The sequence below is a fragment of the Malania oleifera genome, chromosome 11, assembly GCF_029873635.1.
Source record: "Malania oleifera isolate guangnan ecotype guangnan chromosome 11, ASM2987363v1, whole genome shotgun sequence".
Lineage (NCBI taxonomy): Eukaryota > Viridiplantae > Streptophyta > Magnoliopsida > Santalales > Ximeniaceae > Malania > Malania oleifera.
The window spans coordinates 14,666,507-14,738,595 of record NC_080427.1 but is presented as its reverse complement, the minus strand read 5'-3'; the positions used below and the strand labels follow the sequence as shown (position 1 = coordinate 14,738,595).

At 35.8% G+C, this 72,089-nt stretch overlaps 3 protein-coding genes across 8 annotated transcripts; 2 read left to right on the top strand and 1 right to left on the bottom strand.

Moving 5' to 3' along the window:
* Positions 1 to 21,371: 21,371 nt before the first annotated feature.
* LOC131168282 (probable pectate lyase 12) lies at positions 21,372 to 24,955 on the top strand. 2 transcript variants are annotated; one of them, XM_058127602.1, is made up of 4 exons: positions 21,372 to 21,944; positions 22,750 to 23,662; positions 24,155 to 24,357; positions 24,708 to 24,955. In XM_058127602.1, the coding sequence occupies exons 1-4, from the start codon at positions 21,808 to 21,810 to the stop codon at positions 24,904 to 24,906; spliced, it is 1,452 nt and encodes a 483-aa protein (XP_057983585.1). In that variant the 5' UTR covers positions 21,372 to 21,807; the 3' UTR covers positions 24,907 to 24,955. The 2 variants fall into 2 exon arrangements, with proteins under 2 accessions (XP_057983585.1, XP_057983586.1); XM_058127603.1 differs by lacking the exon at positions 21,372 to 21,944 and adding an exon at positions 22,225 to 22,352.
* Positions 24,956 to 45,499: 20,544 nt separating this feature from the next.
* LOC131167407 (alpha carbonic anhydrase 7-like) lies at positions 45,500 to 49,499 on the top strand. Its single transcript, XM_058126216.1, has 7 exons — positions 45,500 to 45,636; positions 47,424 to 47,655; positions 47,785 to 47,891; positions 48,065 to 48,176; positions 48,700 to 48,864; positions 48,967 to 49,020; positions 49,428 to 49,499. Exons 1-7 carry the CDS (start codon positions 45,500 to 45,502, stop codon positions 49,497 to 49,499), a joined length of 879 nt encoding a protein of 292 aa, XP_057982199.1.
* Positions 49,500 to 51,480: 1,981 nt separating this feature from the next.
* On the bottom strand, positions 51,481 to 57,903 carry LOC131167281 (E3 ubiquitin-protein ligase RZFP34-like). Of its 5 annotated transcripts, none has more exons than XM_058126022.1 (14): positions 57,772 to 57,810; positions 57,583 to 57,629; positions 57,291 to 57,417; positions 57,026 to 57,113; positions 56,850 to 56,909; positions 56,013 to 56,045; positions 55,851 to 55,928; positions 55,705 to 55,748; positions 55,550 to 55,590; positions 55,227 to 55,309; positions 55,055 to 55,146; positions 54,848 to 54,917; positions 54,680 to 54,721; positions 51,481 to 54,555 (listed from the first exon to the last, which is right to left on the bottom strand). In XM_058126022.1, the coding sequence occupies exons 3-14, from the start codon at positions 57,392 to 57,394 to the stop codon at positions 54,403 to 54,405; spliced, it is 888 nt and encodes a 295-aa protein (XP_057982005.1). In that variant the 5' UTR covers positions 57,395 to 57,417; positions 57,583 to 57,629; positions 57,772 to 57,810; the 3' UTR covers positions 51,481 to 54,402. The 5 variants fall into 5 exon arrangements, with proteins under 5 accessions (XP_057982005.1, XP_057982007.1, XP_057982006.1 ...); XM_058126024.1 differs by lacking the exon at positions 57,772 to 57,810 and having other exon boundaries at positions 51,481 to 52,020; positions 54,371 to 54,555; positions 57,583 to 57,720; XM_058126023.1 differs by lacking the exon at positions 57,772 to 57,810 and having other exon boundaries at positions 51,481 to 51,963; positions 54,371 to 54,555; positions 57,583 to 57,720.
* Positions 57,904 to 72,089: the final 14,186 nt, after the last annotated feature.

Genomic DNA, 72,089 nt, shown 5'->3' with positions numbered 1-72,089 from the left:
TTAAATCAAACCAATTAGAGGTTCTGATTAGTATCAAGTGGCTAAAATAATTGCTATAGGTTTCAACATACATGGAAAGGAAAATGACAAAGAAACCTATGCACGAACAATTAAAGTCAAACGCTATTTAAACTTGAGCCTCTTATGAATTGAGATTCATAAGAAAAGAGGTTGAAGTAGGCTTATTACACTTAAAAGAATATTCATCGTGACTTTTTGGTCTGATAAGCCTATGTATCCAAAGTCAAGCCTAAATCATTGAAAATCTTAGAAGACTTGGCTAAAGAACTTGAAAAATAAGGCATAATTTGGATAAGTACTTAACTAAAGGGGAGCATCTTTCTCTCATGGTTATATAAATTAAAATGCTCTCATAATTATACTATATGTTTATATGCCTTTATGAATTGCATTGCAAATTAATGTCCATGTTATACTAAATGATTAAATATAGTTAATGGATAATCTACATGTTATGAACTGTTATTTGAGCTACCTGATTGCATGCCTGTATTGAATGTCTCCTGCATTATGGATGTAGTGATGTGAATTGCATGTTACTAGTGCATATAGGTTGGTGCATGCTTTATATGAACTATTTATTGAAAACAACTAGGTTTCAGGTACAGGTTTTATGGGAAAATGTCCAATTTACAGACGACATGCTGCCAAATTTTCGTAAACTTTTCCCAAAATAAAGCCATGTACAAAGATGATAATGATGAAATAAAAGTTAAAATATTTGAAAGGATGAGTGAAAACTAAATGAATATTAAATTTCATCCTTACATAATCATCACATATTTAATGGAGCTAATTTCCATACCTAAGAAAAGAGCATAAAAGATTCATGTGCATCATGCCTTGCTTTTTAAATATTGAGGGTCTTCTGAAAACCTGAAACATTATATACAACTCTTAAAGCTCTACGAACAGATATGGACTGTTCTTAGGTTTATGAACTCTAAAGTATGCCTTAATATTTCTTTTTATGATGCATGGGCGAATTTTAGGGATAATTATGCTGGTTGCACTATTGAGTAAATGAATATTTTATCTAGTATACTTGATTTAAGAAAATTAAAATGATTGCCTATACCACTTAATAATCTTAATGAAAATAATCTCTGATTGGTATAAGAAGCTCTTTGCGTCTAAGCATGTATTCAATTTCATTTGGCCCCGCAGGGGGGGGGGGGCGCTCCTGTTTGTGCTCACCTATTCTTATTCTTAGATATCTATTGAATACAATGTGGCATGTACTTAAATGAAATGATATTATTGAAAATCTTAATTTGAAACATGATGTTTAGCCACACTCATCTGTTTTGCAATATGATCTCATGCCACACTCATCTGTTTTGCAATATGATCTTGCATTTAAAAATTTATGTCTTTAAGTTTCATATGGTTGTATTTTTCTGGTCATGAATTGTTTTGTGCTTAAATGTTCTCCAAAAAAATTCTGTTTGCCTGAGCTTTATATTGAAGTTTCTCTTTCAGCAAGCATTGTCCCCAGTATTTTGTTTGAAATTCTTAAAAGGGATATTTGTTTTATGGCAAGAAATACTTTCAAAGTTAAAATCCTTTATATTTTTCCTTATTAGTTATATATATATATATATATATATATATATATATATATATATATATATATATATTGATTGCAATAACTGGTTCGAAGATTTCACATAAAAATGCAAACAAACTAGTTAGACGGAAATCGTGCTCAAACCTAATATCTATTACATATGCCGCGTGCATTTAACTCAAATTTTTTCACGGGTCTTATAATATATTTGAACTGTAATGGTTTGTGAATATTTCTGGTCTGACTATGTTTATCATGTCATTTTTATATTTTATTGACCAGTTATACTGTTGTGTGTGCTTTTTTGCATTTTTTTTTTTTCAAATCAATTGTAAATGTTTTATGCCCAAATGCCTTAAATATTTTTATGCCCAAATGTTATATAAAAAATGGGGAGTGTTCTTAAAAGGGGGAGAATTTTTCTAAACAAAATGAAAATTATTTTTGAAAGGGGGTGTGCTATTTTAAGCTAAGACTTCTTTTAAAATAATCAAATAATTTTTCTTAACTTAACCTTTTTGCTGATGCCAAAAGGGAGAAAGGCAGAGCAAAATGATAAAATTCTGAGCTATATTGCATGCTATATGCATATGCCTTAATGCCTAAACTAAATGCATTCATTTGAAATGTCTTCTTTTGCAAATATGCCTGAGTTGTGTACTACTTATTTTTAAAGATTGCATATTGTTAGGGGGAGCCTTTTTAGACTTATCCCATTTTGCTTTTGGGTGTTTGTCATCATAAAAAAGGGGGAGATTGTTGACTTTTTGAGTTCGATTCTTGTTTTGATGCTGATAAAGCACTTGGAACTAATGTGTGTTCCTAGTACTTGAACATGTTATAATTCAGAACACACACATGGAAGAGGGTTATGGAAGCTAGAAGGAACACGAAGAACACATACATCTGGCGTATTCCATGAAGTGAAGAGAAAAAAACAAGAAGACATTTGAATTGATTGTAATTGCATTTTATTTTTTATATTTTGGTATGTAATAATGTATGACATGTATGGTATGAATGAAAGCTCAAACGACCATAGACAGACCCTTGGGACCAACACTTTTCATAGAAAAACCTTTTTATAGTAACTAGTTGGTTAGGGTAAAAAATTAGGGCTAAAATGAATTTGACAAAGACTTTAATCAACCGACATTACATTTTTAGGCTTAATTAAAAAACCTCGATCGACCAACCTTTTACATTTTAAAACACCTTACTCGCCCTGAGGGCAAAATTGTAATTTCGGTAAGCTCGGGCGATCGACCACTAAATGAACTGAATCCTCAATTAGTCGAACCTATAATTTTGGTTGTTTTAGTTAACCTCGGCCAACCAAATTGATTAGTTCAAATATGCCTCAGCCAACCAACCATGAAGAACCAGCAGACTGGCATTAGACTCGGCCGATCGAACCCACGAAGGTTCGGAATCGCCTTTGGCTCGGCCGATCGGTGTCTTCCACGGCCAATCGAACCCGATTTTGAAATCCAAAATAGTTGTGAGTGTTCAGCCAATAGGCGCTAGCACCGATCGATCAAACCTCTCAGGTTCTAGGAATTTTTTAGCACTAATCATGTTTAAAATTTAATTAAATAATTTTAAAAATTCCCATCGTATCCCTAACGGTCAAAATTCTCCTAGAGTATATATATACTCCCTCGTAACTCATTTTTAATAGTGAGATTAGAGATAAAATCCTCCCAAATAAATTTTTGTTCCTTATTCATTTTCTACTCTCTTTTCACCTTGATTTTGAAAAAGCTTTATTGAAAGAGAGCATTCATATTTATTTGGTCATTTATTATTCAAAGCATTCATTCTCTCTCTTTGGCTTCGATTTTGAAAAATATTTTTGAGAGTTGATTTTTAGTTTCTCCCCCATATTTGATTTGATAAATATCTCTGGGAGATCACTTTCTTTAGCTTGTGAATCTTTGCATCTTTGTTGCAAGATTCAAAGGCTTACTTTTGTGCTTATTGCAAAAATATTTTAGAGAAGCAAATATTCATTATCTCCTATACTTTTATTGCTGAAAAATTATTTTTGTGGAGATAATATATTTTGAGGTTTAGATCTTTGAAAATCTCTGATTAAATATCTTTCTTATCAAAGATCATATACATTGATTCGGGCATAAATTGATTTAAAAGCAAAACCCTTGGTTGTCCTACTTCTTATTAAAAATATCTTTGGAGAAATATTTTTTCTAGGATTTAATCTTTGAAGTTTTTTAATATATATACATCATCCTCAAAGATTGCATATTTAGTTTGAAAAATACATATATTCACACTGAGCTTTAACTCATATCATACGTGAGTGCAGTAGTGCTTATCGTTGTACACACCTACTTCTAGTTGAAGCATTTATCTGTATGCAAAATTTATTATCATTTTTTTATTCCCGACGTGTGGTCGAAAGAGGATTGCACTGGCCTGTAACGTGCACCAGATAGACTTAGACCTGGTTAAGAAAGCCCTGGATAGGCTTAGACCTGGTTAGGAAAGCTTGGATTTGCACCATCCCATAAAGTGTGCATCGAAGTGGTTTAGACCTGGTTAGGAAAACTAGAAGCACTGTCTTGTAAGGTATAATTAGGTTGGGGTCAGCCCTGTGAATGTGACCTAGGGTATTCCTCGCCCAGTAAGGAGAGGAGGTTGTAATCGGTGACGCTCCACCCATTAAGCGAGCACTTAGTGGAATCCTTGAGTTGCAGCTTAACACGGGGACATAAGCAAGTTTAGCCAAACCCCGATAACATATCTTGTGTCGTTCTCTCTTTCCCTGCACTATTTAATTTTTAGCACTTAAAGTCCTGCACTTGTATGCTTATATTTAAATTTATTATGAATGTGCATATGTGTTAGAATTGGTGTATTCCCAAAGGGGGGTGAATTGGGTATTTAAAAATTTTCTCCTAGGTAAATTCAAATTCCAAAAACAGTATTACGCAACCTAGGGTCTGTCTATGCAATCCCAATCACGCTGGTAAATAACTGAGTAAATATTTAAACAATTAAAGCAATCTCAATATTTCCCAAGCATTCACAAAAAATATAAACAAATAAATATGAAAAATTAAATAGTGCAGGGAAAGAGAATGACACAGGATATGTTATCGAGGTTCGGCCAACTGTGCCTACGTCTCTGCCTTGGCTCACAAGCCCGAGGATTACCACTAATGCTCACTTAATGGGTGGAGCAGCACTGTTTACAACACCAAATCAAATTACCAAGGCTGACCTCAACCATTACAACCTGATCCTTATGAGCTAGATTAACACCCCCTCAGGCCACACCTGAAATACAATCATATAATATAAAATTTGTGTACAATCAAGATGCTTCTTACACTAAGCAGATATGTACCACATTAAGCACAAAACCACCAATGCACTCAAATATGATAAGAGTTAATGCTTAAGTGAGTATATAAAAAATATCTCTCAAACAAATAAATTATATGATAATATGAGAGATGCTAATGTGAAGTTATATGACAACTCTCGAGAATGTGTGTGTGTGTATATTTATATATATGTATATATATATATATATATATATATATATATATATATATATATATATAAAAGTGAGACATTTGATTCAATATAGTATATTCAATAAATGAATAATCAAAAGTGGTTTATAAAATCCTAAGCAAATATCTCAAAATATTTTATCAAATATCTAGCACAATAGATATTAGGGTTTAAGCTTGCAAAAATATTTTTATCAAGAACACAAAGCAAGTTTTTTGAACCTTACAATAAGGATGCCAAGATTCACAAGTAAGGAGGAGTTCTTCCCAAATAATATTTATCAATAAAATATAATAGGAAAAACTTTAACTTACTCTCAAAAATCAAGATCAAACAATGCATGTGAGAGTAGTTAGCTTAATTAGAATGTATAACTGCCCACAAGATATGAGTGTTCACTCAATCCTCAAGTTGCAACAACTTTGCAAATGAAGATGAAGAACACAATGCACTCTTTCTAAAATATGTAATTAATGGAGTATGAGAAAGAGTTTTAACAATGAGCTTATGAAAATGTGGGAGTATGAAAGATTTTAGCATAATTAAATTTTCAGAGGATTTTTGGCTAATCACTTTTCTAATTATAACAAATGGAGGGGTTTATATAGAGTTGGGCAAAAATATAACCGTTTGGGACATCAAGAGTATTTTGAAAATTGTCTAATTGAGTTTAATGACAATTAATCATGATTTACTACGGTAAAAATAGGCCAACCGAAGAGTTTTGGTCGCTTAAACCATAAGGTCGGTCACCTGAACACTCACAAAAAGAAAAATGCATTTTAGGCATTTGGGTGCCCGGTGAAGAGTTCGGGTGGCTAAACTAAGGCGATTTTCAAAGTGTTCGAGGTTCGGTTGCCCGGTTCTAAGTTCAGTCTGCCAAACTTGCCATTTCAGTTGCCCAAGGTAAAAATGAACGTGAAGTTCAGGTGCTCGTAGAAGGTGAAAAAGTTGGCATTAAACGTTCGGTCAACCGAAAACGTTGAGTTCATTTTGGTTTGGTCGCCCGAGCCCGGTCAACAATTTTGACTTTTCATACATTCGGTCAACTGAGGCATTTTCAACACCCAAGTTAGATCGCCCGAAGTCCTTTCAATTTTAAAGCTTAAATCATATTTTTACCCCTGATTGCATCATTATGATTTGTAAGATTTAGGGGATTTATCAAAGTGGATGTGTAGGGACCTAGGGTCGATCTAAGGTCTAAGCTTTTAAATTTAGCCTAAAAAACCTGGCGTCGGTCAACTGAAGTCTTTTCTATGATTTTTTGATTTCCCTACGGTCCATCTACGACCATTACTGAACTTTCATTCACATCATGCATGCCATGCATTATTACAAACCAAAATATAAAACTAAATGCTATTACAACATAGAACAAATATCTTCTTCTTCTTCTTTTGCTCCTCTGATCGTGGAATACATAGACGGTATGATCTTTATGTTCCTCAGGCTTCCATCAATCCTCTCTCACGTGTGTGTTCTAAATTAATGACATGTTCAAGTACTAGGCACACACATTAGTTTCAAGTGTTTTGTCAGCATCAAAACAAGGATCAAACTCAAAAAGTCAACAGTATGTTTTAAATATTGTGAATGATAGGGAAATATTGAGCCTGCTATGTAACATCCTCAAAATTCTTACCATTTTATTTTTTATATATATATATATATATATATATATATATATATATATATATATATATACATACAAATATCCATACCTATGCAGCGGAAACACAAATCATACAACCATTTACATATATACTAAACAATACCAAAATCCAGTGTATATCACCCATAGCCATACAAAACAAATCTCTCCAGCATCATCTTCCCCAAAATACAAAAACTCTATCAAAACTCACCTTATAACAAGGGTAATCAAAATACTCTCTATCCGCGAGCCTGATCTACTCACCTAACTGGCTCACCTAAAAAATGTTAAAGTAATGGGGTAAGTCGACGCTTAGTAAGTGGAAATATGCTATTACTAGTGTGTGGCAACTAAGTTAAGAATACTTTTTAAATAGCAACTGAACTGTAATGCAATAAATAATCTATAAACCATAGCTTTCTTTTCATAATTTAAAATATAACTGTATCATCTGTATTTTCTACTTTTCATACTTCTAATATCATACTATACTCATCATATACTGTAAAACTATATACATATATAAAACTGTGTTTATCCCTAGGACTCTGTACGTCATGATTTGACCCCTCATGATAGGGTTGTGTGGCCCGTAGGCGGGACTTCATCTGGTCGGCCTTCCAAATAAGTCAATATACTCTACACTACCTCAGCCCTGCCAAACTGCATCCACTCCTAGGCTAGGGACTTGCTACTACCTCGTCAAACTGGCCCCCTCCACCCAGTGAACTGGGAAGCTATATACTCTCTGAGCACGGTTGACGGTACCCACACACTATCTGAGATATGGGGTTGCACTCTATCGGTATATAGCAACAGTACCGTGCTCTGTAATCTATATCTATACTGTATCTGTCTATAATCTTTCCACAGGGATTTGATACTATATATATATATATATACTCTTTTACTGTTTTCATCATGTTTCCAAAATTACCATAACGCTATCTTTCTGTACTGTAAATACTGTAATCTCTGTATACTGTATCTATAGCATCTTGATGCTACCTCTATATATCTATCTGTATACTCTGTCTATATACTCTGTCTATATACTCTGTCTGTTATGGTAATAGGAAACATGACATGTTATAACTCTGTATATACTGTTATGTATGAAGTTGTAATATATATATATATATATATATATATAGAGTGATCTAAGTAAAATTGTGTACATGTATATGTATATATATATATATATATATATATTTGTTTTATGAAACTATTCGTATAAAAGCTGTATATGTATGTATACTGTGAATATATATCTATGTCTGTATATTCTATATAATTCCATATACTGGGAAAAACTATATAAATTGTATATACTGTCTATACATGTGTATTCAGTATAGTATGATATATTATAAAAGCTATATAAGTTCTTCATCTCATGACAAATCTACTCAGGCCACACAAACATTTAAACTCATATTCTGTAAATACTGTATAATAAACTGGTATACATATATGTCTATGAAATCTCTGATAGCATTATGAAAACTCCTAACATAGCATATTTTCCTTACCTTAACTTTGAAAAGTCCCTATAAAATTTTGGCTCTATACCTGCAGGGTTCCCAGATCAATATCCTGAAAACAAAATCCCTCAGAACAAAATATCAGTATTTTCTTACCTACAACATTTCTTATAACTGAGGGAAAGACAAATACTGAATAAAATGCCTTAGCCTGAGATTGGGACGAAATCCAAACCAACTTTTCCAACGATCAGCTCCGGTAGACTTGCAAAGAACTTCGCCAGGAGGGTCGTGGTAGCCTCAAATCTTCGATTCGGTGAGAAACGGGTCCGGAAATGAAGAGAGAAGTGAGAGAGGGATGTAGAGAGAGAGAGAGAGAGAGAGAGAGAGGAGCACGGAAAATGGATAAAAATCCGAGTTTTTCACTATTTATAGGGTCAAATTCGTCGACGAGACACGTCACCTTGTCGACGAGTTCTTCAATAATTTCGTCGACGAACTTCCTCCCTCGTAGACGAATTTCAGGCTATTCCAAAACCTCTCTCGGTATTTTCTCGTCAATGAGACGTGGCTTCGTCCACGAAGCCCCTTATGCACTCGTCGACGAATCCCCTGTATTCGTCGATGAACCCTGTGCAAAAATTCCGAGTTGTTACATTCTCCCCTCCTTATAAAATTTCTTCCTCGAAATTTACTATCTGTATTTCCATCTATACATTCCATCATTCCGTAAAGGAAAAGGTCTACTTATTTTATTATCTACCCTCACTTGTGGCGGAGGAATATCATGGTTACATTTACGTCCTGGGAGATTACATATATAAAACTAAAAACTATCTACTAACTAAAATCAATACATGTACCTGCAAAAGAAACCTATTTAACTATTATACTTTACCTAAGTACCTCTATACCTCTTGGAACAACTGTGGGTATCTCTGTCTGATATGCTCATTGAGCTCCTAAGAAGCTTCCTCTATAGCATGATTCCTCCACAAACCTTTTACTAACTGTATTTCTTTAGTGCGTAAAATCTGAACCTTTCTATCCAAAATCTATACTGATACTTCTTCATATGTTAATGAATCCTTAAGCTTTATCTTTGCATAGCTAAGGATGTGGGATGGGTCTGGGACGTATTTCCTTAACATAGCAACATGAAATACGTCATGAATTCGAGCCAAAGCTGGCGGCAAAGCTAGCCTACAGGAAAATGACCCTATTCTCTTGAGTTTCTCAAAAGGGTCAATATACCTAAGGCTCAACTTGCCCTTCTTTCCAAACCTCATAACTCCTTTCATAGGAGCTATCTTCAAAAATACTCTATCTCCCACATCAAACTCTAACTTCTGACATCGAGTGTCTGCATAGCTTTTCTGCTGACTTTTTGCTGTACTGATTCTTTCTCTAATCCATCGAACTTTGTCAGATGTCTGCTGTATTATTTCGGGACCCAAAACTCGCCCTTCACCTACTTCATCCTAGAAAAGAGGAGAACGAAATCTCCTGCCATATAATGGCTCATATGGAGCCATGCCGATACTAGGTTGATAGCTATTATTGTAAGAAAACTCAACTAACGGCATAAACTGAATCCAAATGCCTCTAAAGTCAAGAACACAAGCACAAAGCATATCTTCTAATGTCCGAATCGTTCTCTCATTCTGACCATCTGTCTAGGGATGAAAAATAGTGCTAAAAGCTAACTGTGTACCTATAACCTCTTGAAAACTTTTCCAGAATCGTGAAGTAAATCGAGGATCTCGGTCCGAAACTATGGATACTGATACTCCTTGAACACAAACTATCTCCTGAATATATATCTCTGCCATTCCTTCCGTGGAATAACCGATTTTAATAGGAATAAAATGGGTAGTCTTCGTCAAACGATCAACAATTACCCAAATTGCATTCAATCCCTGTTGCACTGGTGGTAACCTCGTAACAAAATCCATCGAAACGTGGTCCCACTTCCACTCTAGAATAAACAATGGCCGCAACTGTCCTGCCAATCTCTGGTGCTCAGCTTTAACCTGCTAACACGCCAAACATTGCTGAACAAATTCAGCTATCTCTCTCTTCATTCCACTCCACCAAAAATACTCTCGCAAGTTCCTATACATTTTAGTGCTGCCGGGATGGACCGTGTATAGGGATCTATGAGCCTCCTCCAGTATAGTCCTCTTGATCTCAGTATCTGCAGGAACATATAGTCTAGTACTGAATCACAGAGCTCCATCATCTGATATGTTGAACTCCTCACCCTGACCATCACGTACTCTAGCCATCACCGCTGCCAACTCTGCATCATCGTCTTGAGCTGCTTTAATCCTCTTGTATAGTGTAGGCTAAACCACTAGACTGGCAATAACTTCCTGAGGACTCTTCTCCACCAATTCTATAATGAGCCTCTCCAAATCCACCAAAATCGAGTGTTGAATCTCCATAGCTGCCAGTACGGGTCCCCCGGATTTCCTGCTCAGAGCATCTGCCACTACATTTGCTTTTCCTGGGTGGTAACTAATCGTACAATCATAGTCTTTAATAAGCTCTAGCCACCTTCTTTGCCTCATATTCAACTCTTTCTGCGTAAATAAATATTTCAAACTCTTATGATCCGTGAAAATATCGCACTTTCCACCATATAAATAATGCCTCCAGATCTTGAGAGCATACACCACTGCAGCAAGCTCTAAATCATGGACAGGATAATTCTTCTCATATTTTTTAAGCTGTCTAAACTCATATGCAATGACCTTGTCGTGCTGTATCAACACGCATCCAAGACCCTTCAAAGAGGCATCACTGTATATTACAAAACTGTCCTCCCCTAATGGAATAGTCAGTACTGGAGCTGAAACTAACCGCTACTTTAACTCTTGAAAACTCTGCTCACAGTCATCGGTCCATTCAAATTTTACATTTTTCCTCATAAGTCGTGTTAATAGACCTGATAGCCTGGAGAAACCATCCATAAAACGCCGGTAATAACCTGCTAATCCCAGAAAACTCCTGACTTCCTGAACATTTCCCAGCCTTTCCCAACTCACCACTGCCTTTATTTTACTTGGATCAACCGATACACCTACTTTTGAGATCACATGTCCAAGAAAAGTAACCTGCCTTAACTAGAACTCACATTTCTTGAATTTTGCATATAATTTTCTTTCCCTTAATACCTGCAACAGTAGTTTCAAATGATGGTTGTGCTCCTCAAAACTTCTTGAATAGACCAGTATATCATCGATGAACACAACTTCAAACTGATCTAAGTATTGATGGAATAACCGATTCATCAAATCCATGAATACCGCTGGTACATTAGCTAACCCAAATGGCATCACTAAAAACTCGTAATGCCTATATCTTGTACAGAAAGCGATCTTCGAAATGTCCTCTGCTCTAACTTTCACCTGATGGTAACCCGACCGCAGGTCAATTTTAGAGTAAAGATGGGTCCCCTGGAGCTGATAAAATAAATCATCGATCCTAGGGAGTGGATATTTATTCTTGACTGTCAATTTATTTATCTCCCCATAATCGATTCACAACCTCATAGTTCCATCTTTCTTTTTCACGAACAGAACTGGTGCACCCCAAGGCGACACATTGGATCTGATGAAACCTTTATCCAGCAATTCCTGTAACTGTTATTTCAGTTCTTTTAACTCGACTAGAGCCATACTGTACGATGCTTTAGATACTAGTGCAGATCCCGGCAACAAGTCTATAGTGAACTCAATCTCATGATCAGGCGGTAAACTAGGTAATTCTTTTGGAAATATATCTGAAAACTCTCTCACTACTGGTATGTCAGCTTGTCTCAATACTTTTTTTGGAAATTCTTTTATGTATGCGACATACCCCTGGAAATCACCCTGTAGCATTCTCCTCACCTGAATAGCCGACACCAACTGTGGCGAGGCATGTACGCGTGAACCCGTAAATCTAAATTCTAGCTCACCCGGGGGTCTAAAAATTATTTCTTTCTGATGACAATCAATACTAGAGTGATAAATAACTAACCAATCCATACCCAGTATCACATCAAATCCCTACATATCCAGGACCACAAGATCGGCTAAAAGCACTCTCTCCTGAATACTTACTGGAAAATTCTGAAGTACCCTCCTACATCTAATCATAGATCCCATCGGCGTACCCATAGACAATTCTATATCTAATGGTTGTGTCTCTATTCCAGCTATTTTCACATATCCTGCCGATATAAAAGAGTGGGTGGCACCTGTATCAAACAAAACAATCATTCTATATGGTAAAACAGTAAGAGTACTTGTGAGCATGTCTCCAGCCGTCTCAGCGTCTCCTGGTGTCAACGCATAGACCCTCGTCAGTGCAATGTTCCTCTACTGACCACCACGGGGCGCTTGATATCCACCTTGAAACGGTTTGGGAGCCTGTGCATAATTCGACGGCATCTGACATGATCGAGCCATATGACTGGGCCTCCCGCATCATAACAAACATTTTCCCCCAGTCGGCACTCACCGAGATGTCTCTGTCGGCATCTAGGACAAATGGTAGGAAGTTGTCTGCCCTGAAATCCACTATGCTCAACGATCTATCTCTGGCCTCCGCCAAATCTACCTCCTTTCCATGGGCCTCGGTTGGGACCCGCCTGAAAACTCGATGGCGCAGCCCTCTTCTTCTGACTCTGCTTCTCCGTCTCTCTAGATAGACTTTCCTCCGCTATAGTGGCCCTGTCAACCAATTCTGTAAAATCCTGGATCCTCAGTATCGCCACCTGTCTATTAAAGTCTCGCCTCAGGTTCCTCTCAAACATTCTGGCCTTCTTCACTTCATTGGAGACAATATATGGGCAGAAACGCGAGAGCTCAATACATCTCGCTGCATATGGCTGGACAGTCAATGATCCCTGGGACAGGCTCAGAAACTCCTGTACTCGAGCCTCTATGGCTGAGGCAGGGTAATATCTATCGAAGAACACGTCCCTGAAACGAGCCTAGGTCATTGGCACTGATATAGCCCTCTGCTCCTCCAACAACCTGGTGGTTGCCCACCATCTCTTGACCTCCCCTACCAGCCTATATGTAGCGTACATAACTCTCTGCTCGTCGGTGCATTGAAGTACTATCAGAATCTTCCCTACCTCCTGCACCCAATTCTCAGCAATTGTAGGGTCAGTCACTCCAGAAAAAACTGACGAATTCATCTTCATAAATTTCTCTATGGTACATCCCTGAGCTGAGGATGGATTTCCCAGCTCTCTAGAACTCCGCGCTATCTCAACCATAACTTGCTGAGCCATACTACGAAGCACAGCATCTGAATCCCCTCCTGCTGTGCCAGAAGGTCCAGCTCCATCATTCCCACTGGCGTAAGCACTATTGCCTCCTGGGTCCATCCTGTTAGCACATAAAATACCGTTTCAAAATTCTATTTTCCTACAGACCTAACTTATTCAACTAAAACTCCAAATCCTCTATTAACTATCCCTCATGCTCCTAACCCCAAAATCCACTCCTGCAACCCAAACACATGACTCATCGACAGTTTACTATGGTTTTCCTGAAATCGTCACCCCAGGAAAAATACATAAACAATCACAAAATCCTGTATCCAGATCACTGAATAAAACCTCAAATCTTTTTCTTATATTCTGGTATTGTTTCCTGCTGCACTCTAGAGTCTACAGAACCTAGCAACCTAGGCTCTGATACCAAAATGTAACATCCTCAAAATTCTTACCATTTATATATATATATATATATATATATATATATATATATATATATATATATATATACATATACATATATACATACCTATGCAGCGGAAACACAAATCATACAACCATCTACATATATACTAAACAATACCAAAATCCAGTGTATATCACCCATAGCCATACAAAACAAATCTCTCCAGCATCATCTTCCCCAAAATACAAAAACTCTATCAAAACTCACCCTATAACTAGGGTAATCAAAATACTCTCTATCCGCGAGTCTGATCTGTTCGCCTAACTGGTTCACCTGAAAAATGTTAAAGTAATGGGGTGAATCGACGCTCAGTAAGTGGAAATATGCTATTACTAGTGTGTGGCAACTAAGTTAAGAATACTTTTTAAATAGCAAATGAACTGTAATGCAATAAATAATTTGTAAAGCATATCTTTCTTTTCATCTGGATTTTCTACTTTTCATACTTCTAATATCATACTATACTTATCATATACTGTAAAACTGTATACATATACATAACTGTGCTTATCTTTGGGACTCTATACGTCATGATTTGACCCCTCATGACAGGGTTGTGCGGCCCATAGGCGGGACTTCATCTAGTCGGCCCTCCAGATAAGTCAATATACTCTACACTACCTCAGCTCGGCCAAACTGCATCCACTCCTAGGCTAGGGACTGGCTACTACCTCGTCAAACTAGCCCCCTCCACCCAGTGAACTGGAGAGCTGCATACTCTCCGAGCACGGCTGACGGTACCCACACACTATTTGAGATATGTGGTTGCACTCTATCTGTATATAGCAACGGTACCATGCTCTGTAATATATATCTGTACTATATCTGTCTGTAATCTTTCCATATGGATCTGATACTATATATATACATATATATTCTTTTACTATTTTCATCATGTTTCCAAAATTACCATAACGCTATCTTTCTGTACTGTAAATACTGTAATCTCTGTATACTGTATCTATAGCATCTTGATGCTACCTCTGTATATCTGTCTATATACTCTGTCTATATGCTCTGTCTGTTATGGTAATAGGAAACATGCTATGCTATAACTCAGTATATACTGTTCTGTATGAAGCTGTAATATACATATGCTGATCTAAGTAAAAATGTATACATGTATATGTATATATATATATATATATATATATATATATATATCTGTTTTATGAAACTATTCGTATAAAAGTTGTATATGCATGTATATCTCTCTGTATAATCTTTGTAAATATATATATATCTATGTCTGTATATTCTATATAATTCCATATACTGGGAAAAACTATATAAACTGTATATACTGTCTATATCTGTGTATTCAGTATAGTATGATATATTATAAAAGCTATATAAGTTCTTCATCTCATGAGAAATCTACTCAGGCCATACAAACATTTAAACTCATATTCTGTAAATACTGTATAATAAACTGGTATACATATATTTCTATGAAATCTCTGATAATATTATGAAAACTCTTAGCATGACATATTTCCCTTACCTTAACTTTGGAAAGCCCCTATAAAATTTTGGCTTTATACCCGCAGGGTTCCTAGATCAATATCCTGAAAACAAAATCCCCCATAACAGAATATTAGTATTTTCTTACCTATAACATTTCTTGTAACTAAGGGAAAGACAAATACTGAATAAAATGTCTTACCCTGAGATTGGGATGAAATCCAAACCAACTTTTCCAACGATTAGCTCCTGAAAACTTGCAAAGAAATACGCCAGGAGCGTCGTGATAGCCTCAGATCTTCGATCCGACAAGAAACGGGCTCGGAAACGAAGAGAGAAGTGAGAGAGGGATGTAGAGAGAGAGAGGAGAGAGAGAGAAGCGCTGAAAATGGATAAAAATACGAGTTTTTCACTATTTATAGGGTCAGATTCATCGACAAGACACGTCACCTCGTTGACGAGTTCTTCAATAATTTCGTCGACGAACTTCCTCCCTCGTCGACGAATTTTAGGTTGCCGCAAAACCTCTCTCGGTATTTTCTCGTTGACAAGACGTGGCTTCGCCGACAAAGTCCCTTATGCACTCGTCAACGAATCCCCTGTATTCGTCGACAAACCCTATGCAAAAATTCTGGGTTGTTACATGCTGCATCTGTTTTATATATCTGCTCAGTTTTATATTATTGGCTAATTGGTATTTGCTTAGACATACCCTAGGTTGTGAATTACTGATTGTGAATTTGAACCTAACCTAGGTGAAAATTTTTAAATTTCCAATTCACCCCCCTCTCAGGAATACACCAATTACATCACTTCGGGAGGTTAAAAATATACCCTCTTCAAGAGGTCTATCTCTTTGGGAGATTAAATATATAAGCGAGAGATTTAAATATATAACCTCTTCAGGAGAACTATCTTACCATCATTTCTGGGAATGAGTACTCTTTAAACTTTAAAAGACATATTCTCTTTTGGAGAATATTATACTCTTGTGGAGTAAAACTTACAAAAATAAATTAAATAGGATTTAACGAAATATCTCAAATAATTAGAGTCTTATGCTGATAATGTGTTGTAAAAGATGTAGAAAAATCAATGGAGACAAGACAGAAATTTTACGTGGTTCGGCTATGCCTACTACATGGGAGAATGAGATTAAAAACTTCACTATCTTTGGAGGAATTACAAAATGATTTGAAACCAACTTTATACAAACTATCTCTCTTCTTTCTATCTCCCCTCTTCTCTCATCCTTTCTATTTGTATGCCTACTCCTAGTCTTATGTGTGTATGTCAAAGTAAGAGGGAGAGAGGGTCCTTTTTATAGGGCAATAAGGATAGTACATAATTTATTATGGTGGAAAACGAAGGGACATAATTTATGGAGGTGGAAAATGAAGGAGTGATAACTATTAATTTTTATGATTTTCATAACAATTAGTATAAAATAGTTTATCATCATCAAAACAAAGTGAATGAAACATTAATGCTAACAACATGTTCTTAAGGCAAAATGTAGAAAATAATGCATTTACGAGTGCATCTTGCACTCTCTTAGAACCCATCGATTTGAAGTTTGAAAGTTCTTGCAAAAAAATGTTTTCGAAGCCTCCTAACTTAAAAAAAAAAAAACAAAGAGTCATCCTAGCTTATAATCCAATCTGATTACTATGCAACTTGATTGCAAAGTTCAAGCAACAGAGTTAAGGCACTTGATAAAAGAAAATTTTGATACCAGCAAGAGATAGCCGCACGTTAGGGATAAAACTATGGACAACCCCAAAACTCATAAGGGAAATGGACATGCATACACTAATGAAATGGAGGAGCCATAACATTTATAATGGATATAATTATCCAAATCCACCCCATTATGACCTGCAATGCGTGTTGCCACCATAAACTCCCAAGCTCTAGCTTTATAAAGGGAAGGTCAACCCTTAAAGCATGATATCACTTATCTTACTCTCTATTTTCCTTCCCAACTCACTTCCCTTGCCTCATCCTAGTTCAAGTCAATTTAGCTTCAACATGGGAAGTGACCCATTTAAGAGAATCCCCTCTAGACCCTCTATTACTTGCTTCCATTTGTATTCTGATTCTTTTAAATAAGAAAAAAAAACCCTACCAGTTTAGCTAGATCTGTTATACTATAGTTTGCAATAATAATACAAATTGTGCTCTTGTGTATGTCATGTTTGCTTTTATAACATTATGCTTGCAAAACTATTGCTAGTTGTTCTTCTACTAAGATAGATTCTCTAGAATACTAATTAAACAAAGCTATGAAAGTAATTTATGTTAAAAGGTAGATATTGTTTATTCACCTTATTAGTACACTACCATATACAATTTATATAAAAATTGTGCTTTGTTTCTTGTAATTGTTTGTGAAAATATACATACAAAATTGGCTTTGGCTCGCTCACATCATTTTTCAACATGGTGTCTTAAGTAAAAGGTTCTAATTATAAAAGAAAGTGAGAGTTTATTATTTGTATGTTTTGTAATTTAAGTGATAAATTTTCTTATTCATTTTTAAAATTGAAGGGTTTATTTTGAATTGATTTTTCTAAAAATAAAGAGTTGCGAAATTATAACTTTTTTACTTGTTTAATGAAATTTATTTATTAAATATGACGCATTCATAAATGTGTACATAAATTATCTTAAAAGTACACACACACAAACACACACACACACACACACACACACACACACATATATATATATATATATATTAATTATGAGTTTTTTACCAAAATATTAAAAAGAAATTTAAAAATACAAATATGAAGAAAATTGGGAAAATTTACACAAATGTATTTAACCGACTTTTCAAAAGTCGGTTTGAACTTTAAAATAATAAAAGAAAACATCAGCCGTCAACTCTTATCAGCCAAAATAAAAAATAAATAAAAATTGAGACCCGACTTTTCAAAAGTCGGTTCTTGACTGCCCTCCCCCCTCCTCTCCCCGGTTCTGCTCCCTGCCTCACCCCCCTCCCCGATTCTGCTCCCTGCCTCACCCCCCTCCCCGATTCTCCCCCAAAATCAAATCCCACTTTAAAGTGGGAGTCATAAAATTTTTTTAATATAAATAATAATAAAATATATATTATTTTTCAAATTTTAATATTTAGATAAAAATTTATAAATAAAAAATATATTTTTAAGTGTCATTTGATACAAAAAATATTTTTTACTTTTTATTTATTTATCAAATGAATTAAAAGTAGTAAGTTATTTTTTTAATTTCAAAATATTATATAAAAATGAATACAATAACAAAAAATTTTGAAATAATTTACTTTTAGGAATATTAAGACAAAAAATGACATCTTACTTCCTAATTACATAAAAAAAATTATTTAACATATAATTAATGAAATAATATTGAATTAGTCTATGTAATTTTATATATATATTTGTTATAATTTTTTTTATTCCATTACATTTTTCTTCAATTTCATTATTTCATTATATTCCAATTCTTTTTTATTTTAATATACCAACCATCAGTAAATTTATATAGAAAAATTTTAAAATTTAATATTTCTTGCCTACATTTGAGAGTATAAAATATGGATTTTAAATTTATTTTTTTGCAGGTTTGTACAAATATATTATATTTTTATAAAATACAAAAAAAAAGTAATATTTTTATAATTATTCAATAAACAAAAGTGAAGTAGAAATTGTTGGAACCTGCAGAGTATTGTGGGGGATCATGGGGGGTGAAGGACGTACTACAAAATTCATGAAGGTGCTGAGAGAGGTCTCATACAACCTTGATAGTTTGAGTGGAAGTTGAATTCCATGGTAGGAAATTGCTCATGGAGAGGAGGAAAAATCAAGAGGGTTAGGGTTTTAGGAAGTAGAGAGACTAGCAAAGAGGGAGACAATGGAGATAGAGAGAGAAGAAAGACAGAGTGCGTCAATTTTATGAATGAAACGTGTAAAAGTAAAGGGCTGGCGGGTTGATGAGCCTTGACCTAATATATTTCTTAAAAGAAATATATATTTTAAGAAGACAGTTTTGTGTGATGTGTGCAGGTCAAAAACTGACTTTTCAAAAGTCGATTTTTGACATTTTCAATTTTTTTTTTTGATTTTTGTGCCTAGATTTTTGTGCAAGTTTTTTGTTTTTAAATCCAAACCGACTTTTGAAAGTCGGTTAGGTAAGAAATATTAAAGTTTAAAATCTTCCTATATAAAATAATATTTTTTTTTTCATTTTGAAATGTCCTGTATTACTTTCACTAGAATATAATTTTATTATAAATTTATTGATGTTTGGTATATTAAAATATAAAAAAAAAATGTGAGTAGAATGAAATAATGGAATGGAAGAAAAGTGTAATAAAATAAAAAGTGAAAAATATTTTTAGTATTAAATGACACTTAAACTCAGCTCAACGAGCCAAAGACTCGTTCGCCGTCACAGTCGACCACACCCCCACCGCAAAAAATCGAGTCGCGACCGATCTGTATTGAACTCAAACAGGAAACCCTGTTGCATCAGATTCCCTATCATTGAAATAGATGTACGAGAGGGTAATCGAATGATGCAGTGTGAGTTTTGTCACGAAGAAGGTCACAATCGCAATCAGTGTCTAAAGAGGACTAGAGATCATAATGGAAGTGACCCATCACATTAATTGTACTTAATGTGTAAATCAAAAATAATTTTTGAATCAAATAAAGGAATGTAAGAAAAGTGTAATGAAATAAAAAAAGTTATAATATATATATATATATATATATAATTACATAGACTAATTCAATTTTATTTCATTCTTAATTATATGCTAAATAATTTTTTTATGTAATTAGGAAGTAAGATGACCTTTTTTGTTTTAATATTTCCAAAGGTAAATTATTTAAAAAATTGTTGTTATTGTATTCATTTTTATATAATATTTTGAAACTAAAAAATTAACTTACTTTTTTTGTATTAAATGATATTTAAAAATATTTTTTTATTTATAATTTTTTATTTAAATATTAAAATTTTAAAAATAATATATATTTTATTATTATTTAAATTAAAAAATATTTACGATATGCACTTTAAAGTGGAATTTGATGTTTTGGGGTGGGGGGGGGGGGGGGGTGAACCGGGGAGAGGAAGGCGGAGGACAGTCAAGAATCGACTTTTGAAAAATCGATTCTTAATTTTTTTATTTTTATTTTGACCGACAAGAGTTGATGATTGACATTTTTTTATTATTATTTTAAAACTCAAATCGACTTTTAGAAAGTCGTTGGGTACATTTGTGTAAGGAGAACCCGGGAGAGGAAGGCAGAGGACAGTCAAGAACCGACTTTTGAAAAGTCGATTCTAAATTTTTTTATTTTTATTTTTATTTTGGCCGACAAGAGTTGATGATTGATATTTTTTTTATTATTATTTTAAAGCTTAAATCGACTTTTAGAAAGTCGTTGGGTACATTTGTGTAAGGAGAACTGGGGAAGGAAGGCGGAGGACAGTCAAGAATCGACTTTTGAAAAGCCGATTCTTAATTATTTTTATTTTTATTTTGGCCGACAAGAGTTGATGATTGATATTTTTTTAATTATTATTTTAAAGTTCAAATCGACTTTTAAAAAATCATTGGGTACATTTGTGTAAATTTTCTCAATTTTATTCGTATTTATATTTTTTAATTTTTTTTAAATATTTTGATAAAAACTCTATTAATTATTGCTTTTCCTTAAACATAATCCTTTCATTCCATAAAGATCATTTAAAGTCTTCGTGGGCTATCTCACCAACTTTGATTTCACGAATTTTAAAAATTAAATATTAAAATCATAAATTTTGAAATTAAGTCAAATCGTCTTTTTGTCCATATTAATATCCTTTTAGGCCGGCAAAACTGTAAATAAGGATGAGATGATTAATTAGTCTATTAATTATCCTCTTCCCAGAGACCAGAATGGTCTCTCTCTCTCTCTCTCTCTCTCTCTCTCACACACACACACACACACACACACACACACACACACACACAGAGACTTTACAGTGAAACCAAAAGCCAGTTAGAATGATTACTGACGAGGAATGAAGACAAAAGCACAGAATGGAGAAGACTGTGAGTTGAGAAAAGGAAAAACAGAGAGCTAATTTTCTTCTCCACTTGCTTTAGACTGTTACTGCGGTGTTCATCACTGTAATCACACTTCAATCTTCTTCCACAATGCTTCTCAGCGCAAACTAATCGTCTAAGGCCCAAACCCAGAAAATATCACACAAAAATCTTAATCTCTCTCTCTCTCTCTCTCTCTCTCTCTCTCTCTCTCTCTCTGCGCATGAACAATGCTCCACGGGACCTGCATTGTCCTCTTCTCCCTTCTGAGCTCGCTTTCCCCACTCTGTAGAGCAATGCTGAATCTCACTCTCACTCCCCCTCGTCAGCATCCCAACCCCGACGCCGTTGTTCAAGACGTCCAAAGGTATGACAAATCCACATTTTATTTTGATCTGGCTAGCTGCTAGTTACTCCATTATTGAATGCTCTGCTTCTTAGCTGGAAAATGGTGGATCCCCTCCTCCGACCCTAACATTTTCTTTTTTCTCTTTGCAGTTGTAGTCCTTGAAACTTCGTATCTGGTTGTACCACATTGTCGGTTTTCTATTTTACCGCATTTTTCTCTGATGTAAAAATGTGATTTTGGCTCTAACTGAATCTCCACTCTCTCTGGCTCTGTTTTTAGCTAGAAAATGTAGCATTTTCCAAAAAATTTCTTCCTTATTTTCTCCTTTTCTAGTTCTCCCTTAAACATTTTTACCTGTTTTGCTCCGCATTGTAGCTTTTCTATCTTGCATTATATTTTCTCAGCTACAATGTGCTTTCAGCCCTGGTAAGTGGTTTCTTGCTCCCTTCCTGAATCCCCTGTTTCTACTATGTTCTTATGTAATTTTTGGTGCCTATTCCTTGAACCCCTGTTTGTAGTTTGCACCGCATTGTGGGTTTTCTATTTTATACGTTTTTTTCCCACCTCTGTAAATATAAAATACGTATCTGTGTGTTTGTCTCTCCCTTATCTGCGTTGCTCTGCATTTTCTCCTTGTTAATTTGTTTTTTTTTTTTTGAGTTTCATTTTGGTACTTTTATAGGTTAAATCCTTTGTTTCAGTCTTCCAGATTTGTTTGTGGTTTTTTTTTTTTAACTACTATTTCTTTTTGTATATAATGTCTGTAATGGATTCTTCTGCATTTTAATTTTTGTCAGAATCATTTATTTTTCCACTGCTACAGAATGATTAATGCGTCCTTGTCAAGAAGACAAATGCTGGAATACTCCCAAACCGGCGAATCATCCTCGTCGTCGTGCGCCACCGGCAATCCCATCGATGACTGCTGGCGGTGCGACCCCGACTGGAGCGTCAACCGCCAGAGGCTCGCCGACTGCGCCATCGGCTTCGGCAAGTACGCTGTCGGCGGCAAGGGTGGTGAAATATATACCGTCACGGACTCCTCCGATTACGACGCCGTGAACCCCAAGCCCGGCACCCTCCGGTACGCCGTCATCCAGGACGAACCCCTCTGGATCGTCTTCGCGGCCGACATGGGCATCCACCTCTCGGAAGAGCTCATCTTCAACAGCCACAAAACCATCGACGGCCGCGGCGCCGACGTGCACATTCGCGGCGGCGGCTGCCTCACCCTCCAGTACGTGTCCAATATCATCATCCACAACGTTCACATCCATGACTGCTACTCCTCGGGGAACACCATGGTGCGCTCCAGCCCATCGCACTACGGGTACCGCACGAGATCAGACGGCGACGGGATCTCCATCTTCGGGGCGACGGACATCTGGGTGGACCACTGCAGGCTGTGGAACTGCAATGACGGTCTGATCGACGCGGTGATGGGGTCCACGAGGATCACGGTTTCCAACAGCCATTTCTCGCGCCACAACGAGGTGATGCTGCTGGGCCACAGCGACGAATACGAGCCGGACACGAATATGCATGTGACGCTGGCGTTCAACCACTTCGGGGAGAGGCTGGTGCAGCGGATGCCTCGGTGCCGGCGCGGCTACTTCCACGTGGTGAACAATGATTACACGGAGTGGGAGATGTACGCCATCGGCGGTAGCGGTAACCCTACCATCATTAGCCAGGGCAATAGATACACTGCGCCTTCGGATCCTTACGCCAAGGAGGTAAGATTGCTTTTAGGGTTTGGTGTAATAATTTACAATGATAGGATATAATGCCATGATGATCTTACCAAAAATGGTCACACTGGTATTTATTGGTCTTGCCTTTTAAAATTTAATTCGTCAAAAAATTATCAAATTATCAGCTTGCTTTTTAGAATCAAACTTTAATTGTTTTTGAAAGTTCTTGACCTAGCTGATAGGGTAAAACACAAAAACATGCCTTCAAATTTGGTAAAAAGAACGTAAATTTTATTTAAAAATTTATAATTTAATTTGAAGTTTTCTATATAAATATGTATTTTATATTTAGCAGTTTCACGTAAATTTATGTTTGTACAATCTATACGGTTTGTAAGAGTAATGGACCTAATGGTAAGCATAAATGGCTGGGAATCACGTGATTGGCAGTGCCCCAACCGCACTTCTTTAGCTTGGTGCTGACTGGTAAACCGGAGGGCCGGGTTAACGGGTTTGGGTGGGGGGCGCGTGCAGGTGACGAAGCGCGTGGACACATCGGACAAGGATTGGAAGAACTGGGTGTGGAGGAGCAATGGAGACCTAATGGCGAACGGAGCCATATTCGTGCCGTCTGGTGGGCTTGGGCTGGAGAGCTTAAAAGCCGACACTGTGGACCCCATCTCTGCCACTTACATAGACCAACTCACCGTGAACGCCGGCGTCTTTCTGCCCGCCAGGTTTTTCACCTTCACCTTTCGCCCGTTCCGCTTTATCTCTTTTCGTTTTTCCTTTTCCTTTTCCTTTTCCTTTTCCTTTTCGTGGCACATGCTTTTGTTTTTGGATTTGTGCTTATAAAAATAAAAGCCCATTGGGCATGAGCAAGAGTTGAGTTAGCTTTTGCGATTTTGTGGGCTTGAGTTTTTACCTTTCCTTGTTCTCGTGAGGATAATTATTAATTATGATTTCGAAAAATCTATTTTGTTCACGATGCAAAGTCTTTTTCTTATACAAATGTTTTAAAGAATGTGAATATGTGATTTAGCCTTTTAGTTGTGTGAAATTTACAAATGCATGGATGAATGAACAGGGACATCAGAGAGGGGAAGTGGTATGCAGGGGCGCCAAGTAGTGGAGGAATTGGCCTAGTGTCTGAAAACTGGTACGGGGGCTATGACGAATTCGACGAGTCGCCCGCAACGCCTCCTTCCATTCTCTGCTACTTTCTAGTTGTATTGTCCACACTCTTGTTATTTTGTGCATCAAATCTAGGACCCCTGCAATTGTGACAAGAAATCAAGTTATGATTTTAAGAAATCAAGTCATGATTTTTATCTTTAGAATCTGCAGCTGGTTTTGCAACACAGGCAAATTTGCATATATTTGTGTTGGGGCTGTTGGCCCATGTGACAGGGTCTAATTTAAATGTAAATGGTTCTACAATGGGTAACACCAAGGTGTTAAACCCATAGGAGCCCAACAAATAATGAACATGCAATTAGGTCACAACTTCATCGCAAGTGGTGTGAGAATGATGTTTGCACAATTTGAGACTTGGACTTCTATATGCTAAGCAGTCTCTAGCCCGGGGATCGTGAAAGAATAGGGCATAGTTAGCTTAAACCCATAGGAATCCAACAAATACTGAACATGCAATTAGGTCGCAACTTCATTGCAAGTGGTGTGAGGAAATTGATGTTTGCACAATTTGAGACCTGGACTTCTGTATGCTAAGCGGTCTCTGACCTCAAGATCATGAAAGAAGAGGATATATATGGCTCAACATTCAACCTACAGGAGGACTAATAAGCATTAAGATCTCTGACAATGATTGCCACCACAACATCTTAAATGACTACCTTTAAAATTGGTATCAACCATTTGCCTTGCGACAGGAGTAAGAAAAGATGCCATCATTGACCATACACTAGTTTAAAATGGAACAGATAGAAAGCATAATAAAATTAGAACAAAAAATCACTGTGACCCCCTCGAGTTTTGCGTTGCCATAGTGGATTTTTGGTCGTGTTTGGCTATTTGCTAGGTGGAAAAATGAGCACAATTTGCATCCTCGAAGTTTTGGACTTGATTATTGAATACCAACTTCTTCTCAAGGATTGCTCCTGATGCTTTATATGGAATATGCATCGCTCTTTGGAATTACATTGCTTAGGAGAAGGATCACTAGTTGGTGGCGGTACCTAAGTATCACTACTTGGTGGCGGTACCTTCGGTCCTACGGGTTTACAGTCGAAAAATTATTCGTGTAGATTGGTATATCATATTTCTTTGGTGTTAGCCGAAGTGTAGCATTGGTAGGAGCAATAGGAACAACATTAGCAGAGATTGGTTTGTCTGACTCATTGTTATTTGACAATATATCTACTTGATCCAAAGTAGAAAATAATGCCTAATTTGTTGCAAAACAATATCATGGTTGATGCTAAGAGTTGGAACTTGCAACCTTGAGTGGCCAACTAAATAACTTGCTAGCAATGGTTTTAAGAAGAGCTTGTAATTGCTGCATGAAAATCTTATTATTATTTTTGAAATGACCTTTCTTAGCCTTTTCTTTATCGAAGTTGCTAGTGTTGACTTTACTGTAATCCCAAGATGGGGGAGGGTGAATTGGATATTTAAAATTTTTCTTACCTAGATCAACTAACCAACAACAATATTTTACAAAACCTAGGGTCAATTTAGTGTATATATGAAATAAACCAATAGATGCAATTGCAATCAATTTGCTTTAGATTGAATTTTAAACAAGCAAGCACAATATAATAAAGCAGATAAAATAAAAGTAACACCAGATGTGTTATCGAGGTTCAGCAAAAATGCCTTTGTCCCCGCCTTTAGCTTGCAAGTCCGAGAATTCCACTAAAGCTCACCTCTGAGTGGAGCGACACCGAATATAACACTAGGTCAAATTATTAGAGTTAACATCAACCTTTACAACCAATCCTTATGGGTTAGATAAACACCTCCTCACGTCACGCCTATAATACATTAGATAAGCAAAACAGATTTTATGTACAATATCAATGCTTCTCCAATAAGCAAGTATATACCAGTATAACCAATGCACTTTAATATGATAGGATTTATAAGCTCAATGAAGATTATATGTCAACTCTCAAGATAATGCAAGTATAACAATCAGTATGTGAGAGTGTATGTGTAAGGATCTTCGAATGAAGATAACTATATCAATCACAAAGTGCAATATCAAAGATCTGAAACACATAAGCAAAAATCTCGAAAACGATTTTCAAAAGTCAAGTACATGAGATATTTAGAAAACTAGCTTGTCAAAAATATTTTCTTCAAAACACAAGACAAGCTCTTGAGTCTTGCAACAAGAATGCAAAGACTTACAAGCTTAAGAAAGTTTCCCCAAAAATAAATTTATGGATTAAATCACAAGGGAAAACTTTTTGGCTTACTCTTACTAAAATCAAAAATCAATCAATGTATATGAGAGTGTAAGCTTATAGTAACAGTATGGATTATCTCAAGATACTCTCACCAAAGGTATTTTTGTAAAGGAATGAGTAAGGGTGAAATATGAAAGCTTGTATGGGAATGAATAGCTCAAGGAATTTAAAAGAGAATTTTTTGTTAATCAAGGCCTTAATCAATCTCTAATTTTTACAAATGAAAGTATATACATAGCCTCTGATAAAAATATAACCATTGGGACTCAAAAGGAAATTTTTAGAAAAGTTAAGTATCACTTTTACCCTAATTACCGCGATTAAATTATGGCAACCCAAGAGTTTCAGTTGCCCAGTTCGTAGGACTGGTAGCCCAAACAGACACAAGGAGAAAAGTAAATTTCTTGGGTTAAGTTGATCGTGGGCAATGATCAGTTGGTTGAGCTAGGCGATTTTCTAATCGTTTGTGGTTTTGGTCGCCTTGTAAGTTGTTCGGTTTGCAGAACCTCACAATTCGGTCGCTCAGGGTGATTTTGAACTAAGAGATCAGACAGTTGGGGAAGGTTAAAAGTGTCAGCATTCAAGGTTCGGTCGACCGTGAACAGTACGTTCATTTTGGACCAGTCGCTCGAGCCAAGTCAACTTATTGACTTTCTACCTATTCAGTCGATTGAGGCGTTTTTAATGCCCTAAGTTCGGTTGGCCCTTTCAAAATTAAAGATAGGTCATATTTTTGATTAAAATTCACCCATATTTGCATAGATGTAGCTTGTGAGTTAAAAGGGATTTTTCATGTGATGTATAAGGACCTAAAGTCGATCTATGGTCATCGAGCTTATGTTAACCTATCATGCATGCAATGTATTAATTATTAGAAACCATATAAACTTACAAACCCAAAATAAATTAAAATAATAAATAAATGGTCTTCATTTCTTTATGGTTCTTCGGTCTCTTTGCTCTTCAAATGTCATAGCTGATGTGGTCTTTGCGTTTCTTATGACTTCCTTGTATTCTTACCCTTAGTGCATGCAACATATGATCCTGTTCAAAGAACTCGGTGCACAAGTAAGGACCATTGGATTTGCCATAATCAAAACGGGAATGACTCATAGAGTCGACATTCTTCTCCTTTTGATGATGACAAATACAGTAAATAAAAGTAGGAAAAGCCATGAAAGGTTCCCCCTGAGAATATGCATAATAAAAATTTATGATAAAGTTCAAGCATATTTGGAACGAAGATACCAAAGAAAATATAATGCAACTTTAAATTATTATCCAGTTTTGCATACTTCTCCCCCTTTTGCCATCAGCAAAAGGGCTAAGGTAGATAAAGATATAAGCTTATAAGCATGCAATGGATAATAGTCATTCAAATACAAGATGTAGTTTTGGGAAGAGTTTTAAAAATTTTGGCAGCATGTCATTTGAAAGTAGAGTATTTCCCCAAAAAAAATTTGTATATCAATGACTTGATTAATTGCAACATGAATATCTACGTCAATCAATTCAAACAGTCCAATATGAATCAAGGTAGTTTATCTAACAAGTACATTACATCCAACATCCAAAGGATAGTATAGTCATGTAGTGCAAAGAGGATGTTGACCTTATAGGTCGCACCTGGTTTTGATAATGACAAATATTGATATTTGATGTTTGTCAAGTGTTTGTACAGATTCAAATCAAACTTCCTTGATGGCACTTGAAGAAACAAGAAGACCGTGAAGCCGTATAATTTACATTGTAATATATTAGTCATTTATGTAATAAGGTCTGTAATAGTAATCTAGGATGTGATTGTATGCTTATCACCTGCACATCATGCACACAAGATATAGTGTGAGCTCAATTAGACCATAGTAAGACCTTAGGCTCCAACATTCACACACATAACATAAAATATATGAGTGTGTTACAATTGTGCTTAAAATTGTCAAATCTAAGCAAGATAAGAGGAGTTGGGCGACCGAACCTCTGGAGTATAAAACTCCTCGGGCGCCCGAACTTTGAAAGTCAAAAATGTTGACCAGCCCTCAGGTGACCGAACCTCAAATGCACACATCTTCCTCGGGCGTTCGAACTCTTCGATAGTGACTGTTCACCAACTCAGGTACTCTACGATTTTAGTTCAAATATATCCCTAGGCGACCGAAGTCCAGACTTCGGGCCACCGAAAGTATAACCGGGCACCCGAAGTCACGAAGCTTGACTACTGACTTTGATTCGAGCTGCCTAATATTTATCCGGGCGACCAAACTTAATTAAAGAACTTTTTTAACTATCTTATCAAGCGACCAAACCAAGATTCAGCCACCCGAACCTCGCCCGGTTAAAATTATTTTAACCACGGTAAAATAGGGTTTTTCCGGGCTAATTGAATTTTAATCTTTTAAGACTTTTTAATAATACCCATCCTGTCCCAAACGGTTATATTTTTTCACATGGCTATAAATATGTTTTTATTTGCATGATTAGCAGAGGATTAAGAAAAAGTGATTAGCAAAAAGCTCTCTCTATCTTGAAAATCCTTTCTTTGTCCAAAAACTCTCAAACTTGCCTCCTTTGATAAAATCTGAGATTGTGAGAGTTCTTCGTGCATTATTGTGATTGTTATACAGTGCTAAATTCTCTCATTTGTATGATTGTTATATATATTTTTCTTGGGGAGTTTTAGCCTAGGTTTAACCCACGAATTTCTTATTTATAAATCTAGTGTGGGATTAAACCAAGGAAGCTTAGGATATTTGCATTTCATTGCAAGTGTCCAATAGCTTTACTATTGGTGTGCCTGGATTTTTTAAAACAAGCAAGCAACCTTTTCAAACTAACTTTGTGCTCATTTCAATGAAGAAAATCATTCAGAAACTAGTTTGATTATCCACATAGTATACTTGGAACATTGATGTGTTGTTGAAATATTCTATTTAGATTTCAAGTCTTTGCTTGTGTTGATTATTTTATAGCATCATACTGATTGTATTGTGTTGAATACTCTTGAGCTTCATATTGACTATATTGTGTTGAGTATTAATAGAACAAACCCTGCATCACTGAGCTTACACTATATCCTTGCTTTTAATGCGTATGTGATTGAGTGTATTATTTGGGTACAAATTTGCTTTACGTGAAAGTATTATTTCATTATACCATTTGATTGTAAATCTGAGTAATTCTAGGCGTGGCCTGAGGGGGTGGTAATCCAACCTAGTAAGGATTGGTGTAAAGGTTGAGGTCAGCCCTGTGCTAATTGACATGGTTTGTATAGGTGCCGCTCCACCTGGTTAAGTGAGCAAGTGATAGTGATAATCCCTATACTTGTTAGCCAAGACGGGGATGTAGGTAACTGGCTGAACCTCGATAACATTTCTATGTGTCACTCTTACTTTATTGTTCTTCTGGTGCATGTGCCGTTAATTAAATTGCTTCATTTAATTCCTGATATATTTATATAACTCACACTAGATTGACCATAGGGTTGTGAACATACTGCTATTAGGAGAAATACCTATGGATTAAATTTTAAAAATACCAATTCACCCCCCTCCTTCTTGGGATCACGGTAAAGCTAATAATTGGTATTAGAGTCATGTAGCATAGACTAGTTGTTATTTTGCAAAAAGATCAAATATGGCTCATAGCTCCGTGACCCCTTTTCCTGAGGGACCATCTTCCACACGACCTCCTGTTTTCAGTGGTGTTAATTACACCTTTTGGAAACAGAGGATGTGCATCTACCTTCAGAATACTGATTGGAAGGTGTGGAGGATTGTTTCTAAGGGAGACTATATCCCTATGAAAACTGAGGGTGCAACTAGGGTTCCTAAGACTGAGGATGAATATGATGATGATGATATGAAAGCTATTAGTCTTAATGCCACTGCCATGAATATTTTATACTGTAGTCTTGATGTAAATGAATTTAACAGGATTATGACATGTTCTACTACAAAAGAAATATAGGATAAGTTAGAAGTCACATATGAGGGTACTAGAGATGTGAAAGACAGTAGGATAGATATGTTGACCAGTGAGTATGAGACTTTTAGGATGAATGTAGGTGAGTCCATTCAGAGCATGTACACTAGATTCACACACATCATAAACTCACTACATGCATTAGGAAAGACCTATTCCACATATGAGATGATTAGGAAGATTCTTAGAGGCTTACCTCTTGTTTGTGAAGTCAAGGCTACGACCATTGCTAAGGATAGAGACCTTAAGGCCATGACCTTAAATGAATTGATAGGTTCCTTGATTACTTATGAATTGTCCATAAATGAAAGGCTTAATGAGCACAACAGGGCCAAGAAAGTTATTGCATTAAAAACCTCCACGAACATATCTAGTAAGTGCAGTGGTTCTGAAATTAATGAGGATATGACTATGCTAACCAAAAAGTTTAGCAAATTTTTCAAGAAAAATAGAAAGCCATTCAAAAATTACAGGGAATCTATTATTGAAAAGGAAGAGCTTAGAAAAAGAAAAGAAAAGTCAAATGCTCCCACATGTTATAACTGCAATAAAATTGGGTACATTAAACCAGACTGCCCATTGCTGAAAAATGAAACCAAGAAAAAGAAGAAAGCTATGAAGGCGAGCACTTCATGGGACCAATACAGCAGCAGCGACTCAGACACAGATCATAGTGACACGGAGGTAGCTAATCTGTGCTTAATGGAACGCGAAGATGAGGTATTGTCCTCTAGATCATTATCTTCATTTTATTCATCTGATTCTAACTCTAATTGCATGCCTACTTTTAGAAAGTTACAACTTGACTACATTCATGTATCTAAATTATTAGGCAAAATGACCAAAGAAAAAGATTATTTGAAAAAGAAATGTGAGAATTGGTCAAAATTGTTTAATATTGCGAAAACCTCCCATGCCTCCATTTTAAAAGAAAAGGATGCTACTATTGTTGAGCTTGAGAGGAAATTAGAGGATAGCTCCAAAATCATTTTTAAATTCACTAAGGGCAAAAAAAATTATGAAAAATTTCTTAGTGCCCAAAGAAACTCCTTAAGTAAAGAGGGTTTTGGTTTTAATGGTATTGAAAATGTAAGACAACCTAATCTTTACTTAGGACACTTTACACGTGAGTCAAAAACTCATATTCCTCATAAAGAACCTAAGAGTAGATTAAAATGTTTTAAATGTAAACAGATTGGTCACATTTAATTTGATTGTCCATTTAGGAATAAGCATGCTAGAATTAGGAAGGTATAGGTAGTTAAGGGAGATCATGCTACTAACCCCCGTGGACCCAACAAAATTTGGGGACCAGCATCAGTCACTTAGCTTATTGTGCAGGTATGCCTAAGATCGTCCTCCTCCAATGACAGATGGTACTTGGATAGTGGGTGCTCACGGCATATGACTAGTGACAAGGGAAAATTCACATCAATTGTTCCCAAGAACGGAGGCTATGTAACATTTGGGGACAATGCCAAAGGACGTATCATCGGGGTAGGTAAGGTTAGTAAGGATTTGTCTCTTACTATTAATAATGTTTTACTGGTTGATGGACTAAAACATAATCTACTTAACATAAGTCAGTTGTGTGACATATGATATAAAGTATCTTTTGAAAATGACAAATGCATAGTAGAAAATAAAACAGATCACAAAGTGCTTTTTACTGCTGATAGACATGAAAATGTTTATACTACCTCTTTTGAAATCTAGCTTCACAACAAATAACATGCTTTTCTGCTATAAATGAAGCTAGTTGGTTATGACATAGGCGTTTAGGACATGCTAGCATGAATTTATTGTCTAAACTTGTTAGAAAAGAATTAGTTAAAGGCTTGCCTAAGATATCTTTTGTAAAGGATAAAATACGTGATGCATGTCAAATAGGTAAGCAAACAAAATCTAGTTTTAAGAAAAATAAATTCATATCCACTACTAGACCTTTGGAGATGCTTCACCTAGATCTATTTGGACCTAATTCTGTGCAAAGTCTTGGTGGTAAATCTTATGCGTTCGTAATTGTCAATGATTTTTCTAGATTCATATGTGTGTTGTTTCTTACACATAAAAATGAATCATGTGAACAATTCACCAAACTTTGTAGGAGAATTTAGAATGAAAAGGGATATAAAATCACTCACATTAGAAGTGATAGAGGCACCGAATTCAAAAACGAAAGCATAGAAAAATATTGTGATTTATAGGGCATATCACATAACTTCTCTGCACCTACGACACCTCAACAAAACGATGTAGTAGAAAGAAAGAATAGGTCACTGCAAGAAATGGGTAGAACTATGTTAAATGAGCATAACTTACCTAAATATTTTTGGGCCGAGGCTATTAATACTGCATGCTATGTTATGAATAGGGTGTTGATTAGACCATTAATTAATAAAACCCCTTATGAATTATGGAACAACCATAAGCCTAATATTTCATATTTTCATATGTTTGGTTGTAAGTGCTTTGTGCTTAGAGATAATGAACATCTAGGAAAGTTTGATTCCAAATCTGATGAAGGTATTTTGTTAGGATATGCATTAAATAGCAAAGCATATAGGGTTTTCAATAAAAGAACTTTAACTGTCATTGAATCTATTCATGTTGTGTTTGATGAGTCTAATCCATTTTCTAATAAAGATGATGAAGATGATATTGATATTAGAAAATGCTTAGAGAAAATGTCTATTGAAAACAATGCAAGTGAAAATCAAGAAGCAAATGAAAAATCACTTGAAGATAATGAAAATGGAAATCAGGAGTTGCCTAGAGACTGGAAATTCATTAGAAATCATCCTATAGATCAAATCATAGGCGAACCATCCCGTGGTGTAGCCACAAGATCCTCCTTGAGAAATATAGTGAATCATTTTGTTTTCTTATCCCAAGAAGAACCTAAAAATATTAAAGAAGCTATAGAAGATGAGTCTTGGGTCATGTCCATGCAAGAAGAGCTTAATCAATTTGAAAGAAGTAAAGTGTGGACCTTAATTCCTAGGCATATTGAGCACACCATCATTGGAACTAAATGGGTATATAGAAACAAGAAAGATGAGAATGAGGTAGTAACTAGGAATAAAGCTAGACTAGTTGCCCAAAGATATAACCAACAGGAAGGGATTGACTTTGATGAAACATATGCTCCTGTTGCTAGGTTAGAAGTCATTCGTATGCTACTTGCCTTTGCCGCTTTTAAAAACTTTAAATTGTTTCAAATAGATATTAAAAGCGCTTTTCTAAATGACTATATTAATGAAGAGGTTTACGTAGAATAACCACCCAATTTTGAAAATCATAAATATCCTGATCATGTTTACCGGTTATCTAAAGCCTTGTATGGATTGAAACAAGCTCCTAGAGCATGATATGAGAGGCTTAGTAGCTTTCTACTAGAAAATGGGTTTAACCATGGCAAGATTGGCAGTACACTCTTCATCAAGTCCAAAAATGATGATATGCTTCTTGTTCAAATTTACGTGGACGATATCATTTTTGGGACAACCAATGATGAGTTGTGTAATGAGTTTGCTAAATGCATGCACAGTGAATTTGAAATGAGCATGATGAGTGAACTTAGTTTCTTCTTAGGGCTACAAATTAAACAAGCTAATCATGGAACTTTCATATGCCAATCTAAATATATCAAGGATTTGCTAAAGAAATTTAATATGGAAGATTGCAAAATTCTTGGTACACCTATGAACCCTTCCATTAAGTTTGATAAAGATGAGTAAGAGATCCCTGTTGACGTAAAATTGTATCGTGACATGATTGGAAGTCTCCTATATCTCACTGCTAGTAGGCCTAATATTATGTTTAGTGTATGTATGTGTGCTAGGTTTCAAACTGCTCCTAAGGAATCTCATCTAAAAGCTGTTAAACGAATCCTTAGGTATCTAGTTGGGACTATTGAATTAGGATTGTGGTACCTTAAGTATTCTACCTTTGAGATTGTTAGTTACACTGATGCTGACTTTGCCGGTAGTAAGGTTGATAGAAAAAGCACTAGCAGCACATGCCATTACTTAGGACAATCTCTTGTTTCTTGGTTCTCTAAGAAACAAAACTCAGTTGCCTTATCCACAGCCGAAGCTGAATATATTGCGGTTAGAAGTTGTTGTGCCCAAACTCTTTATATAATATAACAACTTGTGGACTTTGGATTGCACTATGAAATAATACCGATTAAATGTGATAATACTAGTGCAATCAACATCTCTAAAAATCCTATCCCACATCCACAAACTAAACACATTGAGATTAGACATCATTTTCTTCGTGACCATGTACAAAAAAGAGATGTTGCACTTGAGTTTGTATGCACCAATGAACAATGAACTAACATATTCACTAAACCACTACCCGAGGATAAATTCATACAAATTAGACGTGAGTTAGGCTTAATGCATAGTAGAGAAGCTTCTTAAAACTTAAATGCTTCATAACTTGCATAAATTTAGGGGGAGCTCTCTCATGGGAACTTTTCAAGTCTTAGCAACTAATCCTATTGTTGACTTATCTTCTTGCTTGAGACTTTGTGAGAGTTGATTATTGATTATGTGCATAGTTCATATTGCATGCTTACATTGCTTCTCATTTGTGCTGCAAAATTTGTCCACTCCATGTTCATATTGATATTTTATTTACTTGATTGGACCATACTGAACCGTTTGAGTAGTTGTGGATAAACTGTTAAGATATATAACCTCAAATAGGTTACAATTATATAGGATATTTCTTTTGGAAAGTCCGATTTACAAACGGCACTCGGCCAAATTTTTTATAAATCTTTCCAACTTTTCTTGTATATTCGTAACATTTACTCATTGTCTAATTTACTTTAATTGACCCTTTTTACTGTTGCCAAAAGGAGGAGATGGAAAAATGGGCAAAAATAATGGGTAAAATAATTTGTTTAGAATGCATATTGAAAGGGGGAGCCTTCTTAGGCTTAACCCATATTTTTGTTAGTTGTATTTGTCATCATCAAAAAGGGGGAGAATGTTGACCTTATAGGTCGCACCCAGTTTTGATAATGACAAATATTGATATTTGATGTTTGTCAAGTGTTTGTACAGATTCAAATCAAACTTCCTTGATGACACTTGAAGAAACAAGAAGACCGTGAAACCGTGTAATTTACATTGTAATATATTAGTCATTTATGTAATAAAGTCTGTAATAGTAATCTAGGATGTGATTGTACACTTATCACCTGCACATCATGCACACAAGATATAGTGTGAGCTCAATTAGACCATAGCAAGACCTTAGGCTCCAACATTCACACACAACATAACATATTTGAGTGTGTTATAATTGTATTTAAAATTGTCAAATCTAAGCAAGATAAGAGGAGTCGGGCGACCGAACCTCTGGAGTATAAAACTCCTCGGGTGCCTGAACTTTGAAAGTCAAAAATATTGACCAGCTCTCGAATGACCAAACCTCAAATGCACACATCTTCCTCAGGCGTCCAAACCCTTCGAAAGGGACTGTTCACCAACTTGGGCGCCTTACGATTTTAATTCAAATATATCCCCAGGCGACCGAAGTCTTGCCTTTGGACCACCGAAAGTATGATCGGGCACCCGAAGTCACGAAGCTTGGCTATACTGACTTTGATTCAGGTTGCCTAACATTTATCCGGGTGACTGAACTTAATTAAAGAACTTTTTTAACTATCTTATCGGGCGACCGAACCAAGGTTCAACCACCCGAACTTCACCCAGTTAAAATTATTTTAACCATGGTAAAATAGGGTTATTTCGGACTAATTGAATTTTAATCTTTTAAGACTTTTTAATAATACTCATCCTGTCCCAAACGATTATATTTTTTCACCTGACTATAAATATGTTCTCATTTGCATGATTAGCAGAGGATTTAAAAAAAGTGATTAGCAAAAAACTCTCTCTATCTTGAAAATCATTTCTGTCCAAAAACTCTCAAACTTGCCTCTTTGATAAAATCTGAGATTGTGAGAGTTCTTCGTGTGTTATTGTGATTGTTATATCGTGCTAAATTCTCCCATTTGTATGATTGTTATATATATTTTTCTTGGGGATTTTTAGCCTAGGTTTAACCCACGGTTTTCTTACTTATAAATCTAGTGTGGGATTAAACCAAGGAAGTTTAGGATATTTACATTTCATTGCAAGTGTCCAATAGCTTTACTTTTGGTGTGCAAAGATTTTTTAAAACAAGCAAGCAACCTTTTCAAACTAACTTTGTGCTCATTTCAGTGAAGAAAATCATTCAGAAACTAGTTTGATTATCTGCATAGTATACTTAGAATATTGATGTGTTGTTGAAATATTCTATTTAGATTCCAAGTCGTTGCTTGTGTTGATTATTCTAGAACATCATACTGATTGTATTGTGTTGAATACTCTTGAGCTTCATATTGACTATACTGTGTTGAGTATTAATAGAACAAACCCTGCATCACTGAGCTTACACTATATCCTTACTTTTGATGCGTATGTGATTGAGTGTATTATTTGGGTACAAATCTGTTTTACGTGAAAGCACTATTTCATTGTACCATTTGATTGTAAATCTGAGTGATTCGAGATGTGGCCTAAGGGGGCAGTAATCCAGCCCAGTAAGGATTGGTGTAAAGGTTGAGGTCAGCCCTGTGCTAATTGACCTAATTTGTATAGGTGCCGCTCCACCCGGTTAAGTGAGCAAGTGATAGTGATAATCCTTGTGCTTGTTAGCCAAGGCGGGGACGTAGGTAATTGGCCGAACCTCGATAACATTTCTGTGTGTCACTCTTACTTTATTGTTCTTTTGGTGCATATGCTGTTAATTAAATTGCTTCATTTAATTCCTGATATATTTATATTACTCGCACTAAATTGACCATAGGGTTGTGAACATACTGCTGTTATGAGAAATACCTAGGGGTTAAATTTTAAAAATACCAATTCACCCCTCCTCTTGGGATCACGGTAGAGCTAACAGAGGATAACAAAAAATGATCTCACAAAGTATGAGGTATGATTTTTTCTCCATCATACATAAATAGTTCTAAAAAAAAAAAAAGGCAAGTAGATGCCACAGTTTCAACGCTTGAAGAGCTCCGTCTTAATGGCTAATAATAATTAATAGGATGTTCAAGTTATTTAAGTGATTGAACAATGACCTATGCACCAAATATACAGTGGGGTCATGACAGCTGCACTGCTAGTCAAATAAACAAAGCCAAGTTTTGAAATTCTAATGGGTTGACCAAATGCACCATGGGGTCAGTAAGAATGACTCTTGCACATTCATGTGCATTAAACAGTGCTCTGAACAGTGAATTTGAAATTGCAATTAGAAGATTGAGTTGAAATTGCAACACACACTGAAATTATACAATTGTAGCAACTGCAATCAGCAAAATCTCAAACAACAAAATCAAGATCCTTAGTGACATTTTGCCAAGCACTTGGAGCCCAATCAGCCGAACAATTCACACTATAATCAAAACAAACAGTAACAAAATCGCTGTCGTCAATTGTAGACATCTCGCAGATCTCAATCTCAAACTTCAATCTGCCACTGCACTCACAACCCCATGTCTGAAAAATCCAACATAGGACTCACAGATCAACTGAGATACAATTGAATAATATGAGTTTATAGACCCCACAAATGACACAGGCGACACGAAAATAGTCGGCGAAATCTATAACACTGCACGCTCACCTGCAGTTTCCTTTGTTGCAAATGATCGAACACTTGGTGCATACACGTCCAAACCCTTTGAAATAAATCCATCTCGAACCAATTTCGAATCCTAACTGATATTGAAAATACCAAAACTCACATCTTTAACCCCAATGAAATCAAAACTGCAAGAACTTGTCGAATTGAACAACCATCTTGGCATCATAAATTACCAAAATGTAACTGAAGATATAGCTCGAAAGATGAGCACAACTCATTAGGTAAGGAAGAATCAGCTCAACTGACGAGCAACGCTTGTGAGGCCAGAAGACTGGAAAAAATGAGCACAACTCATTAGGCAAAGAAGAATCGGCCCAACTAACGAGCAACACTCGTGAGGCCAGAAGGTGTCCAAAAAATGAGCACAACTCATTCAGCAAAGAAGAATCGGCCTAACTAATGAGCAACGCTCGTGAGACTAGAAGACTGCCCAAAAAATGTGCACAGCTCATTAGGCAAGGAAGAATCGGCCCAACTGACGAGCAAAGCTCGTGAGGGCAGAAGACTGCCGAAAAAATGAGCACAACTCATTAGGCAAAGAAGAATTGGTCCAACTGACGAACAACGCTCGTGAGGTTAGAAGACTACTCAAAAAAGGAGTATAACTCATTAGGCAAAGAAGAATTAGCCCAATTGACAAGCAACGCTCGTAAGGCCCAAAAACGACCCAAAATATGAGCATAACTTATTAGGCCAGAAACGACAAAAAAGAAGATCACGACTCATTAAGCCATAAGCAGGCCAAAATGCCTCAAGAAGAGCTGCTTGACAAGAGAAAAAAAAAAAAAATTCTTTCGAATTTTGGAAGCTAGATTCAGAAATTCGAAACTGAAAAAAAAAAAGGGGGGGGGGGGAACTGATTTACCCAAAATATATCAATTACCATAAGTTTAGAGGAAACTAGAGCCCAACATTGATGAGGGCAGTTACCACCTAAGTCAACTGTTCAGCCAAAGCAATTGACGCCAGCTTCATGATGATTAGAGCAATTTACTACAATGCTATAACAACCAGAGCAATTCACACTTGCGCCATAATTTGCCAATAAATGGTACATCACCCTTGGGTCGAACTCCATCACTATAAATAGGGATTCAAAGACGAGGTTAAGGTATCTCATTCTAAACTTTACTTTACTGTTGCATAAAAAACCTCTCAAGCCAATCCCTGACTTAGGTATCGGAGAGATCCCTCGAAGTACACCCCGAGTCTTCCAAGTTTTGCTTATTTATCTCTTTTTAGGGGTCATGATCAGGAATCTTGAAGGTCGTTCAATTTTTGGCTACAACAGTTCCATTTCTCATTATAAATCCAATAAGGATGCACCGAGTTTTGACAATATCCCCTAAGGCTCTAATTAATTGGTTTTTAATTCATATGTTAGTGAATAATTTGAGAAGCATGCTTGAGAATGCTTCAAACCATATTAAGAAATGCCTAAATAATTTCAAACAATATTAAGCATGTGCAATCAATCTTTTGTAACGAATCAAAGCATTTTGATGGCACATCATGTTTTAATATATTAGCGTAGAAATGTGTATTTTAAAATAGAAAGTAAATATAAAACTATCAAAATTAAAATTAAGTTTGGAGAATCATTTTGAGGTGTATTAGTACATTAGTGTGTGCGCATAAATATAGTATTAACTAGTTCATTCCTGCCCACATAGATTTCCACAATGAATTTTATTTCGGTTCTTGATTTTCATAGTTCGCCATTATCATAAATGTAAACTTTGATTTTGTCCACCAATTATCAATGAAAACTCATGTGTTGTAGTATATAATGGACATCCTAGATGTCTCTCCGTTAAACCCAACTTTTTTTTCTAATCTCTCTTCCAAAAATTTTGCCCTAAATCCACCATGACATTGAACAAACTCGCCCTCTTTCTTCTCCTCAGCTTTACCCAAGTGCTACTCATGATCTTGGTACATAGCTCTCACTTATTATGATCATTATATAAAAATGAAATGAAATTGATTTGTATAATTTTACATATTCACTATATAATTCTTTATTTTATATGTTACTTATAATTTACTTTTATCGAACATAAAAAACATAGGATTATATCTTACATACACCCAATGTATCATAAATATATTATTTTTCTTTTAATAACTGGGAACTTGCAGTGTCTAGGCTCTTCAGATCCTTACCTCGTTGCCGAACTCGAGGTGGACTAACTGTGTCCACCATAGCTAGTACGTAGTAATTCAAAGATGATCTATGGAGAAATCAAACCCAAAACCTCTTTTAATCCCTCATCAACCCTTGCCACTGACTCACACCTATACTATATATATTCTTACCTACACCAATTTTTTTTATCTCGTGTTTGTGAAACTAACAAATGAACTTTTTTTTTTCCCCTTTTTCTACTTTTGTATTTGGTGATGGGAGTACAGTGGAAGATATGAGCCCAAGTCCAGCTGTGGGAGAGGGAAAGTTCAGTTACATAATAGGAACGAGATGCAGGATTGATTCAGATCAATGATAGAAAACTTCTCTCAAGTTTTCTATCATTTTTATTTTGTAAATTTTAGTTATGACCTAGAGCTGCACTTGGTTTACCAAGGTAAAGACACAATGAAACCCAAGTTTTGTGTGGTTGCACTACTCTTCCAAATTGGCCAGCCAAATAATTTTGTGTCTAAGGTAAAGTTGGTCATTTTTAAATGTCCTAGCTTCAATATAGTTTACATTTATCATTTATTTTAAATTTTATAGAGAATTATAAAAATGTCATACCTATTAGAAATAGAAGTCGTTTTTCTACACTATTGGTTACTCCTATGTCATAATTCTCAACATATCTTTCGACACCCCAATTTTAACCAAGCAGCGTGGAGCAGACCCGGTGCAATAAGAATTGACTTAAATCCCGAGAATGGAAGGATTCGATTGAATCCCGGTGAATTCTTGAATCCTAGTGAATTCTTGAGACCCGATAAATTTTAATCGAGTCCCGATGAATTTTGATTGAATTCCGATGAATTCTTGAATCCCGGTGAATTTTAATCGAGTCCCGAATTTTAATCGAGTCCCGGTGAATTTTAATTGTATCCTAGTGAATTTTAATCGAGTTCCGGCATCTTAATTGAATCACAGTGAATTGTAACTGAGTCTCGGTACTTTCGCGTCGAGTTCGGGTCCCCCGGTGTTCGGAAATCAAGTCTTTTTGAAACAAATGCAAAAAAAGAAATACATAAAATACAAAAGAGAAAAAAATATTAAGCAAAAACGAATAAAATGCAAAGAAATAAAAATCAAAACTGGAGTCACATGCATCATACCCGCAAGAGCCTACTTAACGGAATTGCAATCAATAAGTGGAAGGGAAAAAGAGGCATGTGCATGGTTGCAATATTCCCTCGAGGGAATAAATAAAATTCTATTGAAAAATGAGGCATTTTCGCGCCAAGGCATCACCAGAACTCCCTATAAATAGGGAGTTGCTGTGCAGAGCAAAGCAGGGAGAGAGGTCCCCATTTTCATTTTCCCCTCGTTGCAGGCCAGTTCAATCACCACCCCACTGTAGCTGCCAACTCTGGCATCCCCCTCTGCCTCTCTCTCTCGTCACCCCCCAAGCTTTCTACCACCATCAGACCACCAAGATCTTCGACCACCCTCATTCTCCTGGCCACACATAGCAACACGGTACAACCAGCAACCTCCACGACGCCTTTCATCCTCACCATCTTCGACGTCTTCACCCCATCTTCGCCTAGCAATCATCTGAATTCCCCATCTCCCCCAGCTAGCCTTCATCAAACCAAATCGCGTTGTCTCCTGTTTCATATCTAGCTACCCTGTTGACCTTCTGGGAATTGGGAAGCAGCAGCCGCCCCCAACCCACAACCCCATCTCTCTCTCTCTCTCTCTCTCTCTCTCTCTCTCTCTCTCTCTCTCTGGCTTACTACAGAAACCAAGCCTTACTTGCTCAGTTACGATTACGGCTATGGGGGGTGAGTGCACATATGCGAGAGAGCGTTCATTATAATAATAAAGAGGAAAGGAGAGAGAAAGGGTCTCCTTGTCTAATGCCCCTAGAACTATTGAAAAATCTGGTAGCCTCACCATTAACGAAAGCTAAGAACAAAGTCGTTGAGGTGCACCATTTCATCCAATTTCTCCATTTCACTCCAAAACCCATGATTCTCAAAATGTTATTGAGGCAGCTCTAGTTGATGTGGTCAAAGCCTTTTCTGGATCAAGTTTGCACACAAAGCTTTCTACCTTGTTTCTAGTTAGAAAGTCTACACCTTCGTTAACAATCAGAACAACATCTAAAATCTATCTTCCCGAAACAAAAGCTATCTGCTATTTTGATACAATCAAAGGGATAACTTCTTTAAGTCTGTTAGACAAAACTTCAATCTTATAGGAGATTCCAACTAAGCTGATTGGTCTAAAGTATTTAATGTCTTCAGCCTCGCCCTTCTTTAGGATTGTAATAATAAAAGTCGCATTAAGACTTTTCTCAAATCTTTCTTTTGGGTGAAATTATTGAAATTCCAAGATGAATTCATCCTTCATAAAGCCCCAACATTTTTTAATATATAAAATAGATGATAAATCCATTTGTGCCAGGCGATTTGTCCCCATTCAAAGCATTTGTAGCTCCCCATATTTCATCCACTGAGAAGGGTCTCTCGAAATCTTTCAAACTATTGTTCGGCAAGGAATTAAATCCTTCCTCCTTCAATCTGGGTCTCCACTCAAAGGGCTCTTGAAGAAGGTCCTTAAAAAATTTTGTGATCCCAAAATTTATTTCTTCTTTTTCTATGCACCTCTTGTTCCCAATGACCATCCTTGAAATGAAATTCTTCCTTCTGTGTTAAGAAGCCATTTTATGGAAGAAACTAGTATTCTTATCTCCTGCTTTGAGCAATAACTCGCAAGACTTAATTCGCCAAGAGGCTTCTTCCCAATCAAGAAGATTAAGGAGCTTTCTATTTGCTTCCTCAAGTTTTTTCATTTTCAGAAAGTGGTCGTTCCTCTATCTTGTTGTTCCACATATCAACCTCCTTCGTCCATAATGCTTTATACTATAACTCGACATTCTTGTAGTCCTTACTCCAGTTCTTCAAAAAGGCCTTCAAGGCCCTTAGCTTTTTAGCCAATGCATAGGAAGTTGAACCTCTAAAAGTCATAGACTTCTATTTCTCCTCCATTTTCTTTTCAAATCCCTCAATCATTAGGCAGCTTTTGTCGAATCTGAATGGTGCTTTACCCCACCTAACCCCTCTGCAGTCTAACATGATGGGGTTGTGATCAGATAAGCACCAAATCAAGGCCAATTGTCCAATTTGAGGAAACTTTGTCAACCATTCTGATGTAATCAGGAATCTATCTAATCTAGACATGATAGGAGTATCTTGGTTATTGGCCCAGGTGAATGTCGCCCCGTTGAGCAGTAAGTCAATTAGTTCCCACTTGGATATGAAAGCAGAAAACTGACTCATGGACTATAAGATTTGAGTACAACCTGTTCTTTCATTGGGGTATCTAATCTCGTTGAAATCTCTGCAGATGCACAAAGGTAACATTCTACCTTCCTTGTGTTTCGGCAATTCATCTAAAAAATGAGGTTTCTCTAGAGTGCGATGTGATCCATAAACCACTGTGAGAAGTCATTCACATCCTGTAGAGGCATTTTGTAAGAAAATGGAGATGGAGAAACTTCCTCTCAAAATTTCTTTTTTAAAAAAAAAATTTATCTGAATTCCATGCCACGATAATAACTCCAGAAGAACCTTTCGCGTTCAGAATTGTGCATTCCGTTTGACTATTTCTCCAAACTGACTTCATGTCCTAAATATCAAATCTTTCCATATTAGTTTCTTAAAAGCACATGATATCCGGCTTCCAAATTTCCATCATTTGCTTTATTCCTCTTCTCTTGGCCGAATTGTTCAATCCCCTAACATTCCATAAGATAATTTTTATACTCATGGGCAAACTGCAGTCATATCTATGGACTCTGTCCTTGACTCCATTTCTGTAAATAGTCAACGAAGCTCCAAACTGCAGTCCTTCTGTCTGACCTCGACTTCTTTATTGACTTTCATGACCTGATCCAATTCTTATTCCTTATTTTGTCTGCGTTTAAATTAAATCCTGAAAAATCCTCAATTAAGCCACAATTACTGTTATTTGAAAGACTTGTAATTACTGGGTTCTCATCTGTTTCATGCCTTGGCAGCTGGGGCAGTTGTATGTTGCTGGTGGTCCCTTCATGCGTGGGATGCGCTTCCAAGTTGGCTGCAATTTTGGTTTTCTGTAACTTGGGCTTCCCATACTGGTTTGCAGTGCTGGGCTGATCTCCTGCCTTTTTCCCCTTTTCCGCTAGCTGTGAGTGGGCTGCCATCTGGGTTTTGGAAGTGATTTTCCCTTCCATGCATATTATGTTGCGAAAGACCCGATAGCTTCTCCATGTACCACCGCTCCACTAGAAACTCCAATATGTCAACCTAATCGCTGGTTGTGTAGATGCCAAGCCGTTACACCGCTACTGATAAGTGGTGGAAGAGCCTCTTGTCATGGTCGTACATTAGGTGTGCCGACACTGTGCTCAATGATTTGCCGACGCCAGTTGGCTCCTTCTTCAGATGTCACTACTGAATGCTGATGAAGGAGGCGCCAGCAAGCCTGTCCTAATCCTAGTATGTGACGACTTAAAGCTGCCTCCGAACAAGATTTTCTCCCTTCGCTGTCCCTCGCTGGAAAATGCTCATCCCTTTAACTCCTACTCTCACAGAAAACTCGACAGAATTGCTGCTACTGTTGCGTCTGCAGAGTGGAGGAGATATGGGGAGGAAAAAGAAATGTGCAGAGGAAATGGAGGAAGAAGAAACAAGAGCTAGGTAGTCCCACCATTTAAAAATCGACTGCCTAAATTTCACCTATGTAAATCTCGTTGATGATCCAACAAGCTATGATTAATATATTTAAATATTTTTCATTAAAATAATATTGATTTTAGAAAAAATTGGTTAAAATTGACCCATGTTTAATGTTTTAATTGATGAATATATACGCTTCAAACTTTAGTGTGATTTATTGAATGCATGGATTGATTCTAGAGTTAGCATCAAACTCAATAAAGGAATTGCTTTGAACTGACATTAGGATTGATGTGCAATCTAGGTGCACATCAAGATGAAATTTGATAGGTCTTTTGGATAGAAATTCAAGATGAAAGCATCAAATGTGGAGGCCTATCAACTAGCTCTAAAGGCCGAGGAGAGGTTAAAAGAGTAGGGCCACAAGGAAGCACCAAGGTGATAGGGTATTGACCTCTACCATCGAGTAAGGTGATTGTTGCGCTTTTGTCATCTCCGCCTCCTTTTGCCAATTACTATAGCAATCATAGCTTATGTTCATTGGTTCTGTGCTTTTTGGTTGCTGAAGAACACCCTAATCGAGTTTCATCTCTACAAAGTGATTGTTATAAAAAGAAGAAATAACATTGTTATCTTGTGCTACCCTCCAAATGCTTGCTCAAGTATCACTTGGCATGTTAAGAAATTTTCTTTCTACTTTCCTTCTTTTTTTAATCATTAAATTTCATCTTTAATTTTATTTTTCAAATTTTAAAGCTTTTTTTTAGAGGACATGCAACATCCCATAATACAATATGAATTTAACAAGGCAGTCCCCTATTGTAGTGTGAAACATATGATTACAAAATATATATATAATTTAAAAAATGGTAAAAGACCATGTGCCTTTTATAATTTATTGTATGCTAATGTAATCATATTTTAAAAGCTCTTTTCTACTTGTATTATAAATTTAATGAACACTAGTATTTACTTTTAAATTATGCATTTATATAGTTTAGTGTATTACTTTTCTTTATTCATGTCTTTTATTGTACATAAATAAACTTTTAGCCCTTGTTTAATTTGGAATGTCATAAAAGTACTTTTTTTTTTTAAGTACTTGTATCAAGGAGAGTTTGGCTTACACTTAAATAAGTAATACTTTTCCAAACTACTTTTTCTTTCAAAAAAAATAAGTACTTTATAAAATAATTTTTTTTTTTAAAAAAGAACTTATAACAAATAATTTCATACTACTTTTAGATAAGTATCTTCTCAAAAAAAAAACAAAAAACTACCCTTTACTAAATTTGCAATGTAAAATAATAGGAGAATTGTCCTCTTAACGTTGATAGAATTAGTAATCTCATATAATATTTGCCTTTAAACTCCTTTTGAATTTTTTTTTTATGTTCATAATTATAGTAATTTAAATTAAATGTTTAAATAAGAAGTGTCCTAATAGAGAAGTAAGACCTCAAGAAACCCTTCCCTATTTAACTTTTCTTGACTTTTTTTTTTATTTCTATAACTGTATTTTACCATTCCCATTTGTTTTATTTCCATTTCTTGATACTTGTCAATAGTTCTGATCACATGATTACCTATTTATATATATAACTCCTACCCTATACGTGCTGCATACAACCCTCATTTTTGTCTCTCTCAATTCTCTCTTTCTAAATCCAACATGACCCTAAACACACCCTTCCTACTTCTCTCCACCTTCTTCCCTCTTCTCCTTTTCCCCTCTTCAACCACAGTTGCTGTTTCTCAGCCTGGTACGCATATAAATTTTTTGTCTTTCTTCATCTGTTCTTCGATAGTGATATGTCGGAGTATGTTTATGCAGAGAAAACGTTTAGTTATATAAGAGGAAGCGATAAGGGGCCAAAGCGGTGGGGAAGCCTTCACAGGGAATGGGCAGCTTGCAAGAATGGGAGAATGCAGTCCCCAGTTGACATACTCAACTCCCAAGTTGTGGGAGCCGTCTATGATTTAAAGATGAGTTACACCCCAACCACTGCTGTTCTCTCCAATAAAGGCCATGTAATAGAGGTACAGAGTTAATTTATAAATATAGGCAAAGATAATACTTACAAATATTCCAAATTTTTCATAGAAGAATTAGTTTTCATGTACTGATGTACTTTGTAAACAACGATTTTGTTTATATTATCGTCTTAGGTAGGGTGGCTCGGAGATGCAGGATCGATTCAAATCAATGGCACAACCTACCGACTCGAACAATGTCACTGGCATTCACCTTCTGAGCATTACATTGATGGAAAGAGGTTTAACCTCTCTAAATATTAAAAAAAATAATAAAAAAATAAAAATACACACAAACACACATATGCACATATCTATAAACATGGACGGACCAAAAGATTTCATATATTATAATATTTTCCCATTTAAGTATATTGCCTATAGTTATTTCAATTTTTTTTTCATGTAACTTTAGTTATGACCTTGAGCTGCACATGGTTCACAAAAGACACGATTCAATGAAACCCGAGATTGCAGTGGTTGCACTGCTCTTCCAAGTTGGCCGGCCTAATGATCTTCTCGGCAAGGTATGTAGAGCATATTATATGTTGGTTATTTTTAAATTCCTCAACTTCAAAAGCAAAATTGATTTTTTTTATATTATTTTTAAGAACAATATAAGAAGCATGAATTTCGAGATTTAAATTTGAATTTTTGTGAAATTAATTAAAAGAAATTTCATACAATTTATATACTTCTTTTTATTCAGATTTACACAAATCATGATCTCTACTCCTAATCCATCCATGCTTGCAAACTCTTTGGACATTGATGCACCCCTAATAATTCACCGGCACAATGCCTCAGGGAGGAATCGAACCTATGGCCTTACACAAATCATGATCTCTACTCCTAATCCATGCTGGCAAACTCTACGTTAATTAACAACATCATCAAGAACAATAATAAAAATAAATACAACAATTTTTTTTTTTTATAAATAAGAGCAATTAGAATTTTGAAAGCCTACAGTAATAGTGCGCAGAGAATTTCATTTTAACTAAGAAAGAGTTAATATGACATGCATGAGCTCTCTACTTTCATTTACAGTTGCACAAAAATATAGAATCTATAAGTGGTAGAGAAGGAGAACAGGTCGTGGGAACAATGGATCCACGAGAGATTATAAGGAGCTCGGAGGAGTATTATAGATACATGGGTTCGCTCACAACCCCTCCATGCAGTGAAACTGTCATTTGGACCATTGATAGTAGGGTATGCATGTGTATACATAACTTGCTTCAATCTTTTATTTTCTATGTGTATACATGTGTAGATAGATAATGTGCTGACTAGGGTTTACTTTGAATTTCTTAGGTAAGAACTGTATCAAAAGAACAGGTGAACATATTGCAAGAAGCTGTTTATGATGTAAGTATCTCGAATATTCTTTAAAATAAACATAAATTTGCACATAACTAACATAATATTATAGTATTATGATGCTTTGCCTATTGGTATGGAGCGAGGCTAAGTATGCAAGGCTACAATGCTTGCATATATATACAAGTTTTGACAAAGTAAACTAGGCTTTTTTTAAGTAACGTCCTACTAGTTAAGTTTGAAACTTACGCATTAAGGTTAGGTTTCGGGTTTAAACCTTGAAAAGAATGAGAAGGCATATCAAATGGGATATGGACTATCTTACTATTGTCTAAAAAAAACATAGGTGTTTAGTTGTACAAATGACTCCTCGAGGCAATTTGAAGAGGTGATCGTTTATTTTGGTTTTTCAATTTCCAACATATAATGTCTGATGATTGTTAATTTCAATGCAGTATGCAAGGCAAAATGCAAGGCCACTGCAACCGCTCAATGATCGAAAGATATATCATCATACGCCAAGATGACTCCAAAGACAATGGCATATTTAGTAGCATAATATTCATTTGCAATTCTATGTAGTTTATCTTTATAATAAAAATGTAATGTTCTAATATTAGTTCAGTGACAAAATAATAGTATCACCTAATTGTTTTGCAGATGGTGGGATTCCATTATCAACAGTTAAGTATGATAATTTGAAAAGTAATGAGAAAAAAATTAAAAACACCCTAGGACTTGTTCGTGTACAATGAAATTTTATTTTCCACACTGAAGTCTTGAAATTACAAGAAAATCTCTTAGGTTTTTAATTTTCGGCTTTTATATATGAAATAATGAGAAATTATAAAACAAATATTTTTTTTAAAATTTTTGGAGACGTTAAAATCATAAAATAAAACTATTCTAAAAAAAAAATGGCTATTATTATTTTGATATTCAAAGCATTATGATTTATGATTCTCATTTACATTATATATAAAATCAATGTTTATAGCCTAAGCCATCATTTTGAACTAAAGAAAATGTCATTTTTTATTTTTATTTTTTCGTGCTCAAATTATATTTTGAGAATCTTATGTTCATCATGGTCAAAACTCCCTTACTCACCTTCATTACCCCACCCTTGGACATGTAACCGAAACCATTACAATCCAAAGTGCCTAACAAAACCAGATTTTTCCTCAACTCTGGTATGTGCCTCACATCACACAACATCCGCACTACACCATCGTACATCCTGATAATGATATTCCCCATCTTGATCCCCTTGCACGCAATATCGTTCCGCAGTAGAATGGAACCAAAACTGACCAATCTATGCGTCGTGAACCAATCCTTATTGGGCATTATATGATACGAATATGCAGAGTCCAAAATCCAAGAATCTACGACGCATCCGACCTTGATGAAACCGAAAGCACATCATCGTCACTGCTCCCAAAGTATACTTCTACTACATTCGCCGTTGTTGATGAACCTTCTTTTTTTCAACACCTTCCTTTCTCCTCTCCGGACACACAAGTTTTATGTGCCTTCTTTTTCCAAACACTTAAACACAACACGTCTTTCTTCTTCCTGGACTTAAACCAAGCCCTATGGCCACTCAATCCACTCTGGGAACCGCTCCTCCCACGATCTTGATTCCCCTTTGCCACGAGCCCTTCAGCATGTGAACCCTCATCGCTGGCCTTCTTTCTTTGGTAGAACCCCAGCAACACACTCGTGATGTTCTCCAACTTTAGGATTTCTTTTTCCCCAAGTTAGCATTGTAACCAGGTTTTTGTATGCAAGAGATGTCGATAGGGAATTAGTTAACATCAATGTCTTATCCTCTTCCTCGAACTTCACATCAGCACGCTTCAAATCGCTAACGATTTGATTGAAAGTGTTGATTTGTTGAGAAAGGTCGGAACCTCCGCCATCTTAAGCCAATAAAGCTTTTACTTAAGATACAGCTTGTTCGTAAGCGACTTGGACATGTACCGACTTTCAAGCTTCAACCAAATCACAACCGGCAATTTATAATCCATGATGTTGTACATAATGTCATCGACTAGACAATGTCAGATCATGGAAACCGCCTTTGCTTCAAGCTCCTTCCAACTTGATTCGTTCATGTCATCTGACTTCTTTCCATACAAAGCCTTCACCATCCCTTGTTGCACTAGTAAATCTTTCAACCTTTTTTACCAAAGCCCAAAATTACTAGTTCCATAGAACTTGGTCACATCAAACTTAATCGAAGAGACCCCAGCCATTGTAGAACCAATAGTTCCAATACCACTTGTTGATTCGATTCCCACGAAGCAAGCAAAAGTATCTGATTCAGATACCAATTGTTGTAACCAACAAAAGTTTTGATACCACTTGTTAATGTTCATTCAACTTGAACACGTGCAACGGAAACACACAATCAAACACGAATTAATCAACAATAACCAATGCAAACAATTGATAATGAAATAAACTCAAGAAGCAATCCAACAACAATAAGAATAAGCAAAAACACAACTAGAACGCACAAGATATATATGGTTCAGCAATAGCCTATGTCCACTAGAGCAACACTTCGTTTTTCACTATGAACAATGTCAAATTTTACACTTTTGGGTTACATGCAATATTATTTAAGAATGAACCCAATGCCAATAGAAGAGTTTTAGTAAACCTAAACTACATCTATAATGATCCACCGAAGGAAAATCCTCAAGATTTGCCTAATCTATAAGCCCCTTGAATTCAAATCACACAATTTGCGCCGATGGAAACCGTCGACGGTTTAACCAAACTGTTGGCGGTTTTGACGGTTTAACCAAACTGTTGGCAGTTTTGTGCTAAGCAAAGGTCCTCTTACGTACTGTCTGAAACCTCTTCTCATGCAATTATCCCTCGCTTCACGTAACTTTCTCTGATACATGTGATCCGCTCTGAATATGAGTCACATCCCCAACACAAAAGTACCATGTAAACTTCCTCTTTCAGATCCCCCTTTAAGAAGGAATTTTTAACATCCAATTAAGAAATAGCCCCACCGACAAACAGAAGCTACAGTAATAAGAGCACAAACAGTTATCATTTTGGCAACCGGGACAAAAGTCTCCTCATAATCCATACCACACTCTCGAGTAAAACCCTCAGTAACCAAACGAGCTTTGTATCGCTCAATAGAACCATCTAACTTTGTTTTGATTTTGTGAAACCAACAAGAACCAATAGATTTTTTACTAGGAGGGAGTGACACCAAGTCCCAATTATGAGTTTTATGCAGTGCAGAAATTTCCTCAACCATAGCCTGTTACCAAAGAGGATCACAAGCAGCCTCCTTGTATGAGGTAGGCTCACAAAGTGGGTGAATAGCTGCTAAGAAGGAAGTGTAAGAACCAAAATAACAAGAATAAGCAAAATCTAGTAACTAAGTGGACTTACGAGCACGCTTGGGATAGCGAGACTGATGAGAATCCACAACCACGGGAGATTCTTGGGGGACCACAAGAGAGGCATCATCATCACCACCATGTGCATCGTCATTACCACCACCATCACCACCATTTCATCATTAGAGAAAGGGTCAATACAAATAAGGTTTGGCGGCGCCATATGAGGAGAGCTAGTAGGAACGGTAAGGAAAGAAATGTGTTTGAGGAAGGCAACATGATGAGTGACATAGTTTCTGAGCAACAGGATCAAAACACCCATAACCCTTTTGTCCCTCTCCATAACCAAGGAAGACACATATGGCAAAACATGGCGACAATTTAGTATGCTCAACAGTGCGACAAAAGACAAAATATAGGCAACCAAAGACTTTTAAAGTCACAAAAATAAGAAAGGAGAACTATGCACTCCAAAAAAAAATAATAATAAAACAGTTGCCCTCAAAACAGAGAATCGATCCTTGGTGAGAAGATTGGAGCAAGTCACAAAAACATGAAGAAGCAAAAATAAACACTAAATTTTTTTTAGCATAAGCATAATACAAGCATCTGACTCGTCAAGTCTAGCTGTTCACGCTGAGTCACCTTAGTCAAACTAGGTCAATGCCGATTCACAAAAAAACTAATTCTCTGGCCTACCTAAATCGGTGCATTGACCAATTTTGATCTAGTCCGGGTTTCAAAACCATGGTTTTGAGTATCCTTCCTAAAATATTGAGGTGTCCAAACATTTTTGGGACAACCAAATAAATACTAGCTATAATTTTTTCAAGAATTAGGAATTTTATTAAGTTTTAATTTTCAAATAATTATTACTGTTATTTTTAATTTTTGGGATACTCTAAATGCATAGTTTCTCCTTTTTATAGCTGAATTATTTTATACTCTCTTTAGATATCTTATCATTTTTTGCCTTTTCCTCAAGAATGAAATCCATTACTGTTTTGTTTTCTAGTATTTCATAAAAGCTCTCTTAATTTTTTTTTTTTTTTTAAATGTTTCCTAGTTTTGTTCTCGATACTTTTCCAATTGTACTTTTTAAAAATTCCCTCTATTTTCTATTTTTTGTTGAAATTTTTTTTATGATGGGCAAACAAGTTTCTGGCACTGGGTTATTTTCATGAAAAAAATAATAAAAATAATAATAATAATTAAAAAGAAAAAGAAATAAGTTGGAGGAAAGCGTCACTGCCATCTCCAATAACATACAAACAACCCCAACGCACAAATGGCACACATACTGCACTGGAGAGACCAGGATTGGAGATAAGCGTTGTGCAATCGGTTGAATTGAAGCAATAAGAAACAAATATTTCAGCTTCAGAGAATACACAATTGAACCATACAAAAGACCCCTCAAAATCAACTACCAAACAAACTGAGCTGGTGGATTCTTACAGCGCAAGAAACTGAAAACATATGGATTTGTTTCTCTGAAAATTCCTAGGTTAAATGGATAATGGGCTTTGTTTTTTCACTTCAGCAGAAGATGATGATCTTGATTGCGGTGATGATGTAAAAGAGAAATGATGATCATGATCATGATCATGATAAAAAGATGATGATGAAAAAGAAGACTACCGCTGGCTGCAGCTAAGTGAAAAGCAACACTACAACACCTAAATAGCCAGTCGGCCAACATTCAACAAGCCCACCATAGCTGATATTAGGTGTAAATGTTGAATCCTAATACAGGATATAGGCTATGCTAAGGTCTTGAAAACTAATATATAAATTTATATAAAGAGATTTGTGTGGTTAAAATTTCCAAGTCTAATGGTTTTACCACTTGCTTGCAAATCCCCAATATAGTGGGGAATTCCATTAATTCCAAATATAGTGTAATGTGCACTGAAAGGTCCAAGCCGTGGACTCCATGATTCCAAATATAGCATAATATATTTCAAAAGAGGAAACACAAAAAACTAGTACAATCAGCGATATGGAATGGATGTTTTCACCTTCTGCTATCTCTGAGGTAAAACCTCAACAATCATCTCACCATCTCTTCAATTCTCGACGAGCAAAGAGTAGGGTCGCCTCTTATCTGCCTTGTATTATAGGACTTGCATTTCAAGCACTTGTGAGCGATAACATGAAAGGTTACCTCAGAGGTTTTCCCGCAGTCATTACAGAGGATCCAAACCTAATCATTTACAACATCATGTTGGAAAGACAATTTATGTACCAAGGAAAGTTCACACCTGCACATCATGTACTATTCAGTTATCCAAGAATAAGAGAGTACTTAATTGTATCATTACCCATACCATTTTTGTTTTATACATTCGAGGCATTGGCGTTGAAGAGACCTGAATTTGGTTTTTCCGAAAAAAAAAAAAAAGGTTAGGAATGACAAAGTAACAAAATTTACTAATTATAGAAATATAAGAGTTTGGTAAATTTAGTTTTGCAGGCTCAGCATAATATAAATTTACCTCATGATCAAGTTTTTCCCACACATGGGACATATCACAATATGATTTTGAGCAAACAGGACACGAATACCTACAAGATGACACAAAGTAAGAAGGAAACCCAATTTCCCAACATTTTTATGAAACAAAATGAACCAAGAAAACTTTTATGCACATAACAAATATAAATCAATGGTTTGCCCTTACTGTTGTTCTCGCAAAACTTACTGAAAATGCTGCTCCATCTCTTTCACACATTCAAGATGTATGGTGTGCCCACAAGGCAAGACAGTAATGTCTTTCGTTGTATCAAAAATAAACTACAGAAGGAAAGAAATTGAATCAATTCACTGCAAAATTTAAAATGTTTTCCTTGCTTCCAAATCTTGAACAGTTCTACCTCAAAGCAAATAGGGCAGTTGTGGTGCATTGCTCTTTCGACACAGTTGTGTGAATCCTTCAACAAACTTGGATAGCAGCAGCCTAAAATGCAGACAAGAAAACCTCCAAAGTTTATTTATTGAGCAAGAAAATATCCAAATTTCAATTAGTGAACAAGAAAATTATGAGTTTGTAATTCATCCCCTAGCTGATGTGGAAGCGGTTAAGAGCTCCGTCACATTTTACAAATGAGGAACTAGAAGAATTAAGTATGGCAAGGTTTAAAGGCCACTATGATAAACAAATTGCCCTACTATTAATTGTAGAAATTTACAATCTTACCGCATTTATTACAATGAAAAAAGTTCTCTGCCCCCCCAGTCCTACACAGTACCAAAGGCCAAAAATTTGGCAGAAAAAACTTGCATAAAAATTTATAAAAGCTTTACAACAAAATGAAAAATGGAATGACTAAATTTTTTAAACAAATTTTCAACCTGCAAATTCCACATTCGTCACAATGATATTGATTCTTTGAAATCTACAAAACAAATAAAAAAAAAAAATCAAGGGCCATGTAAGAGAATAGTGTGTAGAAACAATGACTTGCAGTTTCAAGAAACAATTGAAAGCAGAGGTTTACATCATCATCAAAGAACTTGCATTTCGAGCAAAAGTACTTTCCCATGCAAACCCCACAACAAATGCAGTCTTGTTGAACCTAGTAAGAGATCCACGTGAATGTCATCAGTAGTAATGACAATAACAACGACAATAACTGCAGTTTCTAAGCAGGAAAACTCACATCTTGTTCAGTGCCACACAAGGAACATATGACCTACACAACAAATAGAAAGCAAAGATAATTCAAATTTGTGTAGAGAAAAAAGAGAATAAAAAAAAATTAAAGGGAATGAAAGAAAAAAAAAGAAAGAAAAAACATAGAAAATGCTAGTGAGGTTAACAGAATCAGTCAAAACAGCCTATATAATAAACAAAAATAGGAACTTTATCCACAAAAATTTGCATTTATTGATTGGATTTATAAATCCAAAATAATTGGTGAAGAAATAATCTATGCATATATAAATTATAAGGGAGATTTCTCAACTTTTCGGTTTCCAATTTCATTCACTAAAATATCCTTGTATATATTGATTGAATAGAAAAAGCTCATCCCATGATAAGAAAATATCAAGTAACTTAAAATTAACTTACTAATATTCAACTTTGATTTCCACTTTTCTATATATAGATTAAATAGAACAGCTCAACCGAGTGTAATCATTTGACTATGTTTGCCTAACAACTTACAATAGTTCATAGTGGAAAGGAACTAGGCATACAAAAAAGAATTTCATTAAATTAAAACTAAGCAAAAATTGTAAAATATAATTAATTCTAGAAGAAAAAAGTAAATAAAAATATATCATACACAAAGCATGGCAGGAAAACCCAAATAGTTAGATTCACATTTATGAAAAATTTGCATTCTGTTTTTCTACTTTTTGGGTGGGGCAAAGGTCTCTTTTATCAAACCTTTGCCCACAAGGGGAAGAAAAAAAGACAAGACAAACAAGCATACATTTAAAATTCCAAGATGAACAACAAACAGATAATTAAAATTCCAAAAAAATAAAACCTTCTCCAATTCATGGCGAGGAATGTCGTGCCGATCAACGGGGTCAACTTCTATTGAATTCTGTTCATAAACAAGCATACAATTAAAATTTAAAAAGAAATCATAGGCTATATACTACAAGGAAACTTGAAAAAGAAAAGAAAAGAAAAGAAAGTTTAAAAATGCTGGGAACACACCTTTGATTCGTTGTGGCAATGCCTGCAGTCGAATACCTCATCGCAACAAGGTGCCCTGATCTTGCATCTCCTCCTGTAGTGTGAGCACCTTAAAATTTAAAAAAAAAAAAAAAATTTCAGTTAAATAAGCAACTCCAAAGTAATCTTAATACTGGAAAGCAGAAAATTAAGCAACCCAGAAAATCAACAAAAATTGTTTTCAATCAAATCAAACAGAATATATATATATATATATATATATATATATATATATATATGGAAATACCCAAAATTCCCAGATCCAAGCTCCACCAAAGACCCATCTTCCCGAGAGGAATTACCGCAGCCTGACCCAAAAGAGGAAGTCCAGGGCTCCAATCCGCTTTCCATTACTCGTTCCACACAAACTTTCCCTGAAACCCACATACAAAACTTAATCAATTTAACAACTAATAGCAAAAAAAACAAGCTAATTAGAATGGACATAAGCGTAAACAATTAAAAGAGTAAAAAAGGGAAAGTTCTCAAAATAGCAAAATAACTAATCAGAAAGAACGCAAGCGTAAATAGAAACATACCCCTTTAATCGAAATAAAAGAGTGAAGAAGGGAAAATTCCAAGAGAGCTGAGGGGGAGAGAGAGAGAGAGAGAGAGGAGTAAGAGCATTCAGGTTCAGGTTATATAGCAGGAAGCATTTACAATTACAAAGTGGGGGGAATGAGAGTAGCTGAAGAGGGAGACGCGACGCACCCCCACCACATGCCCACCTGGCCAACCCACCGCGATTTCTGCCTTGGACGCCTCTATCTCCTTTTGTTTTATTTGTGTTCCCTTGGGTTAACGGACAAACCTTAAAAGCTTCGGTCGCAGCACGCCACCCCTTGCCGACCACTCTCAAATATCAACGAGGGAAAGAAAAGCATTTTAATTAAAGGCTGGGAGATAATTTTTAAAAATAATAAAACTAAGAAGATAGCAAAAAATTATAAAAATTTATTTAAATTTTAGAATAAAATAATTTATGAAGTTGGGTTTGTAAATATTCTAATCATATCATAATTTATAAACTGAAGATACTTCCAAAAAGATCATTAAAGAATAAAAAATAGTTCCAATAGTCTAAATTTTTATTAATTAATAGTAAAAATAGTTATTTTTGTTATAATAAAAAGTAAGTGTGTGCCAAGCATTTTCATAATGATTTTTAAAAATTTTTGAAATTATAATTATTTTTGTTTGATTGCTTATATACACACGAATTGTAAATATTATAATTAAAACATAATCGGTAAAATTGAGGTTATTTACAAAAAGATTGTTGAAAAAAAGGGCATATATGGAGGTTTAATTAATACTGCTTTCTTTCTTTATAAATATTTCTCTTGAAATTTTAAAAATTTCAAGGATCTTTCCTCACATTTGTTAAAAATAAACAAGTCTCCTCTTAAATTTTACAAAAAGATAAATTTTTTTAGGGGATGTTTCTGTCTTTTTAGCAAACTTTAAGGAAAGTTTCAGATATTTTTGAAAATTCAAGGAATGTCTGTGTAATTTTTGAAACCTTAGGGAAGGTCGCTGTCTTTTTGACAAACCTCAGGAGAAGTGAGTGTCTTTTGTTCTACATTTTTTTTAATTTTATATTACTTAAGTGTTTTGATAACATTAAAATATATATATTAAGGCACAAAATGTTGGCCAAAATAAGAGGAAAATAATGAGGTCATTGCACAATGTCAATGGACACTAATAAGGGCATGCATTAGAGACCCTTAAAGGGGATAATAAAATGTTTGTAACCCCTAATAAAAGTTTGATTGAAGACTAGTAAAATCCTCACTAAGTCACGGTTTTATTGGTATTAGTAACGGCTCCAATTTTGTCATCATATCTGTGGATACTAATACTTATTAGTGACTAAATATTCAAACCGTCACTAATAGTGGAGTATTAGTAACTGAAAAACACTGTCACTAATAGAGCACGATCGTCACTATAAATCATACATATGGTCGGATCAAATTTGTCACTAATGTTACGCTTTTAGTGATGGTTACTAGAACCGTCACTAATAATATACTATTAGTAATGATTATAAAACCGTTACTAATATTGTGCCTGTTGTGACGAAATTGAATGCAGAAAATGGTGATTGTATAGTGACGATTTTAGACTTTTAGTGACGATTAATAAATCATTACTAAAAGTTCATCCTACTATTATTAGTAACGGTTTTGTAAACCGTCACTAATACTTTGAAATAAAAAAAATTTTAAAATTCATGTAAAAACCTGTAATTACATCTTAGCATACATAAAATTAAACCAAAATTGCTAAAACATTCATAAATTATTCAAAATTCAAATTCAAATTATTCAAAATTCAAATATATGTATAAAATATAAATTAAAATTAAAAAATAAAAAATAATCTTGCTCAGAAAGTTCAGAATACAAGAAAAGTCAAAATTAAAGCGACTCGACTGTAGTGGTTGTCATCGTCGTAGTGGTCTAACAGCCACAAACCCTATAAAATCATAATTATACAAGAAATTAGTATACAATATTTGAACATATATGTTGTTGACTTTATGAGTCCAATCCTATTTTGATAATGACAAATCACTTGATATTTGATTTGTGCATTGAGATTGTGAACAGGAACAATATTTAGCATATATGGAAGGTTAGAAAGTCATGGAAGCCATGAGGATTAAAGTATATACAACTTGACACAATCCATGGAACTAAAAGAGTAGAAGAATGAAGAAACAAGTGTCAAGTTCAAGATCATCATAAGAATGGGTATTTAGAACTGAATGTATTTACATATTTTATATGATTTAATTTGAAACTCAAAATATACCCTAAACTGATCTTAAGACTCATGCATCTCATGAAAATCTTTTAGGGATTATTCATTGACTTAGAGTCTATCTAAAACCCTGAAAAATGTTTTATGAAGAAGTAAAGCAAGAAAGCAAAAAATGGTTTTTGAAAATAAAATAAAAAAACTGAAGTTGGATTACCCTCAGACGTCTGAAGATGCAACTTCAGATGACTAAAGTTTTACTTCAGACGTCTCAAGAATTTTCTCAGACGACTGAAGAAATAGTTTAGAAGTCTGAAGAATTAATTTTGAAACACAGAACAGGTAGAACACCTTCAGACATCTAAACCTTAAGTTCAGTAGTCTGAATTGAGACTTTAGAAGACTGAACCCATAGTTCAATCGTCCGACCTTGTGTCGAAACTAATTTTTCAAAGCTTTAAGGAAAATCAGACATCTGAACCCAAATTTTCAGTCGTCTAGACCTGCGAGAAGTTTAAAATTTTGATCTTTAGCGAGAGAACATGCGGGTTGTACACTTGATCAAATTGATCCAACGTTCAGGACATATCCTAAGGTCGATATTATGCCAGATGTAAGATTTATCTTTAGCAAGAGAACATGCTGATTATGCCGGATGTAAGATTAATAGAAAAAGTACTAGTGGCACATGTTACTTCCTAGAACATTCCTTAGTATCATGGTTTTCAAAGAAACAAAACTCTATAGTCTTATCAATCGCTGAAGCTGAGTATGTAGCAGCTGGAAGTTGTTGCGCACAAATCTTATACATGAAACAACTATTAAAAGACTTCAATCTAGATTATAAGACAATACCAATAAAGTGTGATAACACTAGCGCCATAAATATATCTAAAAACCCAATTTCACACTTAAGAACCAAACCTATAAGGCATCATTTTTTGAGAGATCATGTTCAAAAAGAGGATATAATTCTTGAGTTTATAAATACAAATGACCAATGGGCTGACATTTTACAAAACCTTTAAGTGAAGAAAGATATATACATATTAGGAGAGAACTTGGGCTAATCCATAGCAGAGAGGTTTATTAGAAAAAGAATTACAACATTCCTCTGAACTTCAATTGTCTGAACCACACATCCCAGACGACTGAACACTGTAGCAAACAGGTTCAGATGACTGAACCTGGAACTACAGACATCTGGGAGCCTACTGTCTCGTCAAATTCTGGAATTAAAAATCTTCAGAATACTGAATTTAATCTTCAGTCATATGAAGTCTCGGGGTTTAAATATAACTAATAGACTAAGACCCTAATTTCAGACTTCTGAAGTTGGTTGCTAAACTTATCTGAACATCTTCCTCTCTATCCCTTCTTCTCCTCACTTAAAAAAAAAACCCTCAATCCGAAGCTTGTATCCCTCTTCAAAGAATCACTCCACGAAATCTAGGGCATCCACAATCAAGTATCTTCATTCCTCGTATCAAGCAAGTTGCCAACCGAGGGTCTTCATCTGGGAAAGATGCTCAAAACCTTGACAAGTGGCTTGTGGCTCCCCAAGCCCGACTTCGTATATTGTACTTCACTCAGTATAGTAGATCCAATCCTCGGTAAAATTTTGGATGTCTCATTTTTCACTACTGAATTTCCTGGTATCCTTCTCTTATTTCATGCCATGGGTTGGTTTGATTTTATCACCCAGCAACCCAAAGGATGTTTTCCTCATCTTGTCAAAATCTTTTATGCTAATATGACAAATGAAAATGGGATTGTTTCTTCGGAAGTTAAAGGAAAGAAAATTTTGCTAAATTCTGAAATATTGTCTCCCATTTTCAAAATTACTCCAGGTGAATTCAACTGTCCCATGTTTGCTCAATCCTGGATTCTAGAAGAAGGATTTACTCCTGAAATTTTCCTTCCAATGATTATGGAAAACGAACCTATCTATTTTGGGCATCCTTTATTATACAAACAATTAAGTTTAAAAAGCCAAATTCTACACAAAATTGTTGCAAACAACATCCTACCTAAACAAGGCTCTTTTGATCATCTTTCCTTTATTGAATGCTTTGTCCTTTGGTGTCTTCTTAAAGAAAAGAAACTAGACCTGGCCAGCTTAATCATTTGATGGATGTGGACCAACTTGAATCCTCCCGAGTTGTTCTTCCCTATGGAGGGATTCTTACTCTTCTTTTCAACCATCTTCATGTTGCAAATAGTTCTGAATTCTTTATCGAAAGAACCCGCTATGATCTTTTCAATGAGACCTCCCTAAAGCAAATGGGGTATGACAAGGGGATTTCAGGATGGTACTTGAAATCAGGTAGGACTCAATATGCATCTACAGCACTAGCCTTAGTTACAGCCTTAGGTTCAGCTTCAGTCTCAGCCTCAGCCTTAGCATCAGTAGCAGCAGCAGCACAATCTTCTTCTACACAGGATCTTGGTTTATCTCATGATACTCCTTTATGGTTCTTATCATTCCAAAGGGATTTCTCTAGTTTCTCCTCTAAAGTACGTACTAGGCTTCAGAATATTAAAGAAAAGGTTACATCCCTTGATCAATGTGTCACTCACATAGAAAAGTATCAGGCTAGATCTTCTAGGGGAGGTGATCCCATGGATATTAGCTCCGCTCCTCAAAGTGGAGATGATGATAATGACTCTGCAGAAAATGAAGTAGATACTGAAGAAGAAGGAACCCAAGAAGAAGAAGAAGAAGAAGAAGAAGGGCAAGGAGATGGCCCTGAAGAAGAAGGATAGGATAGTTAGAAACTACCTAGCCTAGGTTACTATGAAACTTTTTGCATGTAATAGAGTATCAGGACTTATGTACCTCAGATGTTTGTAACCATGATGCTATGAAACCTTTTGTGTTACAATTCTGCTATTTGTAAGGGAAATATGAAATTTTTTTTATTGAAACATCTCTAGATGACCCTTTGTACTGACTACATCTTGTTATAAGAATGAATTCTTGATGGTTTTCATAATCCTATTACTCTTTTTGACTAATGACAAAGGGGGAGAGAGTATTCTAAGTAAAGAAAAAATAATAATATAATAATATCAGTAATAAGCAATATCAGTATCAGCAATATCTTACCATTTGGATAAATAAAGAATACAAGGGTATATGAGAAATATCAGCAATAACTACATATGAACATGGATTTTTGATGAACTACATGGCTATCTACATGGTTCCTTGGTTTTCTTATTAATGCCTATAGTAAGGGGGAGTACTTTATTTCACATAAAACTTTTATCTTTACTCCTTGTTTGTCATTATAAAAAAAAGGGAGATTGTTGGCCTAATAAGGTCTTTTAATCAGTTTTGGTGATAATAAACAAAGGATATTTTAACGTGGAAAGGTTGAGTTTTTGTGTTTCAGGAAACCATAGATCAAGTGTAGATCAAGTATGGATAAGGTGTAGATCAAGTATGGATCAAGTGTGGGTCATCAAGGAAGTTAAACTAACAAGTGATCCAAAGAAAAACTAAAGCATTGGCAGATAAAGCAAGTTCAAGCACATATCCAAAGAACTTCAAAAGCAAAAAGAATGAGAATGATTTCAAGCATGTCATATAAAGTTTTTAGGAAATCCATTGTAAGTATTTCAAAGTTAATTATCGATTGAAATATGTTTTGAAGCTTTTCTAGGAGATTATAAGGACTTAAAAACCTATTTAGGATTATTAAAACAAGTTTTGATTAAGAGAGCAAATCATTTTTTATGGAAAATGTTTTCAACAACTTTTTGTCTGTTCAGATGATTGAACTCTCTGTTCATATAACTGAAGTTGTAACTTCAAATGACTGAACTTCATGTTTAGATGTCTGAAGAATTACTTCAGACCTCTGAAGAATAAGCTCAGACGTTTGAAGATTTTCTGGGAAGAAACAGAGACAGGCAGTAGTTGTTCAGATGACTGAACCTGGACTTCAGTCATCTGAACTCGACTCTTCGGTTGTCTGAACCCTATCTTCGGTCATCTGACCCTATGTCTAGTTCATTTTTTAAATGGTCTCAGGAACTTCAGATGACTGAACTCAACTCTTCAGTCATCTGAACACTGTTCAAGAGGCAAAATTTTTAAAATTTAATATTTTAAATAATAGTTGCTTGGGTTCCAAACTTTCTAAAAATTAGGAAATTATCTAAGGAAACTTTAGCAATAAGGAAACTTGTTTGAAAGCCTATAAATACATGGTTTTTGTAAATCAAAATATACCAAGTCTTGTACACAATCTTCTTATTGTTTCTCTTGTAGATTTTGGACGATTTCACGTTGTTGGATCGTTGACCAAACAAGGGTATATTGTTTGGAGAAGGCAGGCTCTAGCCTTAGCAAAGGAGTGATTGTAAACAGGTGTTGTTCCACCCAGTAACAGAACTGCTTTAGTGGAACCCTTCGGTATTTTGCCAAAGGCGAGGACGTAGGCTGTGTTGAAGCCGAACCTCGTAAAAACCTTGTGTCTTTATTTCTTCTTTACTTATTACTTTCTGTACAATCTATTGCTGTGTGTTTTAAAGTGTAGATTGCGGGATCTAAAGATAGAATCAAAGGAAGACCCATGATATTTAGAAAGTACGTTTCGATTGAACGTTTGCGGAAAGCCAAAAGGGAGTACGTTGGTTAATCTGCGGAAATCTTAATCAAGAGAAGTGCATACAAAGGTTTTTTTCCAAAGAAGGTTGAGAATGTCTACAAGGTCTCTGATAAAAATTTTGAAATTCTTGCATGATTGGTTGAATTGTTTAATTTGGTTGATTGGCTTGTGAATTTTAATTTCAGTATCTTGAAGTGTGCTTGTTAGTTAATTACTTTATTATTTTGGTGTCATAAGCATTAAAAATATTAAAAACGAAAAGAATCCAATTCACCCCCTCCCCCTCTTGGGAAGCTATTCCTAATTTCAGAGAGTCCAAGGAAAAGAAAGCCACCACTCTACTTGCTTCAAGATCAATCAATCAAGAAGTGGTAAATCATGAGCTAATAGCATTAATTGATGAAGAGGTATATGTCTCTCACTCTATTTCTTTTGATGATTCCTATAGTGAATGTTACTATACATTATATGATGAATCATCTGTTAGCACATGTGATATTCCTAGAAATGATACATCTTGTAATGAATCATGTAATATATGTGCTAGTGAGTGCATGCCTTCCTCCAAAGAACTAGAAAAAGTTTTGTTTAAAATGCATAAACTTCTAGTTAGGATATCTAAGCAGAAAACAATCTTGAAGAATGAAAATAAAAGGCTGGTAGAACAATTAAAAGATTTAAAAGATTATCATGCCACCTTAGAGAAGAAAAAGATTAAGAAGATATTGAAAATCATCTGCTTGGAGGAAGAAATGGATGATCATTCTAGAATAACACCCAAAACTGAAAATGAAAGGAATAATCATGATAAACCCTTAGGAATTAAAAGAAATATATCTTTCAAAAAGGGTTCATTTTTTAATACCCGTAGTCATATTCGTGCCTCATCGAGCAAACACAAGTCTAATAAGCATAATCTTTCACATGTTTTTAAGGTTTATCTTTATTGTGAAAGAAAAGGGCACGCCTAGTTTAATTGTCTATTTAAAAGTACCAGAGGCTTGGACAAATAGATAATATAGGTGATCATGAAAGCAAAACCCTTAGGACTTGAGAAGAGTGGGTTCTAATAGGAAATAAATAATTATTTAATCCCTCCTTAGTTCTTAGATGTAGGGGTAGTAATGACAAAAGGTTTGGGGAGTGGTGTGTGCTTAAATTTAAAATTCTTAGCACATATTTTCACTATTTTATTTTGTAATACTAAGAACCTTAGGAATTCAAGCCAATATATATACAAGTTAAAACATGAAAATATTGGCTATAACATGCAAACTTTGAACTATTAAGGAATGAGCCCTTATCTGCTTGAATGGGACATATGTCTCCACTTATCCATATCATTCCTTCAGTTTATTCAAGGTAAAGGTTAAGGGCTTAACAGGTAAAATTTTCTAAAACCTTATATTTTTTATGTTGACTTTTTTAGTCCAATCCCTATTTTGATAATGACAAACCATAGCATCCCACTTGGGTAACTGCGTGTGTACATGTATATATTTCCTTAGCACAAGTGATGAATGCAAAATGGAAGTCGTAAAGAGCATTGAGACGAACACCAAGCGGCACATTTCTTGAAGACAAAAGAGCAAAGGAGAAGAAGGAGACATCTGATTTTATTTGCAATGCATTTTGTTTTTATACTTGGTCTATAATAATGCATGCATCTGCATGATATGATTGAATGCTCAAATAATCATAGTTTGACCTTAGGAGGCTTAACCTTTCACACAAAACCTTTTCAAAAATTGCCTATAACTTACAAAAGTTTTAAAATAACTTCAGGGTCAAAAATAAGGCCAAACCTAGGATCTATACTAACCTCGGTCGGCTGGCCTATGCACGTTTAAAGTGCCTCAGTCGACTGACCAGCCAAAAGTCAAATGTTTGACTAGGTTCAGTTAACCGACCATTTTTGAACACTGCTTCTGTGAAACCCCAAACCCCGAAATGGACCCTGGGTGTTATTTGTGAATAAAATAAACTCTAATACCATACTACCTCTACCCGCCCTAACAAGGGAAAACTGGGTGCTATTGTCACAACTGAAAGTAAAACCATACAGCTGAAGAAAACACCTCAATCCTATTACTAGAGTTCTAGTTGTCCCCAAATATACATATAAAGTTCTTGTCAATATATTACAACCCCAAAATATCAAAACATAATAGTTGGTGTCTCACCAGCTACGACTACTACTATCAATCGTCTAGTCCCACCCTTGAGGTAAGTTAGGCACGGTTTCCTGTAGGACTTGAAAAATGAGATAGATAATGAGGTGAGACACTTCTTAGTAAGGCAAATTAGACAATCATCAGTGTGTGACTAACATGAGTTTTCTTGTGAATATAAAGCTTCTATTATTTAACTATATCTGAAATGGCATTTTAAAACTGTACTGATCTGTAATACTGAAAATACATAATTTCTGAATAATGTACTATCGACTCAGTATAGCCCATTAATAGTAAATTTTCCCATATATGCATAAAAGAAATCACCCTGTACTACTGAAGTAGCATCGTCATGCTTTCCTATTAACATGCTTCCCCCAATGATGAGTTGTGCGGCCCGAAGGCTAGACTTAGCATATGGCTAGCTGACCATAGCTAAGTCATAAAAAATTAGTAAGTACGATTGTGCCTACCTTATACCCAGAACTACATCAGGAGGGTTACCCAAAACTACATCGGGAGGGGTCCCACGGAACTACATCGGGAGTAGTACTGTACCTAGGCCACAATCGACTATCTTGCATCACACTTCCATCCCCATGTGATTGCACTCATTTCCAACACATAACTACGGTACAATGCTCATAATATAACATTTGATGTCCTCAGGGTTCTTAAATCATATACGACAATTTACGCAATAAAATTGTAGTCATGGATTCATTTTCACAAAATTGTATAAAACATAATTTGTTCATAATTCTATAAATATTTGTCATATATTGTCTCGGTATAAAACCGACATATCAAAACTCGACGTCTAGCCATCATATCAAAATCTCGGCTTATAGCCATCATATCACATCTCGGCATATAGCCGTCATATCACATCTTGGCATATGGCCGTCATATCATACTATATCATAACTGTGTAAATATTCTATTCATTTATGCCATTTTAAATTGTTTTCATGCCACACAATTTTCATCTGATAACTCACAAATATATATATATATATATATATATAAACTATCTTGGAAACATATAAGTTGCTGAAAATAGAGGTATAAGCATCTCTAAGGTTTAATTTAGCTCAAACTATACACTTGACTGAAAATAGGAGATGTTCAACACATTCACATTAGTTTCCCCAAAAATGTATGAAAGTCAAAACAACCATTTTCATATACCCGATTCGTTCAGAAAATCATATATACCATTTTTGTAATCATATATTGCAATTTAATCGGTTTATATTTCAAAAATAACTAACATAATCTCATCCCCTTACCTGTTCTTGAAGAAACTACCTAAAACCTTCAAAACCACGAAACCTAGTCGCTCAAATCTACTGAAGATCAACGGCCTACATGCCGGAAGGAGGGAGAGAGGATTAAGGAGTACCCAAAGGTGATCTGGGAGGCTTAGGAGAGAGAGAGATAAAGAGAGAGCAAATGAGAGTTATGAAGAAAAATTATGTTACTTAACCCTTAAGTAACTCTGCCTGCAGGAAAATCATCGTTGGCTTTTCTGGGCTTTATAAAATCGTTGACGATTTGGTATTTAAACTACTCTCCATAGTTGTAACTGTCGACAGTTTTTCTGAGACTCCCTGAAATCGTCGACGGTTTGGTCCTATGCCAAACTAATTTCCCTCTTTTCTTTCCCTTTCTCTTTTCTTTTATTTGTTTCTTTTATTTCTGTGGTTCGGGTTACTACATTCTCCTCTCCTTACAAAAATTTTGTCCTCAAAATTTGCTAACTAACTTTCATCACATCCACTGGATTATCACTGATCTGCTGATCTGACTGTAAGAAGAGTCAGCGGCCACCCACATAGCAGTCTTGTCCCAAGTTTATTAATTACCCTCACTTATGGCGGAGGAATACTATTATTATATATACAATGTCTCAGGAAATTACAATACTCATACAAAACTCTCCCAAAGACCATCCATATATTAAAATTAGAAATGATAGATAAGCCAAGCAACCTACTTTAAAAACTCTATATATACAAAACCAAACACTTACCTACTATCATACTTACTTGTTTAACGCTGAGCCTCTCTAAATAGTTGTGGATACTTCAAACGTATTTTTATCTCTAGTTCCTATGACGCTTCCTCGACTGCATGATTACGCCAAAGTACCTTCACAAGCAAAATTCTCTTAGTACGTAGCTCCTGTTCCTTATGGTCTAGAACCTAAATTGGTATTTCATCTTATTCCAAAGTGTCTCTAAGCTCCAAAGACTCATAACTGATCACGTGCGAAGAATATGGGACGTACTTCCTCAGCATGGACACATAGAACACATCGTGGATCCTAGAGAGTGCTGGGGGTAATGCTATCATGTATGCCACTGGCCCAACCCTCTCTAGTATCTCTAATGGCTTGATGTATCTAGGGCTTAGCTTACCCCTCCTTCCGAATCTCATTACTTCTTTCATCAAAGCAATCCTAAAAAATATCACATCTCCTATCTCAAACTCGAGCTCTCACCGGCGTGTATCCGCATAGTTCTTCTGCTGACTCTATACCGTTTTAATCCTTTCCCTGACGAGCTTGACCTTCTCAGAGGTTTGATGAACAAGTTTTGGTCCCAAAATCTACCGCTCACCAGCCTCATCCTAGTACAACAGAGATCGGCATCTTCAACCATACAATGACTCATACGACACCATTCTGATACTAGCCCGGTGACTGTTGTTATAAGTAAACTCAACTAACGGCAAATATCGAATCCAACCACTCCCAAAATCTAGCACACATGCCCGTAACATATCCTTTAGAATATGAATGGTCCTCTCAAATTGTCCATCCGTCTGTAGGTGAAATGCAGTATTGAAGGTGAGTTGAGCCCTCAATGCTTCCTGCAAACTCATCTAAAATTTAGAAGTGAAACTCGGATCCCTATCTGAAACGATGGACATTGGCACCCCGCGCAACCTGATTATTTCCTGAACATAGAGTTCTACTAGCCTATTCATAGAATAATTGATTTTAATCAAAACGAAATGGGAAGTCATCATCAGTCAATTAACAACTACCCAGATCGCATTTTTTTCATGAAGTGCTAATGGTAAACTTGTGACGAAGTCCATGGAAATGTGCTCCCCCTACTACTCAGGAACAAGAAGTTGTTGCAATGGTCCCGATGGCCTCTGGTGCTTAGCCTTCACCTTCTGACATATTAGACACTGTTTCACAAATATGACAACCTCCCTCTTCATGTTATTCCACTAGAAAGATTCTCGCAGATCATTGAACATTTTTGTGCTCTGTGCCTCATCCAAAATGACTCGTTTGATCTCGGCTTCATTTGGTACACATATCCTTGTGAAGAACCTCAACACCCTGTCATTCAAGACATTGAAATCGGTCCTCGAACGCTCTATAAGCCATTAATAATCTCTACCAGCTCTGCATCTTTCATTTGAGATGCCCTGATCCTTTCTCGTAAGGTTAGTTTAACTACCAAGCTAGCAATGAATGCCTGGTGATTTCCTTCCACTAACTCCACACCCAACCTTTTTAGGTCCATCCTGATCCGATGTTGAACTACTACTGCTGAGATTGATGCACCCACTGGTTTTCGACTCAACACATCAACTACCACATTAGCTTTTCCTAGGTGGTAACTAATGGTATAGTCGTAATCCTTTATCAATTCAAGCCATCTCTGCTGCTTCATATTCAACTCCTTCTGGGTGAAAAAATACTTAAGACTCTTATGATCAATAAAGATCTAAGACCTTTCACTGTATAGGTAGTGCCTCCAAATCTTTAATACATAAACTACTACTGCCAATTCCATGTCATGCGTGGGATAGTTCTTCTCGTACTCCTCGATTTGGCGAGAATCGTATGCAATGTCCTTCCCCTACTACATTAAGACACACCCAAGTTCTTTATGAGATGTGTCACTGTAGACCACAAATCCACCCTCTCCTAATGGAATGGTCAAAATTAGAGCAATGACTAGTCGTTGTTTCAGTTCCTAGAAACTCTGCTCGCACTCACCAGTCCACTCAAACTTCATGTTCTCCCTCATAAGCTGTAATAGAGGACCTGATAGTCTAGAAAATCCATCTACGAACCGGCAATAGTGTCCTACCAAACTGAAGAAACTTTTAACCTTATGCACGTTCTTCGGTCTCACTCAATCAACTACCACTTCTATTTTGCTCGAGTCCACTAAAACACCTTCCCTGGACACTACATATCCCAAAAATGCAACTTATTCCAACCAAAATTTGCATTTCTTGAATTTAGCAAACTACTTATTTTCTCTAAGTACCTGAAGTACCAACCTCAAATGAGTCAAATGCTCCTTAGGGCTCCTCGAATAAACCACGATGTCATTGTTGAACACAGCCACAAATCGATCTAAGTACTCGTGGAACACCCTGTTCATCAGGTCTATAAATGTCGTAGAAGCATTATTCAATCTGAAAGGCATAACCAGAAATTCATAATGGCCATACCTAGTGCGGAAAGCCATCTTTGGTACATCCTCTATTTTAACCCTCACCTGATGATACCTAGATCACATATCGATCTTAGAGAAGACATGTGTGCCCTGTAGCTGGTCGAACATATCATCAATACTGGGTAATGAGTACTTATTCTTCATTGTCACTTTGTTGATTTCCCTGTAGTTGATGCACATCCTCATTGACCCATCCTTCTTCTTTACAAAAAAAACTGGTGCTCCCTAAGGTGATACGCTCGGTCTGATAAACCCCTTGTCAAGTAGGTCCTGTAGCTGCTCCTTCAATTCTTTTAGTTCTGCTGAAACCATTCTGTATGGAGCTTTAGAAATGGACGCCGTCCCTGGAAGCAAATCAAACTCCACCTTGCAATTAGGAGGCAATCCTAGTAAGTTCTCAGGAAAAACATCTAAGAACTCCCTTACCACATGATTATCCTCCAGCTTAAGTTCTTCCCTTGATGCTTCTTTCACAAATGCTAGGTACCCCTAGCATCCCTCTTGAAGTAACCTCTTTGCCTGAATGGTTGTTCATTGTGCAAAGTGCACACGCGACCCAAAAAAATTAAACTCCTGCTCCCCTGGAGGTCTGAACACTACCTCCTTCTTGTGCAATCAATACTCGCGTAGCTGGATGCTAACCAGTCCATCCCTAAAATGACATCAAAAGCATGCATGTCAAAAACAATCAAACTAGCAGGAAGCATTCTCCCCTGAATCTCCACTAGGTAGTCTCTAATCACTTAGTTTATGAGCATTATATCATGCCTTAATATCTATCTTCTGATGCATTTGTGCTCCCTAGGGACAACTATACTGATCATGTCATAAAATTGCTTAATAAATATTCAATATAGTTGTTTCAAGAAGTTTCAAAATGGTTGCTTATATTGCTTGGCATCTTAATGAAATCAATCTTTATTAAGTATAAGCAGTTATTGCATCTAAACTAGTATTCAAATTCATAGTGGGGGGCTTTTGAACTTAT

What these genes read in the sequence shown, in the direction of transcription:
- LOC131167281 (XM_058126025.1), bottom strand. Translation starts at nt 57,394, where the DNA reads ATGGAAAGCGGATTGGAGCCCTGGACTTCCTCTTTTGGGTCAGGCTGC. An exon ending in ATTGCCACAACGAATCAAAG is followed by an intron (nt 56,910 to 57,025) that starts GTGTGTTCCCAG and finishes GTTTATGAACAG; the next exon opens with AATTCAATAGAAGTTGACCC. An exon ending in GACGAATGTGGAATTTGCAG is followed by an intron (nt 55,591 to 55,704) that starts GTTGAAAATTTG and finishes GGTACTGTGTAG; the next exon opens with GACTGGGGGGGCAGAGAACT.
- LOC131168282 (XM_058127602.1), top strand. Translation starts at nt 21,808, where the DNA reads ATGCTCCACGGGACCTGCATTGTCCTCTTCTCCCTTCTGAGCTCGCTT. An exon ending in GTTGTTCAAGACGTCCAAAG is followed by an intron (nt 21,945 to 22,749) that starts GTATGACAAATC and finishes CCACTGCTACAG; the next exon opens with AATGATTAATGCGTCCTTGT. An exon ending in CGGATCCTTACGCCAAGGAG is followed by an intron (nt 23,663 to 24,154) that starts GTAAGATTGCTT and finishes GGGCGCGTGCAG; the next exon opens with GTGACGAAGCGCGTGGACAC.
- LOC131167407 (XM_058126216.1), top strand. Translation starts at nt 45,500, where the DNA reads ATGCTCATCCCTTTAACTCCTACTCTCACAGAAAACTCGACAGAATTG. An exon ending in GAAGAAGAAACAAGAGCTAG is followed by an intron (nt 45,637 to 47,423) that starts GTAGTCCCACCA and finishes GTTCTTCGATAG; the next exon opens with TGATATGTCGGAGTATGTTT. An exon ending in TGCAAGAAGCTGTTTATGAT is followed by an intron (nt 49,021 to 49,427) that starts GTAAGTATCTCG and finishes ATTTCAATGCAG; the next exon opens with TATGCAAGGCAAAATGCAAG.